The sequence below is a fragment of the Melanostigma gelatinosum genome, assembly GCF_949748355.1.
Source record: "Melanostigma gelatinosum genome assembly, chromosome: 16".
NCBI lineage: Eukaryota > Metazoa > Chordata > Actinopteri > Perciformes > Zoarcidae > Melanostigma > Melanostigma gelatinosum.
The window spans coordinates 5943670-6015758 of NC_136649.1; positions in this window are offsets into that span (position 1 = coordinate 5943670).

Consider the following 72089-nt stretch of genomic DNA (forward strand, 5'->3'; position numbering starts at 1 on the left):
ACTTACTTTCCACCACCGCTTGCCATGGGGCAGGTCGGACATTCCGCCTTGATAGTGGTGCAGCGGGAAACGTCAGCAGGTCGACCATGAGAATAACTTTTATTGGCCAAGTATGTATGCACATTTCTTTTATTGCATCTTTCTTAATGTACTTACCCATCTATATAAACAGCTGCTAGGGACATGGCCAACAAAGCTGGTATTAAAAAAGGTAAAGAATAGACAGGACTGTATACAAAAGTAGTGAAAAGATAAGTGTAACTATAAATAAGAAATAAAGCGTACAGGTCCTCCTGTCAGGCTGAAGGTGTGTTCATCTGCTGGATTGATCATTTAAAGTGAGTCCACTGCTCACATGTAAAGGCACTCAGACACAGGATGTGGCTCATCAACCGATATCTACGTCTTCTGCTTGTGGATTGGATGCATGCACTCGTTTATTCTTTTCATTTGTTTGAAGTAAACATCCTGTGTTCAAAAACCACAACTCTTGGCAACAAGTTGCCTGCAATGCACCTGTGCTAACGGTTTTTTACTGGCAGGGCTTGGCTCTGACTTTGTGCCAGTATTCTTCTGCCAATCCTTCACTTTGACTGTTGTCATGCCAGTTATTAACAAATTAAAATGTCTCACCCTGTAGCCTTACAAGGCGGTTTGGAAAGTGTGTCGATTCCCCCACTGAAGGTTAACAGCAACTTTGGACAGCTTGGTTTCCTGTCAGTTGCAGTGTATCTCAACAACTTTTGCCTCTGTCATACTTACTGTCATACACCTTGATATGATACATCTGCATTTTATGCATGAAGTAGGGTAAAAAAACGGGTCTCAAAACTGTCTATATGCTTGGGAACGTATCCCTTTGAAACGGATAGCCCACCTACTGCAAAGAAAAGCCATTGACTTTTAAGACAAATACTTCATACAGGCTACTATACGGATGCTTTTATGCGGGGCTAGGGCCTTTACCAGCTGCCATTATGCAAGAAGCCGCATACACCGAGAGGTCACCAGTCTATCACTGACACATAGATACAAACACACATTCACAATCACGCCTACAAGCACATATAAAGTAAGCCAGTAAAACGAACCAGCCCGCATGTCCATCGGTTGTGTGATGGGACTGGAGCTTGCTGTATGCATAAATGTGCAACAAACAAAAGACAGGGGACAATGCTGACTGCCTACCTGATAGTTAATATCAGTCAATTATAACACCTGTATCAGAAGCCAAGTCATATGAGTGCAACATCTATTGCTGCAGGTAAATCTCCATCTGACCTGATGTTATGCAGAGTTCCTTCTCACCTTTTTTTGTCACAACTGTAATCCATATCTCACACAAATAATCCGAATACGATTAATTACACTGAAAGTGAGTGACCAATGAGGCAGTGGAAGAGCAGCTCGAACACACCTCGGTCTGCTCTCATCCAACCTTCTCTGGTATTTATGTAAATGACACATCCAACAACCCCACGTCCAACAACTCAACACCGTTTCACCATCAGCTGATCGTTTCCGGGTAGCGTTCTGCGTTGCTCGTTTAAGTTCCTCTGTAAAACTTTGCTCAAGTGTTAACTGGAGGAAACAGCGAGCTGGCTGCTGATGTTTGAGGGGATTTGAATGAATATCACGATAAAGCCTTGCTAATCTGCATTCCAATCTGATTCTCAGTAGGATATATCTCTTATTTCTATACTTAGGTGACCCAAGCCGCTTCTTTTGTGGATGTTCGGTTCCACAGGATCAGTGGGAAATTGGAAAGAGATGTAGTGTGCGCGTGCCAACTCAAATTGGATTGCACGGCATCTTAAATGAAAGCAAATAATTTCACGGTTAATGGGCTTAATTTCAGGAAATAATTCCGCATTTCCACTCTGCTATTTTGCATGTGATTTCTGCAGAGGGTTTGCCACTTTTGGGGCTGTTGTTTCTGTTTTCCTGCTGTGTGTTCATCGCATGTACCGTAATTAGAGAGCAGAATGACGCCGTTATATCTGATCACTTTAAGTGCATCCGAAGTTGATCAAATGTGTGACACTCTTCTTTGACCGCTTTCCTTTGAGCTCCCACCAGCTGTTGTAGGTGGCGACAGGACCAGCGCTGCTGTTCACTCCCAGCTTTCATTCACCGGGAACAGAACAGAGGAACAAAGTTAATACCAAAAAAAGGATAAAAGAAAAAACTGACATGAACAAGAAGTACAAATGTGATTGCCAACAAAGACGTGATTAAGCCTCACAAGAAAGTCTTCAGTGGTTTAATAAATAAAGAAATAGCTGTAATTAAATAATGAATAAAGGAATCAGTCCATAAAGCGTTGATTGATGTCCAGGAAAGGGGGTCTTTCTAATGGAGGCTGGCTGACAGTGATTGCGAAGGCCCATTTACCAGCTGATGTTTTGTTATGATTGGACATGTCAGTCTTCCTCCTCTGATTAAAAAGAGAAGGGGAAAAAAATCCCAAATGCACCCTTCGTCCTTCCCTTTATGTTTTTGTGTTTTTTTCTTCTCTATTCTCTTTCCATCCACAGAAATAAAGCGATGGGTGCATATTATTTTGTCAATCCGCTGGAACGGGTGACATTCAGGGGTTTGTAAAGATGCCAACTGCCCTTTACGTACTACCTTGAAGATTCTCTGAGGGACTTAGTCATGTAATAGGCGTTTGTGCTGTTCGGGGGCAAACAGGTTTCAAATGGATTGTTTCATCTTCATACTCAGAAGATGAAACATCTTCCTGGGAACAGGTTTTTGTAGTATAGCATAACACCCTTCAGATACAGCTGCTTGAATAATGCATACAGTAACTGACCACTGGGTCAAATAAAAGACAGCACATTTTCTTCCAATGCTTGCTTAATTATTATTATTATTTTTTTTCCTTGTATATGTAGTTCTCCTGAAATTGCTATGAATGATGAACACAATTCGGTCCTCCTATTATGACTCATTTGTCACTTGTGTAGTAAAAGCCTACAGAAAAGTGTTCCCAGAGCAGGGTGGTAACGGTGAGGTCACGTCTCAGGTAATATTTAGAAGAATTTGGGGACATGAAAACGAGATCACAGTCGTACCCAGGGGCAGATTTGGGGCTGATCCCTGCTGGGTCTGTGCTCAGACCTTGGTTCTCCACCTGCGGTTATCAAGGCATCATTTACCAAGACATTGAGCCGTCTACACGCCGGTACAGCAGCATGCTGGGACAAACTCATACAATGTTCTTCACACAAGGAAAGAAAAAATGACATTCAAAGCTTATATGGGTTATGTTTTCTAGAAACAATTCAGTTTTATTTGTAGACATTCTGTTTACATCCCAACAGCAATCAATAAATCAAATGCTCAGACAAATTAAAGAAAAAAAGAAACCCGGTATCTGCGGCTGTCACAGGACTGTAATAAGGCCTGTCGACCTACCTGCCTGCACACTCAGCTAGCTTGACAGCTGTGATTACTGTTCAGATTCATAATGATAATTTTGAGGGAGTGGCTTTGGAGGGAGGCTTGAATGACTGGCTGTCAATGTTGCTGACTTGCAGACTTTCTCGACAGTATACGTTTGGAGCTCGTGCTGCTAACTTCTTTCGTTGGAAGACTTGACAATGCTGGGCTGTGTTTTGGTTTGATCATTATTTTGATGTAACTTTTTCCCTTGCTGGTTTCTTTAATGTTACCTACCCAAGCTTTAATACTCTATTCACAAGAAGTCACAAAAAGAAAGTAAGACACTGCACAATTTCTCAAGGGAGTCTGGGGATTGTGTCCCCAGGTAAATAATGAACACATTGCTGCTTTTATATTGTATCATTACTGTGAAATTTAGCTCTCTCATAGTCTGGTACTTACTGAGCCCAAAGTACATGGAAAATGCAATGAAACAGACTTAGTGAATGAAGGATTATGTAGATAAAACATGTGACTTAAACGTCGCTCAAGCTTTAGGAGCTGGAAACATCAGATCTGTGTGAAGCGATGAGGTGACTGCGACCTTCCTCACATTAATACATAAAACAAACGGAAATATTCCATCATGTGTTCCACATGGTTTTACATGTTGAGCTTTGACTGAACCTCTTTTAATTCATGCTGTTGTGTACTGGGGAATTAGCTCCACCAACGAGTTTACCTCAATCAACTAATATTCCCAAACAGTCGTGGTGGGAAATGCACACAAATCATTTTGCTTTGCAGATTTTCTGGCAAATGTTAAAATTTGCCAGTGCATGAAACCGCCCTCCCACTTTGCACAGCGCTTGGTCAAGTGTGCTGAGCTGTGAAAGCAGGAGGAGTTTGAACACATTGTGCAAAACCATGAAGGCCTTTGTGTGGAGGCTGTCTGACAATGTGCAGTTCATCCTGTTTTGTAGAAGTTATCGTATTGGTACTACAAAGACAAATACAACAATTTGAATTGTTAGAGAGTTGGCTGAGAGCATTCTTTTTAACATTGAAATACTGTGTCCATTGGTAGGCAGGTAAAGGAAACCTTTGCCTGTAGAAGTGGAGTTTGTTTGAACTATACTGAGGCTTTAGGGCTCTACTCAGTGGTTTGATGTAGATATTGAAACATAAACTTAAAAAAATACTTGCTATAACATACTATCAGTCAGAGACGAAATTGCATGAATTGATCATTGATGGCAAAAGGGTTTCTGATTGGATTTGGTGGAAAAGGCTATGCTTCGTGAGGGAGATCTAGGGTCCATTACTTAAGATTTACTCAGTTTAACACATTCCAATAAGCTTTTATCCAACCTACCATTCATTAGCACAAAATTGTACACAACAATATTCTCTGAGCCCCAGACCAAAACATTGTTAGACCCCAAAGAGTTTCAAAATCAGCTGGAAACAAGACAAAAGTCCCTCTTTCCTTTCACACACAGCATTTGTCTTGAATTGTGGTGTATTTTGGCCAAACTCTGATACACCTTCTAACTCCCTGAAGACTTCATGCCATTGCACCATCCTGAGCCAAAGTGATGTTTTACTGTAGTGTGCCAACCAGCTCCTTAATACAGAGTGCTGCTGGTGAGCAGTCCCGCTCTCTTCCAGCGATGACCCCTTTCAACCTGCCATATGGAGGAGTGGAACGGTCCATCTTTGTTGTCCCCCACCTCTGCTGATCTCTGCAGGCTGGCTCAACAGCCTGGCCCGACTCCCAGAAACTAAGTTAAGGCAACTTCAAGTCTAGCAACGCTGACTTCTTTGGAGGCCCACAGGACTCAGAGTGTCGGATGCTGGTGCACCGATGGGAGCAGCACTGCAACTGTGGAGAGAAAGGGTTGCAACAGATGGTGGTCTGTGGGGGTCACTCGTCCTGGACCTTGCCTAGGCAATGCTCTTTGAAGATTTTAGCAGAGCAGAATGGTAAAGTCTCTTATTGACATTAAATGACGAAAGTGTGACTTGAAACCACTGAAAAAACTCAAGGGCAGCTGTTTGGAAACGGCTGTTTCGGTTAAGACCGGTTAACATATTCAAGGCGGAGGCTGGAAAGTGCTCTGCAGTTTGAGCGCTGTGACTTGAAATCACCCTGAATGTTTCGATGCAGGGACAGCTGAGAAATGACAATGTTTCGAGGATGGAAGTTCTAGTCGAAACAAGAGAAGCCAAACAATATTTTATCGCACTGATGTCATTGAATCTTTTGTCCGGCTACAGACTACTGAAGTCAAGCACCACACACAGAGAGGTGTTTTTTTTAAAAGACAGCTCAGTTGTCAGCCCTGTCCTGAAAGTTAAAGAAGCATTTCAACAGAAGCTGCCAAGTAAAATAACTAAATATTGATGTTTTCCTATTAGTTAGCAAAACATTTTTTAAAAGCTAAATATAGACATCTCATACTGTATCTCACAATTCACCTCGGGCTCCTGTACTGTAAGAACACATTCAGTGGAGAGATGTACATACAGTAGTTGGGTTTGCGTTCATTTACATTTCACATGAAAGACTAGGTGGTCTGGTTCTAAGGCTATGGATAATAGGGGTGGGGGAAAAAATCGATACAGCATAGTATCGCGATATTTTGCGTGGCGATATTATATCGATACATGGACGCCAAGTATCGTTTTTTTATTTTATAAACTATAAAAAATCAAATCAATTACTTTTTCAGTCCACTATATGGTGCTGAGTTGTTTTCTGGTGAGGTCAGCAAAGGTCCTGGGTCAGCGTGTTTGGTGGGAAGTTGGTCAAAACAAAGAGAGACATCTGGCCTCACAACGGGGTTAAATCTGCCAACAGCAGCCGGCTCATGGGGAGAGTGCAGCGCATCACTGTCTCTGCCCTCGACGTCCACGCATCACAAGTTATACTGAGTTATATCCTACTTATATCAGTTATAGTTCATATACTGAGTCCACACGTTTGCATTCAGTTCAGTTGGACTATGTAGTAATACAAACAGTTCAGTTTGTCAGGTTCATGCAACATTTATGACATTGATGGTCAGTCTGTCTGCTTGACAATCATATTCTGCTGCAATAAAAATGATTGAAGTCAGATGAACAGACTGGAAACTTTATCTTATTAGATAAAACATGTTTTGGGGACATAATTTGAAGTTGAAAAAAGTAATAGATCGCAATATATGTTATCACAATACCCAGAATATCGCAGTATCGTGATATATCGAAGTATCGCGATAATATCGTATCGCGAGATCTCTGGCGATTCCCACCCCGAATGGATAACGTCACCCATTGGTTTGTGGACTGCCGTTCTGAAGCCATCTTGGTTTTTTGCAACCAGTGAACGGAAGTGACCATATTTGGACCGAGGAGGAGTTATGTAGAGACGTAGTTTATGGCTCTGGTAGTGACCTGTCAATCACAAGGTAGCCCCGCCCTGAAGCATACTCCTCTTTATGGTCTATTTGACTCTAAATGGACCATAATTGACTCAGTAAGCATCATGCTGCATTGAAGAAGACTTGAGACTAGACATTGAGACCGTAAACCCATGTTTACAATGTTTACTGAGGGAATAAATCAAGAGAGAAGGAGAGTCATTTGATTTATTGAGGCACTTCCTTAAGGCTTGACTTGTCAGAACCTGGGGTTGAAGCCTGGGTTGCACACACGGCAGTGTAGAGCAGCTGGGACAGCTGTGATCCCTACAGCAGGTTGTAGGATTTGTTAACTTTGCTGGATGTTATCAACACACAGTTTGGTTTATAATTGTACTGTTCACCTTTGTTTTCATTTCCAAATAGGTTTGACTAACCTGAGTGCTTAACCTGTGTGATCGTCTAACTGGATGTTGCTACCCAAATCAGAATCAGTCGCTGACTCACATGAGAATGATCCATTAGCTCCATTATACACGATATAGAAAGAGTCTTCGCACTTTGGAACAAATGCACACACCCACACACACACACACACACACACACACACACACACACACACACACACACACACACACACACACACACACACACACACACACACACACACACACACCCACACAGACACACACACAGTCCTATTCATGCTCTATCTTAATGTAAGCTGAGGTCACGAGTATTGGCCAACGTCATTACAAATGGCTGTAGCACGAGACACATCAACAGTAGCAAAAGAGGAAAGAGCACATTAATTCAGGCCAGTCAATACTTGTTAGCAGGGCTGGCTAATAAATAACACGAGAGAGTTTGATCCCGTGGTTGGACGATGTCTTTCAGCCGCCTGTGGCATCTTAATGTGCTGTTTTAATCAGGGCCAGCGGCAGCTAAAGGGCTTACGCTAGCACATTGCCTGCTACATTTCCCCCCACGTTCCAGGGATTTACATGGAGGGCCAGTAAGCCATCGACAGAGCCCCCTGCCCTGCCTTGTTTTTCCCATTGTTTCAAAACCTCACTGTGGCATGGGGTAGCTTGTCCCACTGAGACTCAACCCCCTCCATTATTCTAGAACCAAAAAGAGAAATGGCTGCTGTTGGGTCAGGGGCAGTATGCGAGGCTTTGATAGGTAATGATGTTGGAACCCCCATTTGACCAGCTTTTATCATGTTAGAGCAAAACACTCTCTTTGTGCTGGTCGGAGGTGTACAGCAGGCAGGGTAACAAGCTATGGCAGAAGTTGGATGTTAATACAGATATTGTTCAAAGATTATAGCAGGCTCGCTGAGGTTCAGCTGGCAGATTTAAGTTGCCGCTTTTCTGCATCAGTCACCATGCCAACTGCGCTGGGAAGCTATTAAAACAGCTCTGCATCACAAAGTAGGGACACCCCTATAAAAGAAGCAAAATGGCAGTATATTGGCCCGCAAACCCAGGATAAGCTTCTCATCAGTTTGGGAACAGCAGGCTGCTTATGGGACAAAACACTTTGCAGAGGAGAGGATTTTGACTCGCCGAATTTTCATACATATTGTTTCCGCAACTTTTGGGGTAGAATAAGTTAATGGCAGCAGCAGAGTTTTTCGAATCATTGTTTATCAGCAGCGGGCTAGTCTGCATTCCTTTAGTAATTGCATCATTAGTGTCACTATGGAGTATCATTTCAGAGCAACGTACATTCCCACCATACGCCGGTCATGTCATGTGTAGGGTGCATAGACATGTAAGAAGTGGACATCGTCACCATGATGTCACCCATTGGTTTGCGGACCACTGTTTTGAAGCCTCGAGTCTGGCTTTTTCTTGGCTTTTGATTTTTGCCATATTTCTATTTTAGCCGTGGCCATCTCTTTTTTTTATTGCACACAGAGCAGTGATATGATCTGTAACCATGACATGAAACATTGATGATGAATATTTGGAACACTCATGACATGATACTGTTGGTAGTATTCACATGTTTACTTCTATCCACATTCTGCACACACACACACACACACACACACACACACACACACACACACACACACACACACACACACACACGCACAAACACACGCACGCACACACACACACACACACACACACACACACACGCACACACACACGCACACACACACACCCACACACACACACACACTTTCCGAGTTAGCCAAAATGTTACCAATATTACACTATGAAGTGAGAGTGGGTGCCACACACAGCTCTGCAAGAGTAGTTGGTGTGATGTTTGACCAGGCTCTCCTTGATCAAATTCATATTTATTTGTATTATTTGTAATATCTGCAGCGCTATGGGTTGATGCTGTCTGTCTTAAACACACACCACCTTCTTAAACATGGACATATCTATTAAATTGGGACACATGGGTCCTCTTCTTCCCATCCCGCTCTTCCCTCTCTTTTCGTTGGCAGCACAGTGTGAGCCACCAGCTGTAGAACAAGTGAAACACTGGTGGGAGGTGTCAAGCTCTTTGCTCTTATCACGAATCACAGACCTGTGTTGTTGCTGATGATGGTGCAGGGGTGGTGAGGGGCACAGACCGGCATTCTCTCCTTTTGTTATCCCTGATCAGGAGGATCCAGGCAACAGATGTCAGGCTTTTGAATTGGTTCCTGAAACACGACCCCAGAGGTCAAGGATCTACACTCCCCCCCCCCAAACACCCCACAGCCAATGCCTTTACGCTGCTTGTACAACATGCTGTGCAGGGCACTAACCCAGGGTGAGCATTCTAAGTGCAGGTTGAGGCTTAATAAGAGTTGGTGAAGTTACTCAGAGAGATTACTCCGTAAATAATCAGTCTCTTTAGTCTCAACTCAAGCTGTCAAATACATACTTCATGTAACGTAACGTAATGTAAGGAGTCATTCCATGATTTAAAATAAGGACTACATGCGCCTTCAGGTTAAGTCCATTTTTAGGTCCCATAGGCAGGAAACAAGTCCTCAAAAATAAACATTGAAAGGACTTTGTCCATGCCCTCGAGACACATAGACATGATGAGACGACCCTATCAGCAGGACCACGTCATCTGCCTGGGCCTTCAAAGGTCTTACAAATCACAACTATTTAATGATATGACAAAGCTACGGTTCAGGTTGGGTTAGGTTTAGGGAAAGACCAATCGCATTACAATCAGTACTTTGTTAAAGGTATGGGGCCTTACAACAGAAACCATGTGGTTATGGTTCAGGAACAATGGTGGTCAAACAATGCGATCCGTTAGTTTGAAGTGGGAAGTTAACAGTAGTTTTGACCTATTGTTGTCCCACCCATCCACCCTGACCTCGCCCCTATGTGGACTTTGCCGCTCTATAACAGCATCACCTGACTTGCTGCTTTGCTCCCTTTATAATTAGCTCGCTGGCTTTGTTGTAAACATACGCTGTTTATGGACAATTGCTGAAACGAATAATGCTGTCGTTTGTCTTGGCAGGACAGTCTCCACAGGCTCATGTAACCCTTTGGATAATGTTGCATTGCATTTTCATACAGCTATAATATACTTTTATTGAAATTATGAAATGCTGTCATTGCAGGGTATAGGTTGCTGAGGTTTCCATCTGGCAACCACAATATCGGTCAGAGATGAAATTGCATGTATTGATAATTTATGACAAAAGGGTGTCTGATTGGATTTGGTGGAAAAGTCTATGCTTCTTGAGGGAGCTCTCAAATAATCCGAGCAGCAATGAGGGTTCTGCTAATCCCCCTTAACAAACAAACATGAATCTTAGACATTATTTAAAGTGACAATACCCAAAGCTTAGCACACGAGGGGGTTCGGGTGGAGGAGGGAGCGGTGGCAGTGAAATGATAGCGTCAGGTTATAACAGCCTCTCAGTGAACACCTGTATGAATACGGGACATTATGTCAACTGCTCGCCAAAGCAGTTGATACACGAGCCTCTGATGGTGAAGCATGAATGAGAAGCCTGATGCCAATCAGCAAATGCAATTGCAACTTCAGTGCTCTGCCTGAAATTATGCGATATGCTCCCCAGTGACAGACGGACAGACAGAGAGAAGAGTGTGTGCTGCATGGCTGAAGCTGCTCACCCTGGGAACAGCAACATCAATAGAGCAGAGGGGGGGTATTAACCCGGCCCAGGCATAGGTTACCCAGGAATTAATGAACTTGGACTCCTTATCCCCTCGTATTGATAGGATGAAGTCGAAAACCTCACCGGTCCTCTGTGCTCTGCTCCCGAGTGGAAGAACAGAAAGGGAGTTTCCTGAAATGAAAAAGCAACGGCTCTTATCTTTGAGACAGGTTGTAAGAAGGGCCAGCGAACAAGGCAGAGGGCACACACACACACACACACACACACACACACACACACACACACACACACACACACACACACACACAGTGAAATCTCTAAGTGAGAAAGCGCTTGGCAGGCCTGACCGCAGCATGTAGAACACTTGGCTCAGGTCAGATAAAAGCAGTCTGGAATGAATCATTCTCTCACTATTGGATGGGTGATGGTAGCTCTGTGTGTGTGTGTGTGTGTGTGTGAGAGTGAGTAATAATGGTAGGGGTTGGAGACCCCACTATTCACATCTCTCTGAGTATTTGTGTGTAGCAAAAACACGGTGGAAGTAAGAAGGCCAGTACGAGGTTCCAGTAAGGCAAAGCCAGCTGATCATTTCAACATTTCAGTTTGGATAGCGTTCAGCCTGACAGATGAAAGCCACAAACATCTGGCAAATCTAACAGAGGGTCCAGATGATGACATGACGTACTGCCCTGCTGAACTCCCAAACATGTGAGGAACCTCTCACATTCACATAGCAGAATTTTTGAGGCGAGAAATCAACTGTGTACATTTTTAATTTTTGCAGTTTTACAAAAAAGGATGGCGAATCGAAAATTTGCTCCAACGTTGAGAGGCTCCATAAACTGGTGCGACAGCAGGCTAGCACCTACCGGGGCCGCTAGAACCTACCGGGGCCGCTAGCACCTACCGGGGCCGCTAGCTTGACAGTCAGCCAGTCACGCTCACCGTGAGCTGCTGGAGCATGTAGAACCGCTCCTCGACTGGAGCTCTTTCAAGAGACCGGTCTCCTTAACGCGATGCTTTTATTTCCAAGCTGGTGGAATATCTGTTTGAAAACCACAACACAAACGTCCATTTTAATATGAACAAGGACTTGTGGTTATCTGACTTCTTGGAGTTAAAAAGCTCCACAAGCTTAGCTTTGTCACCAGCCAACCAGTCAGGCCAGACCGGTTACAGAGGCAGGCAGTGGCGAGGAAAGAGAGATACTTTTTTCATTTTCCCAACACTGGATATACTTTGAATCAGTCAGACAGGAGGGAAAGGTGTGTCTGGCCAACAAATTCTCACTTCCAACCCGTCAAATACCAACACTTGGTCAGTGGCCCGAAGCTTCAAACGCTCTGTATCCCTCCAGCGCCAGTTTCCACTTGTTACATGCATATAATGATGTAATGGACCTCATGCAAGAACATCTGCGTATTCCTATCCTAACTTTTTTAGTACGAGGGGTATCGTTCGACTGTGCCACGTCAGATTAGCCACTTTAAATTAAAAGTAATATTTCTCGGCTAAATGAATACATATAGAATTATATTAACCTATAATTTAAATTGCAGAGTCAAACATAATCAGGTCAACATAATTATGAAGTGTAATGTATATCGGAGTTCCAAACTCAAAATTGCTTCAAAGTAATGAAATATACAATCCATTGGTGAAAAACTAAGGCTGAGAGATAACAGTAGACTAATTGCACACGATTCCTGTGACTGTGGCCAAGTGGATAGCAGGGCCATCCTTCAATCAGAGGATCGGAGGTTCGATCCCCGGCTCTGGCTCCACTAGTTGCATGTTGATGTGTCCTTGAGCAAGACACTTAACCCCAAAACATTGCTCCCATAGCTGTGCCTACGGTGTAGAAATGTGATAGAATCTGACTTGTAAGTCGCTTTGGATAAAAGCGTCTGCTAAATGACTAAATGTAACGTAATGTAATTCCTACGACAGGTCTGGACCGCTCGGCAATTGTTTTTTTTAACTCTGAGAAAATTCTAAATACGAGAAAATTGGCTCCAAGATCTCCAAAATCCCTCGTACACGCCACTAAAGAACAAATCTCTTTGTACCACTGGTTCTTGCATGAGGCCCACTGTCTTTCCAAAATAAACATCATACTTAGACATCATACGTCAGTTAGTAACACCCCTGTAAGTGGACTTCATACTTCAGTTGTTCTGAGTTGAGTTGCTCTAATAATGTTGCGGATGGGTTTACATTGACGTCAGTTAAAAGCCCGGTGCATCTCATACAGATGCTAAAGGGTGCCGTGGTCCGTCAGTAGACACGGGCTGGTTTGGCAGTGCAGAATATTCAGGCAGAAAACTGCTGTGGTGAACAAAATAATAGACAACATGAAAACATTTGGTTCATAAACAAATGGTGAATTTGTGCAAGAAGAAAATATAGTTTATCTGAAAGCAGTGAGGACACATATCGAAATAGATTCATTATTTCTGCACAGTTCCCTACAAATTGGCAGTAAATTGGGTCTGCATAATGTGCATAATGACTTTTTTATTACTGCTCAAAGTAACTAGAAGAGGAAGCCAAGTGTGTTGTAATGAACGTTGAAGCAGGTTTGAACTGTCCACAAACAGTATAGTCACTATTAGCAGTGAATGGAATATACGTCTAGGAACCATCCATCGCCCCCCCCCCCCCACACACACACGCACACACACACACACACACACACACACACACACACACACACACACACACACACACACACACACACACACACACACACACACACACACACACACACTCACACGTACTGCTTTACTCAACTCATCAAGCACAGTCTTTTTGTTGCATTTTGACTGTCCTGCTAATAGAAAATTGACATTCACAAAGCTTTAATGAAAACAGAAAAGAAACTAATCTCTAACCTTTTTTTAGTGAAGCCACACAAAAAAATAAAAATCTTGAGTGGCAGACAAAATGCTTAGCATGTGTTGTGTGATCCGTCGCCCGTTGCTCAGATATTAAGACTTTTGAATGAATAAATTAGCAGAAGGAAGCAGATGCCAAATCCTTCCCTTTGTGATTAAAGAAACTCCATCAGATCCCTCGCTTTTTTACCAGACGGGCTGTTGCAAAGAAAAGAAAATGGCATTTTTTGGGTTCCCCTGCACACACACACACACACACACACACACACACACACACACACACACACACCTCACAATCCTCCCGCCTTGTCCATTTATTCAACACATTTCTCCGGGGCACCATTGCTATTCCGTGTGTCTGTGACTGCACAATGATTTGCCCTCTGCTGTGATTAAAAAAAAGCTGAAAATAAAGGAAGAGAAAAGGGTAATCATACTTGAACGATTTCTGAAAAGAGAATTTCCTCTAATTCTCCTAATAATAATGGGTTTATAGCCTTTATTTGTAAGTGGATGGGTCGACCTTAATTACAGTCATTGGAGACCCTACATTCTGCTTTTGTAATCTCAGACACATCGGCATTTGATGAGATTACTGTTTAGTAGGTGGTAATATTTCACTTTTCAAAATGTGATTGTCCTTTGTTGATATCATTTCTTTACAATGTCTTGTGATTTGCAGAAACGCAGAAATTGTGTTGTAAGGAACTCACATTTTAATATCCACATTTTGGTAATTATGACAATACACACTTTCTTCTTCTTTTGCTGCATGGTGTCGCCATTACTGCAGCAGCACTTTGTGCAAGATACGTGTTCATTCATGATAACTGAGCAGCAGACAGTCGGACTGTGTAGGAGCCATGAGAGGGAGATGTGACGAAGTAGAGCAACACTAAACATTGAAGTTGCAATTAAACCGCACCACAGGTTCATACAGACCCTTTACACACACACACGCACACACACACACACACACACACACACACACACACACACACACACACACACACACACACACACACACACACACAAACTGCACTTTTGAACTGACTTATTAACAATGCACTGTGTAGTAGTAATAGTAGTAGTAGTAGTAGTAGTAATAGTAGTAGTAGTAGTAGTAGTAGTAGTAGTAGTAGTGGTAGTAGTAGTAGTAGTTGTAGTAGTAGTAGTATTAATAGTAGTAGTAGCAGTAGTAGTAGTAGTAGTCACCATGAAATGAGAAATGACACACATAAACAGGAAGAAAAAAAAAGCTTACAGTAGTTTTATGTATGTACGAATGAATGAATGAACATCTTGATGATTTAATAATAGAAGGAACAAATGAATGAGGGAAATATAGAACATGAATGGATGGGTGCAGAAATGAATAAAGGAACAAATGAACAGCGGGTGAAATAAAAATAACACATGGATTGAAAGACAAATGGATGAAAACACATATTCATAATGAGTTATGGGTGGGTAGAATGCATAATCGTCTTTAAACGTTTTTATTTAGATAAAAACATATTGAAAGGGAATAAATCTATGCGTGAATGAATGAAAATGAATGCATGTTTGGATGAATGAGTCAATTGAGGATTCCTGCCTTTAACAAATGAATGTATGAATAAATGAACACTACAATTAAAATAGTTTGAAAGTGAAAATTGTAACCTACTGTTGCATTTCATTGCCTACGTTTTTAGTATGTGAACTCTGTGTGAAGAGGTGATGTCTCTTTAACACCAGCTTCATTCCCTTGTCTTTATTTTTAATTTTTATTTTATCCATGTGCCTTTTTCTGTTCTTACATTTTGTTATGCGCCGTGTGTCTATGATGCAGAATTATTCAAATCCTGCGTTGGCGTAGCTCTTTATCCACCAGCCACCAGTGGCCTCAATGAAAGCAGTGTGTGACTTTACTCTGAGACTCTTGGGAGTTCAAAACAGCGATGTGTATGTGTGTGTGTGTGTGTGTGTCCAGGTCCACCTTGAAGCCTTCCTCACTGTGTCGTCCTCAGACTGCGACCTGGAGAGGAGGAAGCCTTCATCCTGCTTCCTTCAATCTGCATATGAAACAGGAAAGCCCCTCTTCCTCCCCAACCAAACAGGTCACTTTGCATCCACGAGAAAAACAGTAGTGAACAACAGGAGAGTCTGACTAACAGGCAGCCACGTTTCAGGACTGACACTCAGACTCAACCACACTCTGTTTGCATAATGTATATAGATTTTCATCTGGAATAGTGCTCACTAGAACTGATTCCATTTCTTCCAGAATCAAGGCCCTGTCATACCTACATTCAAACAATCAAATTGAATCGCAAAAAACATTAATTTTGTGCGTTTTTTCTATGGAAGTCAGCAACACGTGTCAGTTTACGCTTGTTACGTGCATACAGTCTTTTCAAAATAAACTCCTTTCTTCACAGGAAACTCAGTTAGATTTAGGCGACAAAACTACTTAGTTAGGTTTAGGAAAAGATTGTTTGGGTTAAAATAACCACGGAAGTGCCGCAACTAATATTAAAAATTATGAAATTTACGTGACAGAAACATCAACGTTGACATCTTGTTTCTCTTTCCTGGCTGAAGGATCGCTGGTTGTACCTGCCCGACCTGTGTGTGCTTCAGCAGTCTGTATACTTCCTTGTTCTTGATTACATGGGTAACATGCAAAATAAATTTGTGGGATATCTACGAATTACGGATTATTTTTCGTAGGTTTTGTTACAAATGCTGGATGAAACCAGCCTTCCACAGGACAGAGCGGAGAACTCGAGAGGGGGGGGGGGGGGGGGGGGGGGGACTCTGTGTTTACCTCGATGATGCTTGGTGATCAAACATAGCCAATGTTGATGCACAAGGCCTCATTCTCTTTTTAATCATACTCGTAGGCCTCCGCCATTTCCTCCTGGCCTCACTCCTCCAGTTACTCCTAGAGCTCATCTTCCTCCTGCCTTATCCTCCTCACTTCCTCCCTGCTTCCTGCTTTTGTTGGCTCTGACCCCTAGTTTCCTCTAATAGCTTTTCACACCAAAAATTGTTTTTTTTCAACACAGGAAACCCACTAATAATGAGCAATAGACTCCTTACCCATGGCCAGTAGTGGTGAATGCCTGTCTGTTTCTTTTGGTGTGTCATGTTTGATAACATGAACGAGCTGGAAAACAGGGTTAGTGAACAGTGAAAGGACGGTTTTGAGTTTTAAATGCTTCTGTGCAGTTTGAATGAAGTGTGTTTTACAATTATAAGCGAGGTAAAATTACAGCTTTTCTCAATTTAGTCTGGTAGCGTTGAGGAGCGCATATAATGCCTGTTTCTTTTCACATCCAACTTAATGAATTACGGGTTCATTTCGACCGAACCAGAGGTGGTGATTGTTGGAAACATGGAAAGTGTTTTATTTTCCTCCTGTCGAGTTTGAATAAAGTGTGTTTTACGGCAATCAGCACGATAAAATGTCTGACTGGAGTCTGGCAGCTTTAAAGAGAGTTTATTAATTGTGTGTTTTGCAGCGGTGGGAAGTAATAAATCACATTTAATCTGTTCGAATAAGTTACTTTTTAGTTTTAATGAAACATACTTTTTACTCTTACTCAAGTAGATAATTAGAGAAAAAGCACCTTTTACTCAATTACATTTGGATAAATTCATCGCACTGCTGGTCAGCTGGTCCCAGGTCTGCTGGTGCTTTGTTATCGTACCACAGCCACGCCTCCACATGACTCCGGGCCAAAGTGGACCCCCGAGGACCAGGGGACGTGGAAAGTATTTTTAATTGGTCTTAAAGCAGCATGGATGAAACTACAGCAGGAGTAACCTTAATGTTATGGCCTTCGAATCGCGCTAGCAGCTACATTTCTTTAGACAAATGACTGGTGCAGAAGGCTCCGGTTGTAAACGCTGGTCGGACGTCAGTACACAATAGAACTTTGCTGCCCGCGAGGGGTTAATGCTAATAAGTTTCATGATATATCCACACAGTATATCATGCATCAAAATGACTCGCCTACCGTAATGTATCAAGCTAATGGTGTGCTTTTAACTAGTCACAGCCACAGATGGTCTTCCTCAGGTCGAAGTGCAGAAGTAAACACACCTGTATTTAATGGGCAGTTAATGATGAAACTGTTTCAGGAACATAAGAGGCTATTTTGAGCACTTCTCGGCTGTACTGTTCAAACTTTACATGTGTGGACGTGCACATGGTTTGCTGTTTCAAATAATATTGTAGGACTGGGAATATTGTTATTCCCATATCTTGTGTGTACTGCATGTGGCAGGTTGTCTAATCGTGAGATGAGGTCATTTCATCACAAATAAATACATGTGTATGTTCGCTTCTTTAAGTGAAGGCCATCTGTGGTTCAAATATTCCCAGTCATACATCAAACAAAAGACCTCAGTTACTCAAATATCATTTTTCAGTAAATACTTTTGTACTCTTACTGAAGTAGTTATTTTGATGAGTACTTCCACTTCTACTTGAGTATTTTTTTTTTTTTTGCAGGACCTGAGTACACATTTTTGCTGTTCTACCCACCTGTGATGTATTGCTCATTAATAAATGAAATACATTTTCCCAATCTGTGTTGATTTTATTGATTCTATATTTACGTTAACATGCGTCACATAGTGTCCACTCGGTTGTCATGCAGCTGGAGACGATTGAACAGAGTACACACATGTCATGTTGGTCTATTGTGCACTAGATTGGGCAGAGAGTCAATTTACACATTCACACGCTCAGTAATTCATTGCCAGCTGTCGTTTCTGCATGTCAGTTTAAACTGTGCTGCTTTTAGTCTGGATTAAGAATTGAACTTCTTCGTATTTGTGTGATATTATCGAATGATCCACGCACGAGCTCTGATCGGTCAGTCGGTGGTGCTTTTATACGAGTCGATCTCTTATCTCCAGCATAACCTGTTCCAGACCAGGTTATGTGTTCAGCATAAGGTACCACGGTGATACCCCGGTAAGAAGTGAACCTCTGTCGTAGCACTGTAAACCCAGAGTTAACCCTGAAATGACCTCGCTGATCCCAAATCTTGCTTCGTAGTACAGTCCATCTTCTTTAGTCCTTCTCTTCCTGGCTTTTCTCTTGTCCGAGCCTCCTCCCTCATTCAGGGCTACGTCCCTCCTGTCCTCTCTGTGCACCAGCCATCTCTGCTATCAACATAAGAGGACAATTAACATCACGGCTGACGGCGGTTGTTGACTGTTGTCAGATTCACTCCATTATTCATAAAGGCAGAGGTCAGGAATTACTGTTAGACTAAGACTAATTATATGTTAGGTAGCAGAGAAGAAAGACCTGATACCCAGCACAGAAGAGAGAGAGAGAGTCATAAGAGGAGAACGATGGGAGAGATTCAATTCAATTCAATTCAATTTATTTTTGTATAGCCCAAAATCACAAATTACAAATTTGCCTCAGAGGGCTTTACAATATTTACACGTTTGACATCCTCTTGTCCCGGAACCCTCACATCAGAACAGGAAAAACTCCCCAAAAAACCCCTTTAACGGGGAGGAAAGAGGAAGAAACCTGTGGGAGAGCAATAGAGGAGGGATCCCTCTCCCAGGATGGACAGAAGTGCAATGATGTCATGTGTAGAACAGGATAGTGAATTACAACACATTCAATGTAATTACAGCACATTCAATGTATGACAGAACCACGACAGGAGGCAACACCTGGTCCAGGTAAACCCGGATACACAGGAACCTGTGAGGCGAGAAAGCACAGAGACTCTGGTGAAGAAGCAGGTCAATAATGTGCATTAATGGTATCGGCAGTATGAAATAGTAATGTGAGTAATAATAAAAGTGATATTAGCAGTTGGAGTCAGCAGGGCCATGGTAGGAGGAAGGACCAGGGTCCAGATGAAACCATGCTCCATGGAAACCTGTGAGGAGAGGAAGCACAAGGACTCCGGGGAAGAAGTAAAGTTAGTAATGAGCATTAATGGGACATCAATGCATACAGACGGAGGTGAAGAAGAGGAGGAGAGAGGTGCTCAGTGTAGGAAGTCCCCCTGTAGTTTTTGCCTATACCAGTTTGTCCATGGGCCGGTCCAAGGCAAGCCAGAGCCAGCCCTAACTATAAGCACGATCAAAGAGGAAAGTCTTAAGCCTACTCTTAAATGTGGTGAGTGTGTCTGCCCCCCGGACTGAAACGGGAAGCTGGTTCCACAGAAGAGGTGCTTGATAACTGAAGGCTCTGGCTCCCGTCCTACTTTTTAAGACTCTAGGAACCACAAGTAACCCTGAATCACTGGATCGCAGCTCTCTAGTAGGGCAGTATGGTACTATAAGCTCTTTAAGATATGATGGAGCCTGACCAATTCGGGCTTTATAGGTAAGTAAAAGGATTTTAAATTCTATTCTAGATTTTACAGGGAGCCAGTGCAGAGAAGCTAGTACAGGAGTAATATGATCTCTCCTCTTAGTTCTTGTTAGTACACGAGCTGCAGCATTCTGGATCAACTGGAGAGATTTAAGAGACTTATTAGAGCAGCCTGAAAATAAGGAATTGCAGTAATCTAGTCTAGAGGTAACAAATGCATGAACTAATTTCTCTGCATCGCTTTGAGATAGGATGTGCCTGATTTTTGAAATATTACGTGGGTGAAAAAAGGCAGTCCTAGAGTTGAAAGACAAATCCTGATCAAAGGTAACTCCAAGATTATTGACGGTGCTGCTGGATGCTAGTGCAATGCCATCTAGAGAAACTATATCATGAAATAACTGATTTCGGAGGTGTTCTGGGCCGAGTAGAATAACTTCAGTTTTGTCTGAGTTTAACATCAGGAAGTTGCAGGTCATCCAGGTTTTTATGTCCTTAAGACACGCTTGCAGTTTAGCAAGCTGGTTGGTTTCGTCTGGTTTGATCGATATATATAATTGAGTATCATCTGAATAACAATGAAAGGTTATAGAGTGTTTTCTGATAATATTGCCTAAAGGAAGCATATATAAAGTGAACAAGATTGGTCCAAGCACAGAACCTTGTGGAACTCCATAACTGACGTTGGTCTTCATCGAGGCTTCATCATTTACATAAACAAACTGAGATCGATCCGATAAATAGGATCCAAACCAGTTCAGTGCGGTTCCTTTGATGCCAATATAATGTTCCAGTCTCTGCAACAGGATGTAGTGGTCTATAGTGTCGAACGCAGCACTAAGGTCTAACAGGACAAGAACAGAGACGAGTCCTTTGTCTGATGCGATTAGAAGGTCATTAGTTATTTTTACCAGAGCTGTCTCTGTGCTATGATGCTTTCTAAATCCTGACTGAAAATCCTCAAATAAACTATTGTTACACAGAAAGTCTCACAACTGATTTGCAACTGCTTTCTCAAGGATCTTAGAGAGGAAGGGAAGGTTAGAGATCGGTCTATAGTTGGCCAACACCTCTGGATCCAGAGTGGGCTTCTTAAGAAGAGGTTTAATCACAGCTACTTTGAAGGACTGTGGTACATGACCTGTTACTAAAGACAGGTTGATGATATCTAATAAAGTTGTGCTAATTAATGGTAGCACTTCTTTAAGCAGCCTAGTCGGTATCGGGTCTAAGAGACAGGTGGAAGGTTTAGACGTAGAAATTGTTGAAGTCAGTTTGTCAAGGTCAATGGGAGTAAAGCCATCTAAACATATATCAGGGTTTACAGCTGTTTCTAAGGTTACTCTATTTGTGGAAAGATCGGTCGAGGGCAGGAGATTATTAATGTTCTCTCTAATAATTATAATCTTATCATTAAAGAAGTTCATGAAGTCATTGCTACTGAGGTCTATAGGGATACTCGGCACAACAGAGCTGTGACTCTCTGTCAGCCTGGCTACAGTGCTGAAGAGGAACCTGGGGTTGTTCTTATTTTTCTCTATTAACGATTAGTAATAAGCTGCTCTGGCATTACGGAGGGCCTTCTTATATGTCTTAAGACTGTCTCGCCAGAGTAACCGAGATTGTTCCAAGTTAGTGGAACGCCATGTTCTTTCAAGTTTTCGCGATGTTTGCTTTAATTTGCGGGTTTCAGGGTTATACGATGGAGCGAACCTCCTTTGTTTTACCAACTTCTTTTTTAAAGGAGCAATAGAGTCTAGTGTCCTTCTCAGTGAGCTTGTAGCACTGTCGACAAGATGATCAATCTGGGTCGGACTAAAGTTAGCACAGGAGTCCTCATGTATACATGTAACTGTAGCCTCTGGTTTAGCTGACTTCACGTTTCTCAGAATAGAGCTGCCTATGACCAGAACTCTGCTGGGTGCAGAAGACCCGTTTGTAACGCGAGGTGGCTGCTGGCGAGTCGAGGGCTTCGCCCCAGGTTTAAGCCTCCCGGGAGAGATGAATTGAGAAAAGAGTGATAAAGACTACTTCATAATTGAAGTAGTCTGAACTTTAAAGAAGACTCCTGGAAAGGACCGTGAGGAGGGAGAATACAGATCAAAGCAGTGTTTTTAAAGACCGTCTGACAGTCTGACTGATTTGATCAACATTAAACTCTTGAATATGATTTGAGTATCTCACAGCAAAGGCATCAAATATGTGACTGTTAATTTAATAAGTGAAAATCTTTACTGAATATGTTTTTCAACCACCGTTGTTTCCTTGATTGAAGATTAGACGACACCAACCTTGTTAAACCATAACTGTGATGATATCAACATGCAGCACTGCTGATGGGAAAGGACCAAACATGTTTCTTTGTTTCCATTGTGAAAAAAGGGGAGATAAAATATTATTAAAGATAGGTATTGTTTAGAAAATTACGATACCATCACCAATACCAGTAACCTTAAAGTGATACCAATACACTCCTCCCTTTAATATCCATGTTGTGAATGGAAGCTGTGTGTGTGTTTCCTGTACCTGTTGTCATTTCCAGGCCACCAAATACAGACTCTTTGTCACGCCCCTCAGTGTCTGATACCGACACACAAGGCACCTTTAGAGTGTCTGTATGATAAGAACCTCACTTTCATCATGACCCATCCATGACCCAGAAAATGCTCGGGGAGTGTGATGACGTGAAAGATTAACACAGTAACATGCAGTGTGGGAGGGAGGGAGGGTGGGGAGATGGAAGGATAAAATACACACATGACTTTCAACCTGGCAACGGGTGTTTGAGACCGGTGTAACGTTACCTTTGTACCTTAGTTTATATACATATATTCAGCCCAAACATGATGTTTTTCCAAAAGGTTTAGTAGTTATGTTTGAATTCACCATATGTTTACTGCGACCCTGTGCTAGGCTAACAAGTACGTTAGAAGGTGAGCCCAAGGCAACAACTAAATTCAAAATTAATTTGCAGCTTTCTCTGTCCCCACCCCAGCCAAGAGCCCTGCAGCAGCAGCTTCCTCCCTCTCTGCATCATTTGCCCACCCCAAGGCGCTTTTTTCCCAGCAGAACAACATGTATCTGCTTGCAGCCTTTGAGGCGGGGACGTCTACAAGCAGGAACCACTTGCCAAACGTATACCCGGTTGTCGCCTCGGAGCTCTGGCCCTTCACGGAGGCGGCCTGTTTGGTACACTCCTTCAGAGTGCCATGGAGATTGAGCAACTGAAGGGAACATCCGCACAAGCGCTGTTTTCAGCACCACAACCAGCACCACGACCAGCACTGGCCCTTTTGGGGCAGCCTTACCGTCGGGCTGTAGGGAAAGAACACTCGGTCCACACAGTGGCGCAGAAGGCTACAAGCTGACGGCAAACGATGTTAATAGATGCTCCACAGGCGTGTGCCTGCTTACGGAGCCCAGCTCAGTGTGGCACAGTCTCCACACATGAATAACACGTTACAATTCCTGCTGTGGTTAGGCCGCCTCCGCCTTGGTGCAGTTCGGCATAAAAGGCGAATGCTAGCTATCCCCCCCTCACTGAAGTCAGACCTGGCATACTGGAAGAAACCCCTGTGTTCCGTCGTTGAGGGTTCCCTTCAGAAGAGTGACTTCACACATACAGTACACAGTACACAGACGCTGGGGTGGAATGGGCTTCTCTCAAGTCTTAGGTAGAAAACGGAAGAATCCTCCATCCCATCACATAAACTGTCTAGAGCTGTCCAAGGTGCTGAAAGTGCACGTTGCTCCTCTGCTAAAAAACAGACATTTGAGAACAGACAATATGACAAAGGCAGTGTACATCCAGAGTCAGGGAGGCGTGCGCTCAGCCCGGCTGCTAGTAATAGCCTGGACCCGTTTGCTGTGTATACATCCCCAGGGTACAGAGCCGCACAGCGTCCTAACGGCCTCCCAAAACAGGTGTGTGAGGGTGGGTCTGTCCACTGCACTAGTGTGCACTGTGGTTCTCCAAGAACACAAGACCACCATCCCCAAGGAAATGATGTATTCCCTCACAGATAATGGTCCACAGTTCTCTTTTATGCATTTCCACCAGTTCCTCTGATCCGTTGCCATTTAGCATGCATTCAGGTGGAGAATCTAAAGGTCACTCTGTTGGCACCGCAACGCACAAGCGTGTCATGGCTCCAGAACACGGTTCAGCTGCAGGTGGGGAAACCATGGCATCTCCAATGTCGAGATGCACTGTTATAGCTGGACAGTGCAATCCTCCACTTCCCTGCGATAGGCCAGTGGCTGTGGGCCTGGCCACTGGACAAGAGTGCTTGGAAAGCTTAGGGCTACCCCCTGCAGGGGTGTGCACTATCCAGGGCACTACATCCCCTTCTTCTGCAGCGTTTTACGTGGGTAGAAAGTCTTGTGTGTGGAGAGAGGCCTTCTCTCCACACACAAGAACACACAACACAAGTCACACATTCAATTCAAACATTGGTAGATATCAATGCGGCTGCATCAACAGGTAAAGCGTATTTCTTCCTACCAAAGAGACGATGGAGAGCGATTGTTTTATGTGCATCCTTTAGTGAAGTGCTTTTTGAAGGGAGTCAGACAACAGAAACCTCTTGTGACCCACAGTGTGATTTATTGCTGGTGCTGCGCACTCTTGGAAGTCCCCCTTTGAGCCGTGAGCCCATATCTCTCTGAAGATGCTATCTCTCAAGACGGCGCTCCTCCTAACCACGACGTCGGCGGAAAGTGAATGACCTACTCACGCTGTCCTGCCGTTGTAATAGAGAGGACAGATGCACAGCAACCTTACACGGTATGCGCTCACGAAGCACTCACAACGCATGGCTCTGTCAAAACAGCGCTTGTCTCACCGGCTGTGTGATGCCGTCGCATAAGCCTATACAATGCTGCGCGAGTGGAGACTCCACAGGGCGTCTGGCCACACATGAAGAGAGCTTTTTCCTCACCCATGGGTCTCCTCAGAGCGATGACAGTGGCAGAGATACGCAGCGGTATCCTGGGCTTCTCCCGGCCCGATCATATGTTTCTAACGAGATGTATGTGAATCCTCCCCGACTCATTCAGTGTTAAACGTGCTTGGTGGCAGATAAAACGTTGCCAATCTGATACTTTTATGCACGTATCAAACGACGTGCCTCTAATCCGATCATCGCAGTCTAGCTGGGCGGCATGGAGACCATCGGGTACAGATTATACGTCCCCACTCTTCTGCAACAGCAGTGCTGTTTGAAGAGAGTGTAACATATTTCACTCCACACAAGGCTGACATGGTGTTACCCACAGTCAGTGCCTCCCTACCTTATTAATCTATGGTTTGTGAACTGCTGTTTATCGTCAGCTTGTGGACCGTGGTGTTGCAGTGGGGCCTGGACTACATCAATGTAAACAAAGCCCTTTTAGAAGGCGAAGCTGTTATACGTCGACTCGCAAGTGGGGACATGAGAGACCTTTGAGAAAAAAAGTGTCAAAACAAAGTACATTTACGCAGCCCTGCAAAATAAATGGTGACTATTCGCAGGACTAGTTGGTGCACTGCTTTAGCTGGTGAGCAGATTTGACTGTGAAATGTCTTTTAAATGCTGGTTGGTCTGAACCTTCAGGTGAGGTCAGGGTTGGAGGATTGGGCATGCAAAGCGGCTGATGGATACCTTTGGCTATGATAGCTGTTCACATCCTACTAACACTTGATCCTTTTAATGTTGCAGATCTGAACATATTCTTGTAAATTGTTTTTGAAAAAAGGTTGTTTAGGAAGCCACAGACATCTGCACATGAATATTTGCTTCTTTCAGAACAGTACAAAACCAAATCACCAGGACTTCATACATGAACCCTAGTGGATACGAAGTAGTATAATGATGACAAGACAACATGTGAATATTTGTTCATTATTCGTCTTGCGAAGGCCAATTACTGACTGAATAGATTTTTAACAGGAGCCAGCTTCAGTGTAATGGTGCTGCATGGGTCTGTGGAGACCATCAGTTGTCTCTGTGCTCTCTAATCCAGAGCAGCCGTTACTTCTCTTCCTCTTCCATTCAGCAGCTCCTTGAGAGCTGTCGGCTGGTTGTGGTTTGGATGGGACAGCTCCAGTTTGGCCACACTCGCCTCTCTCTGTGGCCAGCTTTTACAAGCTTTGGTTAAGCAGAACAGAGAAACAGAATGAATAAAAGGAGGAAATGAATAGATTTTAATTAATTGTCCATAGAAAAACTCAATTGTGGGTTGTTTTTTTTCATTTCTCCATTTCTCTCTGTTCAGCATCCCTTTAGGGAGTACTCAGTCGTCGGTCGACCAGCCAAGGCCTCGCAGAAACACACAGCATATGCCAATCCCACAACCCACCCTGCTTGATAAGGTCTCTCTCTCTCTCTGTTTCTCTCTGCCTCTCTGTCTCTCTTGGCCACCCAGTGGCATAGGGCTGGAATCTGCCACTCATTAAGGTGAACTGTGCCAAGGCCTGTGCTGCTCGCTGCCAAGGTTTTAGTGGCTGGGTGTGTGATGGGAAAATCAGTGAGTTCATGTGTGTGTGTGTGAGCTGGTTCCAGGGGTTTCCATGGAGGGGAGGTCATGGTGTGCATCCAGAGAGAAGGAAGAGGAGGAGGTGCAGGAGGGTGTAGACCCTTGGTTCACCTCCTCAACCTGGGTCTCTAGTGGCTCCAGTTGGGGGATAGAGGGACGGGAAGGAGGGTGAGTTGGCTGCTGTGTGTGTGTGTGTTCATTCAACTGAATTGGCAAAACTAAATCTCAATATCAATCACAAGAGCGTTGTTACATTGCTGAGAATCAAAGTTCACCAGAGCAGCAACCAAAGCAAAAACATTCTGGTAGCAATAACAACAGGTGAGTGGCCGACACGTCTTATTAGGTTTGCGTGTTAGAGAGAGCGTTTGAGTTCATTTCATCTTTCAAAAGCTTAAATTATTTCAATCAGGAGAGACTTGTTTCATAAGTTTAAGAATGATTTATTATACAAGCGTCAATGATATACAATATTATACAAGCGTCAATGCCTTATGATAAGTAACTGGAAAACAGCAAACAAGAGCTCGATGTCATCCACGTATGTTTGGTGATACAGTACAGATGCTGAGTAGTGCTTACCATCTTTTACTAACAGTGTCTGATGATGAGCAGCACCCTACATCTGGCTTTAAATTTGGATCTTCTGATTTGGCAAAAGTAAAAAGTTGAGAGATATTCAGAGGAGGGAAAGCTGAAACAATACAATCAGTAACCGAAAAAGTGAAAGGGGTACATACTGTACATATTTGACTTAAAAAGAGGGTTTGAAGGCATTGTACATGACGATAGCCCTGATTGTTATTTGAAGTGTTTCAAAGTAGTTTCATGTCATGCTTGAACTGATGAATATTGTGTTTCCCTTCAGTTCATTTGCATTCATGGATATAAAACCTACCATCACAAATGAGAAGCTTTAAAATAAAGGCAACCTCTGTCCAGATCATTTTCCCATTATAAAGAAGAACATATCCTTTCTGTAAATTAATCTTTTAATCCCACACATTAAAAATGTTTGAATCAATCCAGAAAGATTTAACATAATTCAGAAGATCATGTAGAGCTTCTGTGCCAATATTACAGACATTGCTGCTTTTCCTCATAGGTGGTGGGACAGCGTAGGTGATCTCTGGGACCTACTGAAGAAAAACATACAAGTTCTACCCAATGTAAGGTGAATCAACTTATATTTATTCAAGAAAACTATATGAGAAATACAGGAAGGCCACTTCAGCTTCGCTTCACCCGTATGGCGCATGATGTTTGCATTTGTCAGAGCTAATGGTACCTTAACACTCACAAAAGGCGGCTGCATGGTCATGAGCTTTGGGTAGAAACCAAAAGAATGTGGCCGAAGTAAGCTGGGGTAGCTTGGCTCAGCCTTAGAGATAAAGGGCTCAGACATCCGGAGGGAGCTCGGAGTGTAGGGCCGCTGCTCCGTAGCGTTGAAAGAGGCTAGCTGAGCTGCTCATTCACATCCAGAAGGGCCTGCTGAGATGATTCGGCACTTTTGTTTTTTGCGGCGCAATGGCTGCTACTTTTGTACGGAAGAGTGAGTTGATGCGGAGTGGGAGCCAGCAGTGGTGGGATTATGGCGTAAATGGCTTTACGGCGCAAAATTGCAATGCATGTTAAACTAGAAGTGTAAAAGTCACATGAATTCCCTTTCACGTGAAATACAGAATTCACAGCTTTTGCCTGTTTTTTTAAACACTTCCTCATGATGTCACTGATGATGTCAACTTTTGGCCATAGATGGACTTACTTCTGCACTTTACTCTGCTGCCCAGCTTTCAGTGCTCCTGTTGTATAAATCCACCATGGAAATGTACATTATTGTCTGCACAGTCGAAGATGGAAAGGAGAGGATGTTGCTATGATCACAGGTTTATGTGTCTGCGTTACTTCATTAGAATGTTGGAATATATTTGTGTACAGAGGCCTTGCACCGTGTGTGTGTGTGTGTGTGTGTGTGTGTGTGTGTGTGAGAGTGGTGGGAGGTATTGCATGGTGAGCTTTAAGTTTGTCAGTGGGGTGCACGGCAGATGAAATAGTCCGACTTCATCATTACACACCAGATTCCCTTTTCAAAAGACGCTGAGCCTCCACATGAATATTTCATTCTGTGATATCTGGGCCAATTAGGTGCTCATACACACCCACACCTTACACTCATCTGTCATATTTAGGACACACGCACACACACATATATCTTTTTTGCCCAACATAACTGTCTGTTCTTTTATTCCTGTTGAAACCTTTTATAGTGTAATGATTGCAACCCAACATACTGTGTCGTGTAATGTATGGAAGTGTTTATCCGCTGTAAGGACAGCAGGGACTCAAACAGCAGATCTGGGAAATTATAAAGAATTTTATTGAGTCAATATTTATAGTCAAATTGTTTTACAGAACTACAAGAAATATTGGCTAATTTCTGTAAACATCATTTCCTTTCAACAATTGACAGTGAAATGCATGAAAGTGAGTGCATTTATGTGCAGCGCAAAGAAGGGAAAATAAAATAAAATCCATTACTACGCACACCCACATTTACTCACAAAAGCATGTCGAGTATTCTTCCTATAAATGTAACACATACCATGTTACCTTCCAAGATGTTTTGTATCTCTCACGTGTACATTTTCAAATAAAAAGCTAAATATTCAATGTAATAATAATGTAAAAAGCCCATCCTGTTTGGTGAAATATCATATTTTCTGTACATCCTTTATGACTCTGTGATTCATAGTAATTATGCTTCTTTCGCGTTTGTCATTTTATAGTGTAATTGAATCAACACATGTATTAACAGTGACACATCATATTATAAAGCGAAGCCAGTATTGAGGCCATATTCCACCAGGACATTAATAGATCTAAGGTTCTCTTCATGTCGACACAGTCTTTAAATGTTATACGTAAGTAAAAGCAACAGAGGAGAGCAAAAAGTCATGAATCTTTAAAAAAAAAAGAAGTGATTACAAGCAGTGCTAATTTATGGAGTGGGATATATATATTTTTAATTAGCAGCATTTCTTTCTCCGGAAAAAAGTGATTGTGAATTAAGTGCACATCTATGTGTGCTCATGAATAAACAGTAGCAGAAACTAGATTCAATGTGCAAATATACTTTTGCACATTTTGCATATGGTGTCTCTTAGTTTGAAAGCATGTATTATGCTAATGTACTTTTAAATACTTTTCATTACACTCACACTGAACGATGCAGGAGACGGGTTAGCTGCATTGTGCAGATGTATAGGCATGTGTTTGCGGTGTTACTATTAGGAAGCAGCTTTGTTCGGAGACTTTGTTCATGTTGCAGTTTCAAATACAAATGTACTGAGTTGAGATTGGTGTCATCATTTGGTAAAGAGAACATCGCATCGCATGACCTCTTACCTCCGGGAAAATACCAGGAATCAGTGGGAAATTGGAAAAAGATCAAAAACATTCACATGTGACGCGAGAAACCATTTTTGAACATTGATGGGTTATGATATTTAGTCTACAGTACGTATATACTGTTATTGCAGCCAATACTTTAAACATTTAAGTGACAATTGCAAGTGACAAATATTTTGTTCGAGATTTTAGAGATCTCAGAAAATGTGGCTTTCAGGGGGTTTCATGTGTCAATACATCTTTCACACTGAAAACTCTCATTTTATTGCCTACACTTACAGTTCTTTATATTTAAGTTGATTTTCTCACATGTTCAAAAGTTAAAACATAATCTACACTTTGGTCAAACACTTTAAAAGGACACTGGCAAAGCACCAAGATACTTTCATAAACATCAGACAACACATTACTGTATATTGTAATCACAGCACGATCACGCTGAATTGTTCTATTACAACCTTCATGTAGAACCATAATTGAAAATGACACTTATGTCGTGTTTGATTATGTTAAAGTTTGGTGAGATTACGACGGAAAAGAGAAGCCTTGGCCTCATCTCTAAAACTAGTTGTCACTTTCCACCTTCTGCCACTGCCAGTAACATTACAAGTTGCACCTCTTTTGGCTTTGGGATATCAGCTCAGCTCAGCTCTGTCTCCCAATAAAACTGAGTGTTCTTAGTGATCTCTTTCATGAATAGATAACAGACTCATGTCTCACAAATAATATGGTGATCATTTGCTGATGTAAAAGAAAAGCCACATGTAGCGTTTTCATACATTATATGACGCAAACATGTCTTTCAAACACATACAATCTGATTTATTGTCTTAAGTCTGTGCTGAAATTCTCTTTTGCTGGACTGTCAGAGGTGCAGGTTTATGAGTCTACACCGTAATGATGGAGGCAATTGTCATTCTTTCATTTTGGTCGACTTTATAAGGGAGTTGAAAACAGGTAGTCGTCAAATTGCAATACAAAGCCCAAAACCATCCAAGTCCATATGCAGATTTCCCAGCAGGCCCTGTACGCTTTCACTCTTTCCAACCAAAATTACACCTTTGTCCCCCCCCCCCCTGCATCCCTACGCCACCATTTCACTCTTATCTGCTTGCCTCATATCTCCAAATCCCTTTTTATTGGGATTTATCGAGGCTTTTATCACTTTTCATATAAAAAGGATGGGGAGTATTTCCCCTCCTTTTAGCAATGTTGCCCATTTATGGCAGAGAATTGGCGCAATTTCCGATCTCTCTACTTTTCTTTCCTGACAGTCACATTAGCATGTCATTACTGGGGCTTTCTCTGCCCTCCCAATGGATCTGAAGCTCCAAGGACCAAGCACTGGAGAGACAAAGGGCACCAGCTGCACCCACTTCTCCTCATCCATCTCTTTATCCCTCCCTCTCTCCTCATCCCTCTTTTTCTCTTCATTCCATGCTTGGCCTGACTTGGCGACATCCTGACATTATGGACAGGTTTTGACTTGGCCAGCAGCCGAGACTCTGGCGATTGTGGCATCGTGTTGTTTTTCATTTACATCCAAGCCTTTAATTTCAGTTTTTTTATGTGAGATGATACGTCAACAATATATGTGATTAGGCTCATTCAGCTGTAAGAGCGAGTGGTATTTAATCGCTGATAATATGGGGCTTTAATTGGCAAGGCTCAGAATGGGCTAGCCGACCTCCCGAGCTCTGTAATCACTGGGTTTGTCTGCTAGAACAGGTTTATATGTCAAGGACCTTCAAACAGATATGTCAGGCCACACAGGAATGTTTGAGGCATGTCTCAGCGAGGCCATCGTGAATACGATTTCACTGAATCCCGAGATGACACTGATTACCCCTGAAACTACCCTCATGGCAGCCTGGTCTCACTCCCACAGTGTCAAATACCAACGTTTAGGCAGTGCCCCTCTGCATCTTGATACCAACGCACAAAGCACCCTTTAGCGTCCGTCTTATACGCACCAGCCTTTCAACTACCTCCGATGTAAACCCATCTGTGCCATTATTACATGAAAAAAATGTGATTTGCGCAGGAAGGAGGGAGGGGTGGTGGATGGGTGAAAAAAAAACACAGTGCTTTTACTCAGGGGACTGGCATTTGCGTAAACGTTAATCATTGACTCTGTTAGATCCGGGGGTTTTCCTTGGCCCGATACGGGGCTACTTATTGACTCAGCTCTCTATTAAAAGATTGGCAAGCTGATGTTTTTTCGAGGAACTCGCCTGGCTCTGCTTACTACCGTTACTCCTGACGTCTCCCCTGCTTCCTCCGGTAACCACGTACTCGGCTGAGGGGCCACCCTACCCCGGGCGCACCTACCTGTCGCGTCAGTTATGGTAGCTTCCTGTTTTGGATCCGTGCTCTTGGTAAATTGCCAGGTTTGGTTTAAACGGCTTGGATTACATATAAAGCCGTAAGGGATTGTTAAGTGGATATGTCAATAGGACAACCATTCAGAACTCAGTTGTTAGACATCCATCGATTTAACTTTTTACTATCACGAGGAACATTTACTACGTAAGCAAAATGAATGCAATTGAGAATTTTACTTTAAATGCAGGTTATTTATTGCAAAATATATTTAGCAAGGGCAAAGCTTCAGCTCACATAAAATAATAATACTACACATGATTTCTTACTTTAAATTCTTTGATTATACTCATGTTTAGGTGCCGAGACCGCTCGGTTGGAGCTGGCTTTGGGTGCGGTGAAAAGTTCTTTTTTGGAGTTGTCAGGGGCGAGGGTCTGGCCAGACCCTCCTCACTCCTGCCTGCTCGGCAAACGACGTCTGTTCAGCGATCTTTGATCTTGTTAAAGTTGAGCAGGGAGGATAGGTGGTTCTTCGTCTTTCAATCTTTGCTCATAGAAGGGCCGTCTTCTTCTTTCGTCTTTTCTCGTCTTTCTTCCTTCTCACTTGGATTTCCCCTCTTGGTTGGATCGTCCTTCTCACTGTGGATTCTTCCTTCTTGGTTGGATCATCCTTCTCAGTTGGTTTTCGGTCTTGCTTCTGTCGTCTTTCTTCTTTCGGCTTTCCTTCTTTCTTTTCTTCATTCTTTGTTCACAAAAGGCCGTCTTCTTCTTTCGTCTTTTCTCGTCTTTCTTCCTTCTCACTTGGATTTCCCCTCTTGGTTGGATCGTCCTTCTCACTGTGGATTCTTCCTTCTTGGTTGGATCGTTTTCGGTCTTGCTTCTGTTGTCTTTCTTCTTTCTTTTTGTCATTCTTTGTTCACAAAGGGCCATCTTCTTCTTTTTTCTTTTCTTCTTTCTTTTCTTCATTCTTGAGCAGAGACGAAGTCCACCGCTGCGTCTGTAGAGCGAAGTCCAGGGTCCTCTCAGGTGGAGCACTCGAATGGCTCTTACGACGTTATCCTCTCGTCTGTTAGCGTGTCACTTCTTTTATAACACCTTTGGGTTATCTTGACCCCCCTCCTTTCTCACTCGGCACCTGATCCATTCTTCGTCATTATGTGTGTGTGCTTATGTTGTGGATGTGTGGAAATCACCTTGCCTCCCGTAGGCCTGATTTTGCAATCCTAACGTCTCTGCTCCTTCACTTCCCCTCTCGCTCACACACGCACATTTCTAACTCAGATTGGTTATCTTAATCACTGTTACAATCATCATCGTCACAGTTACAGTTGTTATAATCAGGTACAGTTGTTATAATCACAGTTACAGTTGTTAATCGCTTTATTTAGCACACGCTTGCTTTTAAAATAATTATTAGATTTCATCCTTCCTCATTGTTAATCGTTGTGCCTTCTCTCTCCGCGGCAGTTATTTCCACATCTTTTCAGGCCTTCACCCTGCTCACTTCCTCTTTTCTCACACACACACATTTCTAACTCAGATTGGTTGTCATCATCACGGTTACAGTTGTTATAATCAGTTACAGTTGTTAATCGCTTTATTTAGCACACGCTTGCTTATAAAATAATCATTGATTTCATCCTTCATTATTATGCTTTTTTCCTTCTTCTTTCCTTTCTTCTCTTCTCAACGGCTGATATTTCCACATCCCTTCAGGATTTCACATTCCCCTCACCCTGCTTACTTCCTTAATTTAAACACTCACACAAACTGCACTCTTTCTCAGATACACCTATTATTATTATTATCAGGTTGATATTTGTTAAAATCACTTTACATTTGTTATGTAATACATGCTTGCTTTAAAATAATTATTCAATTTCATCTTTTAACTCTTAATTTTACGCTTTGTGTCCCTTTAACCTAATTTACAGGCCTACCATGTATTCCTCTTTTAAGGCTGGTCCTGGGATCTCAACTCTTTTTGACAACTCCTGATGCCTCTGCACACTTTTCAAGAACATCAGATATCCCTAAATTCCTCTCCAGAACCCTAACCAGGGACCTTCAAAATGACTTGTTCATTGCAGGTCCACTAACAAGTCCTGAAACACTTTCAAGACGTGGAGGGCTCTACTCCTAGAAAGCCATCAGAGACCACTTGAAGCTTTTGTGAAACAAATCCTATTGGAGAACTCTCGAAGACCCTCTTCATTGGTTACTGGAAGAATTTTAACAGCCCCTGTAGGTCTCTAATTGTGCTTAAGAACTCTGCTAGGTCTTGTTGAATGATCTTAACATCTACAAGTACGTCAGTGAGTCCTGAAACCCTTATAGGGATCACTGTACTCTTCTCCTAGGATCATTTGTAACGCCCTAAAATACCTCTGCTGGCCTAAGAGATTCAAGTCAACTCTCAAAGATCCCTGAAGAATCTTCAAAAACCCTTTGAGATTATATTCAAGTATCTCAAACTCTTGTAAGTTCCTCCCTGAACACTTGTGTATGATCATACCTAGATGTCTTTGAAATCTGTATGAACCTGGCCCCCAGAACCTCTTCAAAAAACCCGGATTGAATCAAGGACCCCTTGAACAGCGAAGCCAATTTAAAAACGATTATGTCAAAAGATTTAAAGAAAAAAGGAATTCAGGAAGCAGGGGCAAGTGACAGCTTTACTCGCCGACAGAGTCTGACAACTTGATCATCATTCATGTCTTTCATCATTCCAGCAGGACTAAGCCCCGTTGTTAAAACCCGCCAGTCCACCGCTGGACCGGCTTAGAGCTCAGAAAAAAATCCCTCCCTCCTTAACCAGTCTGACCAGTCACATCCTCATGTATGAATATGTCACATAGCAAATCCTAGGACAGGGGGGGCCTTTATAATCAACTTTTTAATCCTTAATCCCTAATGTGTCCAATCCTGTAACCTGGCTGACCTGCCATGTTCGAGGAGGTTGAAGAGATCAGTGTTAAAGTTAGATGTTCTTTAAGAAATTCACGTTCTCCTCTGTCAGGCTGAAGCTTCCTTTGTGTGCACATGTCAGTCCTCTGCTTCATTGGAAGCTCTGCTGTGTACTACATTACACTTACCTGTCACTTCATTTGATTTTTTCATTCACGACAACTGCTTGATATTTGACCCAAACTTAATTATTTCGCTTAACTTCCCCGTTTGATGTTTGATCCCACTGCAGGTATGAAGATTTAATGATTGGAAAACCAACAGATCCATTTAAATATGTTTTATTTTCTTCTGACCTTATAACGTATAGCAGATGATTGAAGTTGTGACCTATCCCTTCGCCCCAAACTGAGATCGCATGTTTGATGAAGATGACAACATTACAGAATGACCATAAAGTCTCGTAAACACTGAATAAAAACATAGTTAATGTTCATTTTATATTGGGGAAAAAAATCTTAAATTGGTAAAAAGTAATTCACAAAGAAATGTACAGAACTATTAGCTTTGCAAGTAGACTCCAGGTGGTACCATCAGGCAGAATATATCGGGTGCCAACCCACCGAAACTATTGGGTTTGTGGATCATTTGTGTCTTCTAGTATTGCCCTGTTGAACAGAACCTCTGTGTGAGGATGCTGCACCTTATGACTGCGGGGACTTGCCACTCAAAATGACTGCTTAGTCATTAAGCTAATTTTCCCAGGATCCGTCAATTTTTCAACTGAAGTGGGAAATTTCTCTCAACTTTTGCAGCAGCAACACCTGCTCTGCATATCATCTCCTTGGCTCTCAGGCATAGCCGACCAAACGTACAGACTCTGGTGGGATCAGTACCCAAAGCTAACCCAGAGTAGACGAGTTTATCGCCAGTGTTTAGGTGCCAAAGTCTACCAGCTGACTTTTCCAGCAATAATCAAACTAGCACCGAGCTGCTAACTCAAAGAGAATGTTTTCTTTGCTCCATGGACTTGGTAATGTAACTGGGCCTATGTCTAGCATAGTGTTACAACAGTGACACACAGCCAAGCAACTTCTGTCAAGGTATATGTGTTGATTTGATTTATTGAGTTTTATTGTTTTGATATTGTATCCGGATTGATTGTTAGTTATGCTTCACAGGGCCCTGCATGCACACTGACCATCTTTTCTTATCTGGCATCACACACTCTGTGCTGACTGAACACGTGTTCAGACCAGACAAAGATACAAAGTGGCTGAGGTCCCAGCAGCCATGTTTGATTCAGCCATCTTTGTAGTTTCTTATTTTGTAGGCCATGTGGCATCAGTCACCATTTTGAACCCAGAGAACCATTCTTTGTCCCTCACACACACAAGCACGCACGCACACGCACGCACACACACACACACCTTTGGTTTGCTGAGTTAGATTATATCGTAAGATCTAAATTACATGACAAAATTTACATGACAACCGGTTCAAGTCCACCACAGACTCCCATACGAAGTGTAGACTGGTAGCTTGAGAGGGGCCAGTTCACCTCCTGGGCACTGCCGAGGTATCCCTTGAGCAAGGCACCAAACTCATAACTGCTTGCTTTAGTGTAGGCCTGTGTGTGGGCAATAACAACAGGGTCTACAAATTGCATTTCCCTAATGAGAGTTAGTTTTAAAAATGTACATGTTGTTTAAACTATTATTATTATCACTTCCAACGCTGTTTCAAAAATTAGCTTGAGATTCCTTCAACATATACAAAACAATAGAAACAGTTACACTAGCCTGTAATCCGGCTCTATTGCCATTTTATTTTTCCTAAATTGATTTAAGGACGCATGTCTTGGGAAGCAAAAGGTTCAGCAACAAAAATTAACATTGTAAGAATCAAGCAATCAATGCACCTTACAATAAGTAAAGTTAGCGCTGCAAAATCCGACAAACAACGACATAATGCTCTATATCCAGTGCTGAAAAAATATTCCAGCTACTCTGTTGAACCAAGAGCTAATTAATAAACAGTTTATTATCAACTGCCACTGACTGAACAAACTGGGTAATGGCATGTATTATTGCATCCCTGCAGGGCTCAGACATCCAGCAGCAGTCTTTATTGTTGGTGGGGGTGAATCAGCCCCGAGAACTGTATTCAGCGGTGACTTCAACACTGTCCTGTGACCCCTCCGAATTTTCTTTTGACCCCTTGTGGGGTTCCCAGCCTCCAAGTTGGAAGCATGGTAATACTCGCATATAGCTGTAAAAGACAGATGTTTTTTTTTGTTCGTGCATTTTTTCAATAAAAAAAACCTACATAATACCAAAAAAATATTCCAATTGAAAGTAACTCGTTGAGCTGCAGAAGCTATGACAACACATTTATCAATTGTCCAAGTCCAGACAGGTCAGATTGACGCCTCATGAGAGAGGCAAAGCCTCCACTGCCCAACTGGTGCATGATGGGAGAGATATCACTTCAGCTGATGAAAGCCATCCCCCATCACAGGGCATTAACTTGTTTATCTCTAAGTCAGTGACGACAGAGAGGGGAAAAGTTTCAAGCTTGATTGCTCATTGTGGGCCGGTGAGATAGAGGCAGAGACACTGCAAAACAAAGGCAGCCAGAGAAATTTGCATGGTGCTCAATTATACATTAGCGAACATCACTTGGCAATCTGTTCATATCAATTTAATTGGATTTTAATACTGCCTGTGATCTTGTTTCCTAATTAACAGCAGCGGCTGGCAATAAAGCAGAAGCATGCACCCAGCAACACCTTTGATCCGGGCCATATGGACTTGCTTGGAGCTCATTGGTAGGGGGAGAGAAAAATATCAGTCACCTAAATATGGGCCTATGACAAGCCAGCGGAAAGGGGACTTCGGTGTGTGTGTGTGTGCATGATGTTGGTTCTCATCGTTGTTGAGCCCTGTGTGTGTGTCCATGCATGTGTGAGTGTCTTTCTCACTGCATGTATTTGCTGCACCCTGCCAACGTGTATGTGCACATTGTGCGAGTGTGTGTGAGAGTGTGTGTGTGTGTCTATCTGTGTTGGACCTTGGATGTGTTTGTGTACATGCCTGCGTGTGTGTGTGTGTGTGTGTGTGTGTGTGCCTGCCAGGGGGTTGAGGGATCAGTGCGACCCCCAGATGGCGGATATCACTCCTACCTTGCGCCTTCATTGATTAATTTCTTCCCTGATTGGTTATGATTACTGATAAATAAAACATGATCTGGGGATCAGATGCAAATCAGCTTGGGGGGGCTTGAGGGTTGGCGGGGGGGAGGCTGTTGATTGCTTTTTTAAAATCTGTTTATTTCTTGCCCCGCTGCCCTCGACTCTGGATTGGAGGGCAAAAAGACGGTGGAACTTGTTTCTGCTAACACGTGCTGCTAACTCAGGATGGCCTCTTTGAACATGTTCATCACATTTAGGCTTAGCACATTTTCCAAACGCTAATTCATACTTTAAGGTTATCCAAAACATAGACTCCCGGAGACATGCTGTACCCTCTTAACACAATACTTGAAGTCTGCTGCACTTAAACGGAGCATGATCAGTGTTTAAAATGTTGCGCTGAAGACACATATTCTCTCTTCACCCGAAAGGGTCAGCCAAAAGAAAGATCTGCCTCCTTCCCTTCAGGTGCAGTGTAATCCTGGGCTGTGGATACGTGGCAGGTATAGGAATTCCCTGTGTATCAGACTGGGTGCTTTGGAGACAAAGCATCAGGCAATACCAGCTGATTCAGCGTCCCCTGGAAGCCTGGGTCTTAATGTGGAAATGTGGGTCTTCTATGTGGAGAATGCTAATTTGTAATTAGGCAGATTAGCTAAATCTGGGGAATAGAGGAGGGGAAAAAAAGATTATTGACTTATATAACAAAGTAAACAATGCAGGTCCTCGGTTAAATAATCTTGGCCGGAAATCAGCTTGTTGGGAATTAGACGAGCGGCGCGGGTTAGACAGCAGACTGTTGATGAGATCCAGGCAGGGAGGACGATCAGCACACTGCAGGGCTGTGGAGACAAACCTGCTGAAATCTAACGATAAAGCTCGTCTGTCTGCCTGCGTGTCTCATCCAACCTACTGCCACTACACTTGGTTGGTGTATTGATGGGGGCTCAAGTGAGTGCATTGTTGAATTTTGGTGCAATATAGACATGCAACACTTAGAAAAGACTCTAGAAACAAACTCTTCTCCACCCCCCCCCCCCCCCCCCCCCGGAGACAATGAGCGGGAAGCCTTCACAGGAGCCGCAATACCGCACAGTAAAAGTCCTGCATTCGAGGTTTTACTTCAAGTGGAGAGTTAAAAGGGGGAGCTTTCAACTCCAATATAATCGAGATAGTTTAATGAATAATAATGCATCATGTAATTGTGACATTTTGTGACTCAAATCTGAATCTGCAGTGTAACCAGTAACATCTCTTTGTCAAATAAATGTATTAGTGCAATGTAGAAGTATAGCAACACCTCACAGTAAACGTCTGGATATAATTATGGATAGTTACATGAAAAATAACTCATCATATTGTAACTAAGATATATTTTGTGGGTAAAATCTTCAATGTAACCAGTAACGTTTCTCTGTCAGGTAACATAAGTAGTAAAAAGTTGAGTGCCATATTTTCTTATATGTACTTTGGGGGCCTTTTTAATTTCAGGGTAAAATGACTTAGATCTTTAGATGTGAAAATTGTTAAATAATGTTACTATTCTAAGTATAAAGCAAGACATCTCTATCAGTCTGTCCTTCGCATATCTATAGAACTCATCTGACCTACTTCACACTGGGTGGGTGTATTGAATTGCAGTGTCATTGTTGGTGCAATTTGGACTCGGCCAAGGTTAATAAACGAACCAATAAACAACAGTCAGGGATCTGTGTAGCAGCAGAGCTTCAGGGCTCCATGGACCGAGTCAAGCACTTTGTCTGCAGCGGGCCTCTACGCCCGTCCGTCACGTGTTCTCCAGATATAGACATCACAACTGTCAAAAGATGAACCACACACGACATGGCTAAAATATGTAACATTCGAATCTCTAGAAGAGACGTAGCCGGCAGCTGATCCTCACCTGAGCCAGCTCACGGAGGTGTCGCTACTCTAACCCATTAGAACGGGCGCCGGAATGAAAAGGACGAGGTTCCTCGACACCGTCGCTGCTCACGCAGGCAGTGTGGCCCCCCCGGGCGTTGAATGGAGTTCACTTCTGCTGCTGGAAGGTGGATGAACTAACTTCACAACCAAACTGGATGAGCGGTTGTCAACCGCGAGCAGCACTTCTGCGGGCCAAGTGGGCGGGACATATAAAAACAAACACTCAAGCTGTCGTAAATGGCCGTTTTCTTTCAAGTTACTTATAATGCAAACCAAACATTTTCCAGCTTCAAATAAGAAACTCATTGTGAAGCAGCTACGTCATAGGTCAGAGAGAGTAGACAAGGTCTGTTGGCGTAGCGGGACACCTCAGAGACATGTAATCAAGGTAAACATCACCTTCTACCTTGCCTTTTTGTCATATGGAAAACCTTTTGCACTGTGGCACTGTGACTGGTTGCACACGGCTCGGCTTGTCACATATACAACTTAAAAACAACAACAACACAGAGCCTGTGGTGTCTCTCAATATATTTGAATAAAGTCTTTAATGAAGTCTCAGAATGGGACCTGGCAAAAAGTGTTAACGTGAAACATCCAAGCCATCAATTTGACAATGTGATGTTGGAAACTACACAATAATAACAGACAGGCAGCGAGACAAACTGGAGGTGTGGAATGTGAATCACATGGGTGTAAACAGGGCTGGGACATCGAACAGAAAGGATGCTATTGGTTGCACAGTAGGATACAGCACTGTTGGAGGGCACTTGCCCCAGCAGAGGATTTTCAAGTCAGGATAAATCACCTTTTTATGGTTTTTCACTTTTTTTTAACTCTCTTGTCTCTTGTGAGTCTCCTCACTTTATGGGAGTGTAATATTAAATCATTGACGCATCCTTTTAATATCTATTTTATCACAGACTTTATCAAGACTGTTAATTGCCATTGTTAAGCCATTTATGTGCGATATCCATACATGGGTTAGCCTGCAGAGGATACAGTTTGCATTGTGTATCATGTACCTGCCTCCAATCTAAAATGGGCACTTGATTTCCTTATGCAAAGTTCAGAGGTTTAACTTGACATTATTATCCCACTTTAGAAAGGCCTCTATAAGCAAAGTCAATTAAGTGGGAGTGGAACGCCGCTCGGATTCCGAGAGGGAGAGAAAACTGTGTTTGAGAGGAGAGTGGGGGAGAGATTTCAAATACAAACAAGCCCTTTAACAAGTGCACCATTTCAACAAATTCATTTTAAAGACAATGCATAAATCTACATCTAAATCTGAAATCTCCCCCTCAAAATGTCATACGTCCAGCAACCCATTCAGGGGTTCCCTTCCTGAGAAAATAGTGTATTTTACATGATAAATAGTATCATTTTACAGAAGCCAGTGTCTTCATACACAGATGTGTATCCAAAATGTACGAAGATATGTGGAGGTCTTTCATCCAGTCACACTAGGCAGGCAGATGAGATTCATCAACACCGTTCAGCCAATTAGTTTGGTTTATTTAAATGTAATGTCAATCAATGATTAGGGTGGGGGGATTATTGAAATAAATCTGGTATATATATATATATATATATATATATATATATATATATATCTATATATATATATATATATATATATATCTATATATATATATATATATATATATATATCTATATATATATATATATATATATATATATATATATATATATATATAAGCCATGCTATACAGCTCTGAGACGTGTGGATTCTCCATACAGGCAACTGAATTCATACACGTTTATATATCACAAGAGTCTAGGCCCCATTTATTGGACAGAAATGGCTTATTACAATATGAACAGGATGATTCACATTGTCATTGTTCGACTTTTATTTCAGCATGTATATCATTATTATCATCTATCATCATATTTTCTTGTTTTACTTACTGACTACTTCATAATGGAATAAAAGACCGACACATGACAGTCATCAGAAACCTGAATAAAGTGTTTATTCACCATATGTTCTTCAGGTAGCATATTTAGGTTTCATGAAACCGTAACAAGGGCTTATCAATGTCTCTGAAACCAAGTTATGATGTTTGCAAGTGCAAAAATCATAACTGTGTGTATGGAAATACTCACTTGGTAAATGGTCAATGGACTTGTGTGTACACTTGTGTCCTTTCTAGTCTTCCGACCACTCAAAGCGCTTTTACATGTAATTGACCCATTGACAGCCATTCATACACTGATGACAGGGGCTACCATGCAAGGTGCCAGCTGCCCATCAGGACTCTAACTCATCATTCATACCCATTCACACACCAAAGGCACAGCCTGAGGGAGCAATTTGGGGTTAAGTGTCTTGCCCAAGGACACATTGACATGGACTATAGCGGAACCGGGGATTGAACCGCCGATCCTCTCATTGAAGGACGACCCTGCTCTCTCACTGAGCCACTGATTCCTGTGATCTACCCTTGACAAAAGGTTTAAAAGTTGTACAAAGGTATGCATTTATTCAGGGTTAATTCGTCTTTAATTTACCAAAGCTTTTATTTTTATGTTTTTAATAAGAACATTTCATTTATTGAGTTGCAAAATTGTAAAATATACTTGGCCGGTGTTTGTCATTAATAAATGGTCGCAGGACTCTCTGAGTAACCGTCACTAATAGCATCTAAACGGTGGGCTTATGCAAACAATTCATATATTGTTTAGATTAATTTCTAACCTGCTTGTGAATGGTTTGCACATATGTACTAAGAGTACTATGAAGCATACATCCTGATGTAAAAAGCACCTTAATGTCATTAAGCTGTTATAGCAGTCTTCACTAAACGCTTTGTAATTGAATTTCAACCGTGTTTAAAGTATACAGCAGATGAAGAAAAAAAAGGCTGAGCTAATGTTATTTTTCCATGTATACTCTCACAATGGTTCCAATGATATCACACTTGCCAATTTCTGTTTGTTACATGCATACAGGCTTTTCAAAATAAACTTCCTTTTTCAAAGGAAACCATAGATTTAGGAAGAGATTTTCATTTGGGTTAAAATAACTAAAGTTGTATTCAAGTCCCATGACAAATAAATCCACATTGACTTCTCATTTCACACGGGGAAGAAACAGCAGTCTCCAGGGTGAAGGAACCTCGTTTTTTTACCCATCTACAAATCAGCTCTCCCGCCCGGCCTGTGTGAGCTCACGGGTTCTGTTTCATGATTACATACCAGTTGATGTTGTGGGGTGTCTACGAATTACAGTGCAGTATTTGTGTGGGTATAGCTACACACCCTGCTAAAAACAGCCTCTATATGTATCTGAATTAGTGGAGCAGAGACTGAGAAACAACAGGCTTGAGTTTGAGACAGGCATCTGGACCTGAAGCTCGATGCGGTGCAACAGCCGAGCTACTTCGCTCAGCTCATATTGAGTATGGGCTAGACTGATAAGGACAGCCGGCTCTCGAGCTGGTTTGCTGTGCTGAGAGCGAGCGCGTGTGAGACAGACAGCATGTGGAGATAGTAGTAAAGGTGATATCGGGTTATGTTGGGCTTTGGTTGATGGGATTTAAGGAAAACTGTTGGGTCTGGAGGTGTGTTCACATTTGTGTGTGTGTTTGTCGGCTGGGGCTTGGCTTGGCTTTTGGGAGTGAGTATTGGCTTCTTCTTTTTGACAGGGCCTGTCCGTTAACTAGGGATCCTTTTCTCATTAAGCCCCATCTCCCTAATCCTCCCTCCCGTTTGAAACCCAGTCCACACCTCTCCTCCATCCAGCAAATAAAAAAGGTCTTTGTCAGAAGATGCACTCTCTCTCTTTGCCTTTGCGCTCTCACTCTCCCTCCCTTCTCTCTCCTCCACCCTTCCATCTCCACCTTACCCTCTTCCTACCTCTCCCACTTGCTTCTCTTTATCAATGAATATACGACTCTTGACACTAAAGACTTAACATCAAATGAGCTTGGAAATCCATTTTCACACTTTTGCCTGCCCATTTCGCAGCTTTGTTTTTTTTCTATTTCAGAGGAGGCGAAGGGGAGAGAGGCTCACAGACACAGAGTTGCCTTTGTTCGTCTGCCCTCTGGCCCTCAGTGCCCGGGTGGCCGGTACCATCGGGAGATGGCTAGAGGAGATCAAACGGGTACGCCGGTACCTGGCCCCTGAAGATGCCCCCTGGCACTCGCAATTAAATCAGCCAACTCGCAAAAAATGTCCTGGTACCGTCAATCAAAATAATTTACCCGGGCTCGTGGCTTTCTTAAAGGCGCACCGCTGCTTTTCTGACGGGGCCTGTCCACTTAATTTCAAAGCTCTTTATTCAAATCAGGGCCGAGTAAGAAGTGCCGGCAAGCACAGCAACCGGGATTCTTATCCTCTAGCCTGCAGTTGTCTTCAAAAATAATGTGAAGGAGTGTGTGGGGGTAGAGAGAGAAAAGAGGCACCCGGTGAGGCAGCGTGTCATTTGAATAAAACGCCGGACACTTTCAATCTCCCAGAACATTAGAGGGAAGGTTTTAATGCACAGGGTGCAAGGAAGCACACACAGTGCCGCTGGTCGCCTCGGCAGAGAGCAGTTAAAAAGACATGCGTCGAAGTCAGATGGAGGTTAAACTCAAAAGTTGTGATGACCAAAGAAGTGGGCTGAATTCCTAAACAACACCTCCATCCCTCTTTGTGTGAGCGTGTGTTGAATATGTGTCTTTTCAGCTTGTCTTATTCATCTAAAAGCATGTCTTTTCCACTGTAACATAGAACAATCAGTCAACTAATATATCCTCTTTCAGTTTGCTACAACATGCAATCAAGTGGGAATGAGGAAAGATCAGTATTACTACATGTATCCATGCAAAATAAGCTTCCACCGAATCCTTTCCTTGCCTGTGAGGCGTTTGTGGCCCTTAATCAAGGCTGTGTTGATTTGCCAGTGATGACCAACAAACACTAGGTATTGTACCCTGGAAACCAAATTTGGCATCTCTCCATTCTTATTACCTGCAATAAATAGCAGCATCTCACCACTCAGCCGCTCTCCTGCAGCCCTCTCTTTGTTCTATGGAAGGACTCTGGCCATTGTTCTATTATACTGTGTCCTCACAGCATAAATCATAAGATGTCATCTGCCCGTGCAGATGCTTTCTCTGAGAATCTTAGGAACAGCAGGGTGCATCTTAAAGGCTTTTGTGTCAGTCTGACAGACAGCAAGGCATTGTTACCTGCTTTAGACAAAGGTGGGTTTTCATGTTTTCTGTGTATTGTGTTTATTTTTCTCCCTTCCTTCTGACTGTTAGAAAACACGGAAGCTCATTGAGTTTGCCGAGTCGGGTGTGCAGGAGAGTAAGGAAATGCAGATCATGTGTGTTATTCTGAAACGCCTGCCAAGTCAACATAAGCATGCCTTGTCGTCACATCGCTCTGCATACAAACCCCTTGAACGGAGTGTTCTATAATGCCCTTCAAGTCTGCAAGACAAGTTTTCCAGTGACCTCTCCTCGTGTCCTCACAGCCAGAGAGAAGGGAGTGGCGGTAATTGATGGGAACATTCCAGGCTTGTGGGCAAATACCCTGGGGGGAAAACTTGAAATAATGACCAAAATATTTTTTGACATGTTAATTAAATGTCAAACCACAATGGTGAATGTGCTGCGGATGGCATACTTTCAAAGCAAGGTAGAGTAATCAGATTCTTTTGAGTCTGCCTCCTTTCTTAAAGCGAGTGCCTTCTCTGTTTTTCTTTTCTTCAGAGGAAATAACAGAGCAGCCAAGCCTGCATTTTTCTTCTCCCTGCGAGTAACTATCAAAAAAGAGAGATTCATCACTGACACGGAAAACAATGAAATCTGTGGCTCAGAGACTATTTTTTATCTAAATATACACTTAAATACATTTAACTGACCAGGAGGGGAGTATGCAGTAGCTTCCAATAAACCAAGATAAAGTACTGCAATGGTACTTTGATTTGAGCGTCTTGGAACTGAAAACAAAATGGACTCTTCAATAAATCATGATAACACTGTGACTGCAGGGAGAAAAAAGAAGGGGGCGGTTATACAAGTGCAGTCCATTTACCATTTATGCGAATGCAATAAGAGATAAAAAGTAGGCCGTTTAAAAAAGTCAACTCCATTGTCATGGTATGGCGAAAAAAGCAAAACTCTCAAGGCAAGAGTGGTTTGCATACATTGGCAAGAGATAGGTATGTCTTTGGGAGGGTGCCAACAGCTTGTCAAAAGCTGAATTATGAGCTTCAGAAAAGTGGAACTTGTGAAACAGCCTGGGCCCTAAGCGAGAGCCCTGCGGCACCCCTTGGCACAGACATCAGAGCTGCTGGACAAGGCGGTGAGACAGAAAACCTGTCGGTGGTCAAATAAAAGCCATCAATGTCAACTTGGCTCTGCTGTTACAGCTGCGTGTAAGTGAGTGTGGCAGGTAATAGATGTGGAGGCATTTCTCCAAGAGGAGGACTGCTTTGGGAAATTCCCACCATTGACTGTACAAGGGACTCATCTGCATGTGGACATAAATTACATTTTGACATGTCAATCTTAACCTTAAATCAAGTCATTGGGTTGAACAGGTGGTTAGAAATTGGGGCAACCACACAATTAACAGGAGGATCATTTTTTTGTCCATACATAAGAGTGAACCCATACTTGCAGTACGTTCCCCCTGAGGGAGTGAAACTCATTATGTGACGTATCTACAATATGAAGGAAGACAGTGAAGAGCCTGTTGAGCAAATCAAACTTGTGTAAGAGTCTGGATCATGTCCTCACGTGGGAACGATTCTCTTCTGTGCACATAGGAGACTTATGCAACAAAAGGGGCAAACTGAGCACATCAGAAACCTAGCATCATTTTCGCACAAAGGAATAACTCCAACCCAACTCCAAACTATTTCCCTCTGGCCCAATTGGTGCATCCACAGGTTTAAGTAAGGACACAGTTTGGCTCCAAGGAGGAATGAGTGAGGTCACAGGTGCTGGAAAGGAAAAGCTTACAAACAGCAGACCATCACGCTGTCATTTATAAGGTGTTGTTCCCCTTTAAAACCCTCTCCTTGAAGCTGTGGGCAGGGTATTTGAGATGTGATGGCGAGTCCGTATCTCTCTGTTCTATGATTGCTTTCAAAGGCCAGCGGGGGGCAGTGAAGTGTGCATGTGTGTGTATGGGGACCGGGTAACGGGTGGGGGGGTTGCTTAGATCACGTCCGTCATGTGAGCCGAGGCCCACTGTGCCTTGATGCCTTAGAAAGGCCAGGGTTGCTGAAGCGTGTTACTAATTACCGGAGAGCCAAAACACTAGTGTGCAGAGGTTAGCATAGAAAGAAATCAGATCTCTCTGGATTTATTTTATTAATTTCTTCTCGCGAGGGCTCAATCTAACATATTTAAAACACCTTGCTGAGCCAGTCACACTGCAATCTATCGCGGCTGTGTGGATCTATAGCACTAATAACATTTGGGGTGTAATCATGCATACACATATATTTTAGTCTCCCTTCAATCAGCGGGATGGAGTCGTAGCTGCTAATATATTCACAGTCAGACCAACTGCCGTTTGCCACAAAGGAGGGAAAAAGCTGGACTTGCTTGAGTAACCGTAATAATTGGAAAATGATTTTGATAGCCTGGAACAATCTAATATATTACAGAACTTTATTAAAATAATATCAAATCAAATTAACTGCTATTCCATAATGAATTAGGTAACAAGTTAGGCAGATATTAATCGCTATTCCCACCCTAAGGCCAGAGCAGACTGGGGGAGAGGATGAGAGGACGATGAGGGAGGGGTGGGAGAAAGGATGATGGAAAAGAGGGACTGAAGGATAGAAGGGAGGGGGAATAGGGGTTATTAACTTGGCTCTTGCGGCTTGTTAGAACTAAGTAAGGAAGGCGCAAGTAAACTCCTCGAGGAGGTCCAGACATTTTTTTGCCTCTTCCTGCCTCTGCTTTCCACAGTTTCATGTGCCATGATTTCATGAGAGTTCTTGCAGAAGAGGGTGTAACGCTCTGAAAAAGGTATACAACCCTAGCCCTCCTCCATCCTTCTTGACAGTACTTGATTGGCTGGTTGAAACAAGCCCCTTTAAATGGACCTGTAATTAGGCTGGCATGCCATGACTTCATTCATGGCTGCTGTTGCTCTCTGTGGCTCCCCTTACTGGCATCTCTGTGGATGCCTATGGGGGCCTTGCAGGGCTACGTGGTTTTTAATCAAGTCCAGGTCTGAGTCCTTTGAAATCATAATCAGATGCCTGTGTGGCTAGGCCGTGCCAGATATTTAATGCATCACGCCTGTGCCAGCTCTCCATTCAGCACGGCAAGTCCCCCCTTAATTCCATCACGGCAATCAATTACTGCGCTCATGGACTCAGGGCCAGTGAACTAACCAGTTGCAGCACTTTGCGAGCACGCTTAATGCTGTCTGCTCCGATATTATGGCCCGATACTGTGCTTTCACAGACCCAACCACATGACTCTGAAGAAATTGCCTAAAGACTTTAAAGGGTGAGGGATGGTGAACTCTTTGCCCCTCTTGCGTTGCTGTGTCTGCGGGGATTAAAAGAGGAAGATAACCAAAAGGACGGCATTGCTGATGACGTTCTCAGCAGTGGCACAAGGCTGACGAACCGTTATCCCAAGCTACTGTAGCACCAATAGATGAGGCTTAACATAGTCCAGAGGATCCAAGGGTTTTGTCAATTTAGGATCATTTTACCAGGATTTCAGCAGTGTGGCAGCATGGATTATCATTTGCAGCCTGCGGCTCGACGGGGGTATCTGCCCCCGAACCCGCGATAATGGGGTCTGCTCCTCCAAAGGAGATAAGACGAGCTACTTATCGAAGACATTGCAGGTGTTCCCAAAGTCAATTGCGGGTGAAAGGCAAACAACTAGTGGGGATTTCAGTGTCGTGTGAGACGCTCTCCCATTGAGTTCTTCTGCTGACAAGATTAAACAAGCCCACAATGAGGACTTGTGGTATCACACGTCACCAAGAAACATTTCGTCAAACTTGAGGATAGGAAAGCCCAGCAAGTTTTTTCCCTGAGAGATGGGAGGAGGTGTGGAAGCGGAAGTGTTTGTTTAACCTGATATGTCCATGAAGAAATCCCTCCTTCAGCCACACTTCAAACAAGATCCGTGGAGTTGTGAAGGATGCATCACCCCTGACACCTACAAATGCCAAACTCCACTCCAAGCCTGAGGAAAGATGCCAAAGAAATACAAAACAACCCAATATTTTATTTTTAATTACTAATTATTTCAGGGAGGCTTTAATGGCTTTATTTTAGCTGTCACAGTCATGAGAGAGAGAGAGAGGAGGATGGAAAGAGAGGAAGAGAGGAAGGCAGGATTAGGTTTCTCCTGGGGAAAGCAGGGAGGAGGGAGGACAGCTCGTTCCTGATCCAGGGGGTTTTCAGGCCAGGGGGGTGACAGCTGCACTGTCTTTAGCCTGGATTTGAATTTGAATTCTATCTAACGATGCAGCGCCGGCGAGGACTTGGCAGGGCAGTCTGCTAATCTCCCAGACACAAATGCCTGGGCTTTTCTTGTGTGCCCTCGCCGAGATTTGAGTAATTAAAGTTAAATTGAAGGGAATAAAAAATATCCTTCTTTTACCCGGGCTGTCTTGCTAATGCCAAGTGTGAATAGTCAGGTTTGTCCTCAGAACTATAATCCCCAATGCTATTTCTCGTCTCTCTTTCTCTTTCTCTTTCTCCTCTCTCTCTCTCTCTCTCTCTCTCTCTCTCTCTCTCTCTCTCTCTCTCTCTCTCTCTCTCTCTCTCTCGAAAAAAAAAAGCTGAGGTGCCGGCAAGTTTTTTTCAAGCTTTAAAGACAGTGATAAGGCGAGGGCGAGGGACACAGCCTTTCATCTTACAGGCATCTTTGAGGAAAAGAAGAAGAAAAGAAGTGACAGAGGGAGGGAAGGAGGGAGGGGGTAAGGGGGAAGTCTGCAAGGAAAAGTGGAAATGGCCAGCTGCTAGAGAGCGTCCATCATGTTGGAGGAATTGGCTTGAGAAGTCCGGACTTGTCGAAGTTTAGAGAGTTAAGCAGCAAGACAGGCCTCCCTGGCAGCTGGTTAACCCTTCTCTTCCTGCCGCACGACTTCCCAGAGTTGGGTGTGTGGACTTCAAAGGGCCTTTAAAGATTTTCAGGGGTCCTATAGGGTGGTTCCACTGAGTCCCTGATGAAATTACAAGTACCGGTAGTTTAATTTGACTGTAATAATCCAATGGAAATAATCCCCATCAAAGAATTGAAGGCAGACAATTCTACAATTAAATACTAAATCAGCAACAATGAGGACTAAATCTTATTAAATGGCTTCTGGTCTACTGCTTTCTGTTTGAGTGGTTTCATGGAGAATAGAGAAACCTAGTCCGTCATAAACCTGTAAATACTAACTGCGGTTGAGGATCTTTGGTTTCTGGCCTCCGGATGCTGCTGCATTTACAACTCTCATAGATTTGGGTTCTCTATCTGACCACTCTATCTTACAAAAGTACTTTCTCAACACTACCGGTGTCAGACTTTTACTTTATCAAGGTGCGATCATCATTACTGCTGCCCCCTCAGTCCACCAGTGGTAACAGTGGTTCCAAATGGGTTGTGAAACGAATCTAAGGGCTTGAGAGATGGTTACTGGGATAGGAAATAATGAAAAACGTTTTTTAAATGCAGTGTACTTTTACTAATTTGTGAAAAATGAAAGTGAATAATGAAGCGCTCACAACTCAAAGACATGCACCCATTGCGAAGAGATTGCATGTGGACACAGCTTTGCATTAAAGGGGTCACTATAAAGGTTAGGAACCACTGAACTGTCTAACTGTAGGTTGCAGAGTCCAAGAAAAGCCACTGCAACTCCCAAACACGTGCAGACCTGATCGCTAAGCAAGCTGATTGGCTGATACAACTCCTGCTGCAGGTGGCTTTAAGAGTATTTCTGAATGTCTTTACACACTGGGTGCTTGTTTTCATGCAATTCATTTGTACATCAAGGAATTTTTTCAAAATGTTGTTTTTGCATGAATACATGAACACAAGGCAAGGTTATATTAAGTTGAGGAACTAAAATGTGTCATTCAAAAATATAAATATTTTCTAAATACGACAATGTGGAATATATATATATATATATATATATATATACAATAGACTCTTTCTAGATTTACATTGTCCCTTTCTCTCTTTCTCTCTCTCTTAAAGTGTGAACCTCTCTCATCCTGCGCCTCCAGTAGGTTTGGTGATGGATCAGTCATTACAGCAGGGACTGGCGACGCAAACTGAGTCAATAGAGGAAGAATTAAGTTCTCCCATGGCCATCTGTGTGATGATGGTAATGATGAGGATCTGCCACCAAATTAACCTGGGGACTATATGGACAACTGCTTCAGTGGTGTATGAGCGTGTGTGTTGCAGCGGAGTGTTTACAGATCAGTGTATGCTTCATGGTATGTGTATGATGTGTGTTGCTGTGTGTGTGTGTGTGTGTGTGTGCAGTTCAAGTGACAGTGTTTTCTTGGCCCTTTGTTTGCTCTGCTGACTCACAGGCCAAGCTGCCTGAAGCTACTACGTCTTTCACCTCTCTTCTTTGACATCATTCTCAATCTTGGCCCATTCAGGGGTAGTGTGATCACTGATATGACTTACATGAAAACGCAACCCTCTCAGGGCCATATTAATTATGACAGGTGCAAAGGAGGAAGTCAGGTGGTGTAGTATGAAAGGCAATAAAGTCTGCTTGGGGTGGAGGTTGGTGCACAAATGAATCAAAGCAAGAGGACTTTCACCCAGAAGACCGCTGTTTGTGTCCTGTAGAAACATAGTCAATGTACTTCATTACAACAAGCCTTCTTATTTTAGCCCAAACCACGACCTTTTCCTCAAGTCATTTTGCTGCCTTAATAACCTTAAATTGTTTTGTCACGAATCATGATGTTGAGTTTCCCGTTCACGATGTGGGAGGTGTAGTTTGGCCCGTCTGAAGCATTAAAATGGTAGCGATAACCACTGTTAACGCCCGTTCAGTAACATTAAAAAATGGGTGGCTCTAGCCAGTATTTGTGGCAGCAAGACAGTGTATGTGGGATTGAGACAATGTAAATTACAGCGTGTGTGTTCATGGTAATAAAGGAACAGTGCAACAGTGTCGCTCTATGATATTGTTTTAAATGCTTTTTGGACCATAATGGAGCTCTATGGCAAATACAAAGAAGACATATCAGGCTCTGACACACATAAATCCATTGTTGGTTTTAATCCTTTTGTGGGATTCAGCGCAAGCCTATAGAGAATACCTCCTTGATTACCTTCTAACATTAGTGTCTCCTCAAGAACATTAAAAGTTGTTGCTAAAGAGTGAAACTGTTAGCCAGCTAACGATCCAGCAGGCTCATTCGGGAAACTCACCAATGCTAAATCTTAGCAAGCCACGACTTCATAGCTTCTACTCGTTTCCCATTGTTTAAATCCGACATCCATAGATGTACAGGGCATCTGTGGCCCAGGAGGGAGAGCCGGTTGTCCACTAACCAATGGGTGGCCGGTTTGATTCCCAGCGACTTAAGTGTGAATGGGTGTGTGAATGGGTGAATGTTGACATTTAGTGGACATCGCTTTGAGTGGTTGAAAGACAAAAAAGGTGGTGTATACATGCAAGTCCATTTACCATAGACTATAAGCAACAGCTGTCTCGTTCACAAGCTGACATTAAACACAAAATAGGACAAAAAATGCAAATAGAAGTACATGAAAACGATTCAGTTGCTGTCCAGACATATGACAGCTAACACAATTAAATATTGTTTTTGTATGCACAATTTCGTATGCACAATTACGCAATACTTGTTTTGCCACTTTTCCATCGGTAGCATGTGGCTTGAAAGCAAGGAGTTATGTTCTGCAGCCCTCTGAAACTGCTGGATGCTTTTCCTTTAACCTTAACACATCAGCTGTAACCCGGTTGACAACCAGACGATAAAAGCTCCAAGCATCCACGTCCAACTTTACAGCAGATAAACGCATACTCTGTGCCGATGTCGTCTGCTGCTTTATATCCAACGCTTTTCCGTTGCTGTGCCTATTTTGAAATAGCTCTCCCTAACGGTCTGTAAAATCACATACAGAGTCAATGGGTGCTTATTCGCCATGTGCACCCTGGATTATAGTTTGATATTACAGCCCAGCCTGCAGTTGTGCTGTATTGATAGGCTCATACATCAAACCTCCTCCAGACAATCGCAGATGGCTAATTGGGACTTTTTACGGCCTCCCAGTTTATGCAGGGATTTTGAAATAAATTAACCACACAAGGCAGCGTCCCCTTTCATGAAGGTTTACTTGGACAGGGCCTCATCTGATGAATACCTCCTTTTATTGGCGCAAAGACCTCCAAAGGCTTCGGTGAGATGGAATATTGTTTTTAATACGTACCTGTCTGGGGTAATTAATTGCGGCTTGCTGGATTGCCTCCAGTCAAACTTGGAAGAAAAATCTGTGCCATCATGTCTGCTTGTCTCTCTTTCTTCTTCCCCTCCTCTTGTTTTTTATTCCCCTGCTTTCCCTTCCTATGGTTGTCAGTACCTGGCTCTCCAGACTGATGCAGGGCAGTTTAAAGGGTTAACAACAGGCTATAGAGTTTGTCTGTGAACACTGCATTTGATATTGTGCAGATATAACTTATATACTTACACACTCTGGTGTCAGATTAAAACCACATTCAGACAAGCTGCCTTTTTTTGTTGACATTGCATTTTGTAGACGATCCAACAGGTCGTGAAAGGCTTCTATGAGTTTGAGAGGTTGCAGACATTTGACAAACTTGAAAAAGGCATGCAACCTTAAAAACTAACACTAACATTAATTGTACAATAACTGTATGAGAGAACGATTTTAAGTACACAGGCAAATCAACTTGCTCTTACCAGTTGGCGTATGAACGACACAACATTTTATGAGTCATTTTGCGTTCAATAAGAACACCATCTGTACATCATGTAGTCTGTACTGAACGCAATGTACTGAACGCAATGTAGGCCCATCCGTGTGAATGTGCTGTGCTCTGAACAAGTGATGTATAAAGTAACAAAGACCACCTATGGCTGGCTGAAGGTGGATGCGTCAAATAAACGCACGACTTGCAACCAGGGGACGGGTGTTTGAGACCAGACTCACAAAGCATTGTCACATTACTGACGTCTGTCATGTTGTTTCTGTAGACATTTGAAGTATATCATTTTGTCTACTTATACATACTTATTTTGAAGCCCAACCATGATGTTTTTCCTAAACCTCACTAAGTGGCTGATGCATGAGAAATAAACTACGGGCTTAGGCAAGTGTATAGTCTTCGTGACTGAACTTACGCTTCATATGTAACATGTAAACAGGTCAGCTGAAGGTGTGGGAAGTTGTATTTTGTCACTTTTGACACATTCCTCCTGCTCAGCCCTTGAGCTAAGCTAGGCTGAACATGTCACAGTCCTATCTCTGTATGAGACACACATGGAACATTTATATTTTCATCTGACCTGGTGTAAGACAAGAACCGAAGTACTTTATATTGAACACATTCGTGTGCTGTAAGTAAAATAACTGAAGTAATGCATATTTGCAGTGATATGTATCAAAGTGAGAGTACTTTGCAATGGACCTAAGAGAACATATTTATTGATTATAATTGCATGTATGTGGTCTAACGCCATACTGCTGATGCACCTTGAACGTGTTAAGGCCACACATGAAAAACATGGACAGTGCTTGCAATGGTGGATAAAACCAGCCAGCAGTATTAATCGACTCTTTATTTAAACATTTATAGAGCAAAAAGTCAAAATATTGAATCTAATATTCGGGAAATACAAGTGAAATCCCAGTACTTAAGAAGTACAGTCAAGTAAATGTACTTAATGTCTTTCCACCTGGCTGTGAGACAGGAGAAGAGAGAGCAGCATGCAGAACACAGGAGAGAATCTGGCTAAGTGTCAGTATTTAAATTGACTTTAACTGACACTATGCCATGCTGCCTTCATGCCAATGTAGGTCACAAGCCTGTGAGAGATACTTTGCATGATGGGATGCAAAGTGGCGGGGTGTCCATGCCAACGTTTTATTGATGATCCCGCAACAACTTAAATCTTAATGAGATCTTTTTATGTGTTTCCCAATCTCTAACAGGATTACAAGTCATGCTGCAACACGATGACTCGCCACTCAACATGCAATAGATGTCCTGTTTGTAAACCATTGCTGAAAAAAAATATTAATCTCACACCAGACTTGTATTATTTGGACCAGAATAATTGAAGATATTCATACGTACAAGTGTAATTTTCATCCGCATAATCGGCTGTGTTGATTACTGTGATCCCAGTCATATGCAGGGATAAGGCTACTTTTAACTGTAAAGGGATTTACATGTTGGATTAGCGCTAAGGCAACGGTCTATGGCAAATTACAAAACATTTCCTAATATTTCCTAATTTATGGAAATTTGGACCGTGGGTCTTTTCAGATTAATGCAACAAGCATGTGATGGCAAGTTTTGGGGTGTTAGTTGGTCAAGGCAAGACCAAACAGCGCATGATTTATTGATTCAATCCCTGATTTAATTTCACGAAGCATGAATCAAATTAGATTTCCACAGACGAAAAAAATAGGAACATATGAATCTATTTTGGGTGTATTAATAGTTATCTACATTCGTGGTCAAAGCTGGAAACACTGTTTCATAATTTCTTCATTTGGATGTAAATACACAAATGGATAGCACAGTACATTGGGAGCATTATGTGCATTTAACAGATTTTTTTTCAACTTCCCAGGGGCTACACCATGCAGTGGCTCTTCTGCCAAAGGAGCAGCTCCAAGTTTATATCTTTTCTTTAAATTAAGTAAACTTGGCCCACCTGGGTCCATAAATCCAGACTGGAGACCTGAAGCGGAGTGCCTTTTCTTCCCCTCTGGTCAGTGGATTTACCGCGGGAGTAATAACTGTCAGGCCAAATGCCTGGTAAAGTGGCGGACAGGAACGAGTGGAGGGGGAGTATTTATCACGGTATTGACTTTGTGACTGCCGTGTCGTGAACTCTTTTGTCATAAACTGGAGCAGCGCTGCAGATCGATCCGAGGAAAACTGCTGTCAGCTCGACTCCCAGCGAGCATTGCTTTTCCTACAGCCACTTAAAGGGCTGATAAATGCCCCCACCCCTCCGGCCCGCACGCCTGCTGCAGCAGCAGCAAGAGCATGGCTGGGGACAGTTACACACACACACGCACACGCACACACACACACACACACACACACACACACACACACACACACACACACACACACACACACACACACACACACACACACACACACACACACACTGACTCTCTCTTTGGCTATCCTCCTGCATCAGAGGCTGTTGAATGTACAGGTCTGTGTTCTGGGCAGGCTATACAAGAGGACGAACTGAGCCAATTGATTCTAAAGTGGTCTAACATATTGTCAGTGCGTTGGCCAGTGCCTGATTCCTACAGATAGTTTCAGAAGAACAGCTGTCAAGATGGACAGTTTTCAGCTGCCTTCAAAGAATACACAGGAAGTTAAAGAAACAGTTACTTCCTGTTTGATCCCATCTGTAGGCTACTCGTTTGCAGACCTCGTTCGGATTTATTCATATGTTTACAACAATTACACAATATATGTTGTTAGTTTCAACTTTCATTGTGCAACATGCGAGTAACAGCCAACCATCTAGCGTTAAGTATTACAATTGCTCAGAAAAATAGGATTTTCTACAAAAAGTGTTGTCAAATCTCAAAGTACCTGTTCTTTGATAAGTTCGCAGATGTGTCCGTCTATGTTTCCGGCGATATCACCAGCATAGTCTGTGTTTTTCGTCAGTTTTAGCGAGCTATGTAATTACTCCGCTCCTTCAGACTTAAGGCAGACGTTTTTGATATGTCTGTTGCCCTTTCTTTGTGAGTTTTTTTGACTTCTTGTGTACAACTATTCTCAGGACCCGAAAGTAGCCCTTGTTTTTTCCCCAATTGTATTGGTTGGAACAGCCATAAACATCGCAAACCATAGGCATGGTGCAATACTGAACCTGCCTCCAGTTGCCTGCCCTCTATCTGGGAAACACGTCGATGTGTGACGTCATCTGCAATAAACTATAACAAGTTGGAATAGGGCTTTATTGTCTAGTGGGAACCCAGCTTGTTGGAAAGTGATCCAGCACTCTTCAGTACCAATCAAGAATCATAGGGGCTGTTGTACTGAGTGACTAATTGCTGTGTTCTTCACTACAACCTTCTGCATATTCATAAACACAACCTCTGATTTCTTCTTGTATTGACACTCTTCAGTGTGGTAGATGTGGAGGGAGTGGCTGTATGGCTGGAGGACCGTGCAGTCTACAAGGGCAATTATACTGACAGCCTTGGGCTGCAGGTCAGTGAAGAGACCAGAACGCAACACAACGTATTCCCTCTTCTTTTCTCTGGTATTACAATGAGATCCAATACTATCACAATAGACTTAGGGAAATCATTTGCAATACAATACTGTGGAAAACCTAGTGTGAATCAACACTATAGTTCCTTGGAATATCTCCACTGTGAAAAACTTGCAGCAATAGCAAAAATATGTCTGAACCTCCTATTTCATTAAACCAAGATGTAGCAGTCACCCCCCCCACTTTCCTTTCATCCTCAAATCTGAGGCTACCTCTCCTCACTGTAGTTATTACATTATTAGAAAATGTACATATTGTAAACTGAGCAAAAATGTTTTGAATAATGTAATAAATGCAGCGCATAGTGGACTAATAAAGCATAGGAACCCTTCTAGTCCTCAATTTAAAGCAACTGGACTTTGTCTGTCTGGACAATTTCATCAATTCCAAAGTAGTAAAGCCTCTTGGATGTGTGGCAAAACTCAGGACTACAAGATATCCAGTAATCTGGACAAATTAGAAGCTTTAAGGAAAATATGTTGAATCTAATATACTGGGTGATTCTTATTATATGAAATAATTATTCCATACATAATTATTCCGGTTATGTTAATATGGCGTCTGATTAGTCCTATACACATAAAAACCAGGAGCATGCACGTGATACTAACACACAGAACATTATCCGAGAAAAACCATCCTCCAGCACATTTCTGCTCCACTGTGAGGTGTTATTATTTATAAAGAGAACTGGATGGCCCCATTCAATCCTATGAAGGATGCTCAGTGGCGCATAAAGCCAAATTGGCTTTGTAACTTAAAACTTTAACCCAGCCGCTCGGTCTCGGGCTCATTCACATGAAGGAAAATAACTCTGGAGTTTGCTATTCGTGCGTTTTACATCTTTAAGGACCTAATGATTTAAAAAAAGACTATTTTGGGAAGTTGATTTATCTCAAAAGAGAGATAAATAAGTTAATTTTAGACGTTTTTATTTGAACAAGTTTTGAGATGAAATAAACACCATATTAAAGTAACGGGAATATTTATGTATGGAACAATTATTTCACATAATAAGAATCACCCAGTATATTAGATTCAGCATAATCTCCCTATAATCTCCCTTTTATCGAGGTCACTGGACATCCTGAATTATGTCACACATTCTAGAAGCTTCATCACAGTAAAAGCAGTCGCATCACAAATAATAGCAGACTAATAATAGAAAAATGATGACTACTATCCAGAACAATAATGATAAAAGCAGTGATAAAAACAGTAATAAATATATAAAGCGATATAAATGTGACTAATAAGAATAATGATGGTAAATGGTAAATCGACTTTTCTAGTCTTCCGACCACTCAAAGTGCTTAAGATAGTAGCAGTTGGTGTCAAGCAAGGCAACGGCAGGAGGAAGGACCATGGTCCAGATATAATGATCCATGGAAACCTGCAAGGCGAGAAAGCACAAAGACTCCGGGGAAGAAGCAAAGTTACGAATGTGCATTATTGGACAAGAATATATACAGACGGAGCGGGAGAGGGGGAGAGAGGAGCTCAGTGCATCCTGTCCCAGCACCCTCGCATCAGAAAAGGAAAAAGTCCTCTTTAAAGGGGCAGAAAGGGAAGAAACCTCAGGGAGAGCAACAGAGGGATCTCTCTTTCAGGATCAACAGAAGTGCAATAGATGTCATTTACAGAATGAACAACAGCAAAGAATTACAGCATAGTCAATGCATATGATTATGCAGTAGTGGGTGTCAGGCAGGGTCACGGCAGTAGGCACAACCAATATCCAGGTATATCCACGCTCCATGGAAACCTGTGAGGAGAGAAAGCACAAAGACTCCGGGGAAGACGCAACGTTAGTAATGAGCATTAATGAGACATGAATTCATACAGAAGGAGAGAGAGAGGAGGAGAGAGGAGCTCAGTGTATCCTAGAAAGTCCTCCAGCAGTCTAAAGGTGCGTTCACACCGGACGCGTCGATTTTTTGACGCACGTCGAGATTACATACAAAGTCTAGGCACAGACGCGATGAGACTGGCGCGCCGCGATTTTGCGATGGCGCGTTGGACGCGTTATTGCAGTGCGTTGGACGCCGCAAAATCGCCAACGCGCGAGTTGAAATTTTTCAACTTCTGAGAAATAATCGCGTGACGCTGTGGCGCGATAGCCTATCAGCGTTGAGTTGTTCCCCCTGTCATCACTGGCTTCCTGCCGTTGTTGAATCAGGAAATAAATCCTGTAGCCGTCTGTGTTCACCCAGAGCTCTACGATACTTCATATCAACAGAGACCGGACCAAACTATGTGTATACATGTGTGTGTGTAAACCATACGGTACAAACAATGAATAGACGCTGCCGTATTTACGTCTACGTGACGTTATTGAGTGCTGGTGGAGCTGCTACGATGTTAGCATAGCCTAGCACCGATCCATCAGAGCTCCATTGAGAAGACCAGTAGCCTACAAATCGGTATCATTACGTAGTTATTTCGGAGTCCCTTTTTGTCGGAGAAGACAAGTACAAATCGGCATCATTACGTAGTTATTTCGGAGTCCCTTTTTGTCGGTTTATTGCCGTTGAATCACAGCCAAATCAGTTTATTTAGTGTTCCTACAGCTGTAGTAAACAGCGACCGGTGGCTTGCTAGACAGTGAATACAGCTCGATACAATCCACGGAGCTCCTCTGAACAATATTATGAACCAGACATGACGCCGTTTCGTTTCCCGGGATATCTGTGACTCCCACAACACGTAGAAATATAGGTTATTTTTTCCATGGTTAATGGCGGACAGTTGAACGGATCCAGGTCTATAAACCACGCCCCCTCTCCGGCGATTTAGCGGCGTTTGGCGTGAACACGACCGGCGGCGCGTTGGACGCGTTTTTGCAGCGCGTCAAAAAATCAACGCGTTTGGTGTGAACGCACCTTTAGCCTATAGCAGCATAACTATATAAACCTGAGCCAGCCCTAAGTATAAACCTGAACCAGCCCTAACTATAAACCTGAGCCAGCCCTAACTATAAACCTGAGCCAGCCCTACCTATAAGCGTAATCAAAGAGTAAAGTCTTAAGCCTACTCTTAAATGTGGTGAGCGTGTCTGTCTGCGGGACTGAATCTGGAAGCTGGTTCCACAGAAGAGGAGCTTGATAACTGAAAGCTTCCTTTTTTCCGTTTCTATTTTCCTTTCATCTCATTGTTTTGCTTCCTTTATTTCGCATACCCTTTCTCTATTTAGTTTCCTTTATATCCAACTCTCTTCTTCTTCTTTGCTTCCTATTTTTTACTCCTGCCAGAGCCTGTCCTTTTTCCCCACCCTTCCTCTTTTACATTGCTTCCCTGACCATATTTCCTGTTTTTCTTGTCATATATTTTTTCTCTCATCTACTCACCTTATTTTCCTTATTTTATTTTCTCTTTCCATTTCTTCCCTGTGCTGTCATCCCTGAACCTGCTCCTCTCCTTCCTTAATATCCTCATCTTACCTCCTTTCCTTTTCTTCCTTGTCAATCTTTCTCCCTTTTTCCTCTTTTATCATCCTCCCCTTTCTTTCTTCTCTTCTTCTCTTTTTGTTTCTTGTGCTCTTGTTTCTTTTCTCTTTTCCCACCTACCCTCCCCAACTTTCACTTTTCCTTTCCCCTGTTCCCTATGTCTTCCCCCTACATTCCTTTAGTTTCTTCTCTATTCCTTTCCTTCCTGTCATCTTCCATTCCTCTGGGTCTTTGGTCCAGTTGAATGGGAAATCAATAGTGTCTGTGTTCACATACGGAAGCATCCTGAGTCCTGAACACACCCAGGTGATGGATGACGACAGCCAGTGTGTGTGTGTGTGTGTGTTCCTGACACTGAGCAGACAGTCCTTGACCGTGACCCTCCTGCCTCTCTGTCTTCTGGGTGAAACGGTCAGAGGTCAGGGGTCAAACCGAGGCTGCTCCCTCCCCAGGGAGTTTGGGGCTCTTGGGAATGATCTCAACCTTTGACCCCTCCCTCGGGTGGGTCAGAAGGGTGGAGGAATGTGGGGATTAATGGAGCGGCGTGGAGCGAAGAGGAGGTGAAGACAGAAATTAAAATGTTTGTTTGGTGGAGTTACACCTCAGGTTCTACCTGCACATGGACGCTGCCTGAAACACAACACAGAACAACACAGAACGCACTGCTGCTCCTCGCTGCGGCCGGCAGAGATTTTATGATGAAATGTTGTAGGTGTCCAATCATTTGTTGCACTCGTTGCACCAACATGCCTGATCTGTTTGGCAGTTAATCTTACAATTGCATAGAAAGTCTACACTGGAAATATCTTCCCGTGGATCTCAGAGTCCTGCTCTGGTTCAGTTACCAGCGACAAGTGCAGTAACAGGTAAGAAAAAAACAAGATAGGTTTGGAATGAATGTATATATGGGCAGGCTGCTATCGGTGAATTCATGAAAGGAAAGGAACAACTACAGAAAAAGAGAAACATAAAACTAACGTCTACTTTTCTTTATCTTTACCAGAGTGAATTTATCAGTAACAGTCAGAGATAGAAGCAATTGTGTTGCTGTGAACATCACCAGCAGAAACAACAAACTCACCTGCTATACTTCAAATAATCTCACTGTATCAACTTGGAAACAGCTCAATGATGTCTGTGGAAAAGCAAAGAAGGTCAATACGTGGGTTTTCATAAATTACATAATGTTCATACACATAACAACACTGCAGATACAACACACCCAGAGCCGTACTGGGACGGAGATTCAGTCGAGCATTTGAGAGGAGAGGCCTTTTGAAAACATCTTGGCAGTTATCGTCACACAATTACAGTTTGTGTGGTAAAAAGAGAATACGATGATCATGAAGACCTTTAAGATGTCTTGCTGACACATGGCTCCTCAGTATGTACAAGCACCTCACCACTGCACTGAATCAGAACAAGACCGAATGGATCAGTCGTTCAGGAGTCTTCCCGAACTTCCCAATGGCAGCACGTAACCTGCTGTGCTGGTTGCAGGTATTTAACTGTATTCAAATAAAGGACTTTAAACTTTCTCCAAAGAGTTCTTTGTGCACATGCTGTGTCAGCTGGATCACAGCACTGGGAAGTTTTTAAAAATGATTGTTATATATTATTCCAAACCACTGCTCATGGCCTAATGACGTTGTTTGTTTGGCGGGTTGATGCATTGGACATTAGATTTCATTACAGACAATCAGAGAAACATTTGAGATCCATCCATCCGTCCCCAACACTAAAATATACAGTGTTTACTGTATTACATTTAACCCCACTGCTTTCTCTGACAGAGATGTCACAGAGGCCTTTCAAATTGTCATGTTAAAACAGAGGAATAGCCATTCATACAGACAGCAGCTGTGTCAGCGGCGCTGGGTGCTCAGCTCTTCGCCAGTAGCCTCTGACAGATTTCAGATGTGTTAATGTCAAGACGTCTACTGTGTACAGAAGTAATTAATTTCATGATCAGAACAATGTGTTTCAGATGTCTCAAAAACTAATCCAAGCACCAGAAAGGATATTGCAGATTCTTTTGAAGTTTTCACTTTTCGGATCACTCACTCACTGATGTGCTCCGGTGTCGACATTTAGCGAAAATACACTGAACATGTAAAGTAGCCTTGGTTTCAAATTAGAAGCTGAAATGTACTTTGTAAAGGCCTTTATATTATAACATATACATTGTAAAACATATTGTCAGTAGTTTTATGTTCAGCAGTTCGAATATAATAGTACAACTGTCCTAACAACGGTGCCTCTCAGCCCTCTCAAGACTAAACCTGTGTTTGAAAGGTAGACAATGAGCATGTCAGGACAGGCTCGCTGTGGGAAAGTGAAGCACCCGAAATATACTACCATGTGATTGGCACCGTATGGAAAACGTTCCTGACTGTACTGACAAGAACTAAGTACACTTTAATATGTATATATTATTGCAAGTAATATCGCTATCACCAAATTCAACAGCATATATGTCTCAAATGTCCCTCAAATTGTGCAGCCCTAGTTGACACAATCATAATGCAATTCAATCCAGATCTAATCGAAGCCTACGACCAGGATCAGTGCAGAGCAGAGTCGTCCGTCAACCAGAGGATCGGCGGTTTGATCCCCGGCTCCGCTAGTCGATGTGTCCGTGGGCAAGACACTTAACCCCACAACTGCTCCCGTAGTGATGAACGCCTACGCCTATGGTGTGGTTAGTTAGTCCTGATGGGCAGGTGGCACCTTGCATGGTAGCCCCTGCCATCAGTGTATGCATGTGTGTGAATGATGACATGTAGTGTTGAAGCGCTTTAAGTGGTTGGAAGACTAAAAGAGTGCTGTACAAGTATGTCATCATTCATCCATTCACACCCATTCATACACTGATTGCAGGGGCTACCATGCAAGGTGCCACCTGCCCATCATGACTAACTGCAATGGTTTGTCATTTAAAAAAATGATTATACACACAATTTAGTTGCCATGAGGTATAAGGTCTTTGGAGCTCTGTCAAGTCTGAGAAAATAACCCTCATAATGTTTGATGACGGTGATCTCAGTTTGGGCTTTTTAACATTTTTTTAAAACAAAGCCGAGTTACAAACAGAAGGTGTGGAGTACTGTAGGATCTTTGACCAATTCTAGGGACTAGTAGTCAAGATATCTCGGCCTCTGATGCAGAGATTTTCAGCATTCTGTTTCTTTAATAAGTCTCTTGTGAGTCCCCCAACTTTATGGGAGTGCAATACTCAATCATCAGAATACTCCTTAACAGGGAGAACCTTGTAATATCTAGACAGTGCTTAGTTTACAACATTTACAGAGATAAATAACTGATATAGAAAAACAGCATGATCTCAAAATGTAATCAAGAAAAACTAAATCAGTGCAGGATGAAAGAAAAAAGGAGTATTTTGTTTATTTGAAAATACTTTCTTAGTGTTAAATAAATCAACACTCTTTTGCAGAGGAAGTGATACAAGTATTCATTGACAAACTGGTACATACACTGTACATCCAATCCTCTCTGACGTGACTTTAACAGTGGGAATAAAAGCGCAACATGACTGTGCTTGAGCCCTATGAACACAGCTTGTACATGACTCAAAGTTTGAGACGGGGAACAAAAAAAAAGTTGAAAGAGGAGAGGAAGCTGGAGAGAGGTGGGAGGAGTAGAGAAATCCAAAGGAAGAAGAAGAAAGGAAATGATAGCTGGTTTGTGGGGGTTATTTATTGTGACACACCATTTAAACCAATTGGGCAGCAAATAGGAATGTAGGGGTTAATGGTCACCAATTTGTCAAAACTGATTTAGAGCCCATTGGTTGAGGCCCCTGACCTCTACAATCTTTCTTAGAGGTTTGTCTGACAGGGTCGGACCAGACTACATCCTGGGAGTCACATTCCACAACGAGATGATCAACAACCTCTCCTGTAGAAAGACTAAATTAATTGTCGGTGCATTTTACAGAACTGATGAGTGTGGTGGAAGAAAGAAAAAAACTTGTTGGCACGGAAATGATTTGATTAGTTTGAATACAAGCATGGTTTTACATTTGACAAGATTAGAGTTCACATATTATGCAAAGGGTTTGGGTTAGGGTTCGCATAAGACATGAATGAATGTGTCCCCAGTGTGTCGACGGACCCCCAAAGTGCCAGAAAAGAACACCCTCTCTCTTTTTCTCCCACTCCATCGATCTGAAAACCTGTGTAAAAACGAGCTGATCAAAACAGGGCCTTGAATTGACGTCATTTGAGGCCTTGTCCCATACATGGGTTTCCAGGTGGAACAGCAGAACCACCTTCTGCTGTCACAGACCTGCTAACACAGCTCAGGCAAAGAACGCTACTTGTTCTGTTATTGGCTGCTTGAACCAACAGAAAAGTCCTCATCCAACTTACCTCCAACATCTGAGCACGTGAACACCCAGTGGAATGACTTGTTAGTTGTTTTTTTTTAGGATTTTTGACGAAAATGTCCTCTTAAACGGTCTGTCTGTTACTCAACTTTAAACTTGAATGGATTATGTTGAAATAAAGTGAATAGATTTCACAGTCCAGCTTCACCCAGGCGTCAGCAGGTTGACCCTAATACAGGTCTTTCCTGCCCCTTCAGAAGGAGATCTTGTGAATGTGCTTGTTGTTAACATATTGCCCATGTGTTGTATGCTATAAATACCTTGATCTGAGCTCATGCTCTTATGGTGACTAATCAATCTTCACAACACTGGAGGCAAAGCTTCTGAGATGCCCTTTGTAGGTTCATTAAACATGCAAACACACAAAGGCTTCATTTTTAAAAACACATTTATCTATTTTTCTGTAAACACACACACACACACACACACACACACACAACTGATTTTCTCTTCTCATAAGAGTATCCTCAGTGTTTCTTTTCATAATTTTCTCCCTCACTCTCTGTATGTTGCGCACTCCAACATACAAACACTCCACCGTCAGCAGCAGGTCAACTCCAGGTCTGCCATTCTGTTCCAGCATATGATGCCTGTCTGTAGTTGGCAACCTTGTTATCTGTCCCACTCTCTAATTCCCCATGTTGCTCACTCTCTCAGTATGTCTGATGATCCGCCATACCAAACCGTGGTGGCTATAAATAATTCATTGAATTACATGTTTCTCAAACTATCAGCTGCGATGGATGTGAGTAATCTTTTACTCATGTTCCCCACCAGCATTCTTATTTGTAACTGGTAGCTTAACCTGTTAGCCTTCGCCTAAACTACTCCCCAGATTTACCGAAAATCTTGTTACTTTTAGCACACGTTGAAGCTCTGCTTACAAAGTACATACTGTTGCATGCTGGGACATTGCACCTTGAACTTTTACCCTCTTGCTCATACATCAGCTGTGCAGAGGATTGTGGGTCAGAAGAGCCAGAGCAGAGCCACGGTGGCAAGCTGGGAGTGAGAACTGGTTGAATTCATGTGAGGAAACAGGTTAAAAAATGGAGCTATTATACCAAAATAAACAACCGGTGTGTACACTACAATACTGAACATCAAACTTAAAATGGTTCTGAAAGGTGGGCAAAGTATTTGACTGCCAGGTCATCTCTTGGAATGACCAGCATAGATGGTGACGTAGTATTCAAACGCAAGACCTGGTGAATTGTTCATTAAAGCTGGACTGGTTTATGCTGTAAGTGGTGTTCCAGCATGATTTAACAGAGGAGAGAGAGAGGACATCTCCTCCTGTGTCTCTGTATGCGTGAAGCCCCCCCCCCCCCCCCCCCCCCCCGAAACAACCAAGTCTCCAACAGAGAATTATAGAGATATCACCAGGCCCGGCATAAAAGATGACAACTCTCCCTTTCCGCACTTTATCAATGGAGCTGACCTTTGCAGACAGCCCCTCGCTGAGTGATTAAAGCTAAACCTCAACACAGATTGTCAGGAGCGCGGAAATAAAGGCGCCCAGATGGGGAGAGAGAGGAGATCCCCTCCCGCAGCTCGGATCCCACCACCATTCCCATCCATCGGTTTCCAGCACGCCACCACCACCACATATAAGCACCGGGTCCCCATTCCTCATCTGAAAGAGTGAATACACATCTCTGACACTGGGCTGGTGTTGTCTGCAGCAATGCTCCTCCAGATTTGACCAGAGATCTACATCTACATCATTCTATTCCAGGATCATGTGTAAAATACACCTGCAGATAATGATAACAATAATGTAGTATGTAAGATAGTATGCATTCCTGCCTGTCTAGCTGCACATTCTGCCACTGCACTCATTGCTCATCACCTGAGCCATATTTAAAATATTGGATCAAAACTATGTCTTCATAATGATTTCATGTTTATGTTATACAACCATAGATTTTGGTATGCAGGGGTGGAATTCGCAGGGGGAGATTTTTGTTTTCGCTTTGACAAACTGTTCAGACATGATAATAGAAGTCTATTCATGGAAGAAATTCAACTGAATTTAATCATTCCAAGGAATTATTTTTGTTTGTTTTTATTCACTGATGTTTACATCGAGTAGAAACCACTTGCAAATAGATGCAGCTAATGATCACTTCGAGTACACTGATGCATTAAAAGTGAATATAAATGATCTTACATGTGTATCAGACATTTAAAAAGCTCTAAAAAGGCTATAGGTGCTCAGAAAGTGTTAATTTCTTTCCCTTTATCTCAGCTTTTGAATTTATTTTAGTTTGAGTCTTGAAGCACTAACTGACTGGCTTTGAGGCCTTTCTGATGGCGGTTTGAATCTTTCCTCATTTGCCATTTTAATATGAGCTGAGAAATTATCTGAGAGGTCTGAGACAGAAAACAAAGAGACATGGGGGCAGATTCGCTGAGGTCGGCAGAGGTGCAGAAGCCTCCCTTGTTGTAATTCACCCTTCATTCCTGTTAAACCTCTCGATAATCCCAGAGTGCCTTTCCTTGGCCCCGGTCCAAGCCCTCTGCAACAAAACAGACAAAATAAAAAATGGTGGATGGATACCAGCAGCGGATTGTCACAGGGGCGAGAGATTTATAATGTGAGCGAACGGTACAAACTCCCTCGTAAATCAGCCCAAAAGGCTTTCAGGTAGGGGAGCTGGCATTTATGCAAGACGAGAGAGAGAGAGAGAGAGAGAGAGACAGAGAGAGATATGAAGGGTTTTGTAGATCTAGTCCTAATCAACGAACAGCCGAAAAGGGCAGAGTAAAGGGGATTTTCTTTCCCCCCCCCCCCCCCCCCCACTGCAGTGTAGAACGATGATGATGATGATGATGCTTCCAGTGATTCCTGCAGGATTTTGTCAGATTTTGTTCACATTTCAAGGATTTCCTTTTTCCACCTATATAACATTGCAAAAATCAGGAACATCACGTCTCAAAGCGATGCAGAGAAATGTGTCCAGGCATTTGTTACTTCTAGACTAAATAACTGCAGGTCCTTATTTATTATCAGGCTGCTCGAATAAGTCTCTCCAGAATCCAGCTGAATGCGGCCGTGTACTGACAAAAACGAAGAAAAGTGATATTAGTCCTGTATCAGAGGGATCTCAGAGATCCCCACTAAAGAGCTGCACTCCCTGAATGCAGGGTTACTTGTGGTTCCTATAGAGCAGTGGTCACCAACCTTCTTAAGGCCAAGATCCCCGACCTCTGCCTTGGTGACGGGCAAGATCTACCTATTGAGGCGTTGAGAGAAAAAGACTGTCCAGAACAGGGGGGGGGGGGCTTAGCCCCAAGGGGAGCGTGTCATGTTTGCGCGTGCAACGCCTATTTGGGGCCGCGGACATCCATTGTTTCAGACAGTTCATAGATTGGTTCAGTTAGAAAGAGTGTGATTTTGCTCTGTAGTTTTGCTTGCATTCAGTATATGATAACACAAGAGACAGAATTTCAGGGTCATAGTGAAATTTGACAACACAAATATGAACTTTTCTCAAATAAAGAGAGATGTATAATTTTCCTGCTTGTAAAGGAAAGACGGATAAACTAGCTTTCATATCCGCGTCACTCCCAAATCCTAACTCTTAAAGGGGCCGCACACAATGGATGGAGAATGGACCTGACAGTGTCAACTTTTGACTTGTTTACTTGTTTTATTATGAGCAGAAGGGAATACGATGTTGATCAACATTTACATCTATTTTGTTGTTCGTGTAGTTTTTACATACCAGTGATATTTTATGCTAATTGAGCATAAAATTCTTCACCATGAGTCTTCACTGAGATGAAGATGAACTAGTTCAGTGTGAAATATACCATTCAATGGAGAAAAAAAACATGAATAACAAAAATAAAAGAACACATTTCAAGTCCATCTTAATTATCGAATGATGAATATTGTATGATGGGCTGAAATGGAAGGCACCCAATGCATTCACTATAATCAAGTCAAACTAGGATTACAATGTACAGAGACAAACACTACAGGACTAGATCCGGATGATTTTAATCAGTCTGAAGTTGCTTTCGCGTTGCCTGTGGAGTCTGTTAACTCTACTCACCACCTCTCATCTTGGGTATTTACACATAAGCACTCATGGTAGGCAGTAATAACGGTGTTCTAAAACAATATTTCCAGCCAACACATCAGAACAGAGCTAGAATAGAAGGCAGTCAACTAAAGGTGCATTTCAAAAAGGTTGCCATGTTGGCTGATCATTTTGACTACATATCTGTAACACCAAACACTACTAACCACCACAGAGTCCAAAGGAAGGAGCTTGGGCCAACAGGTGTCTTTTATAATCTGGCCCTGATTAGGGAAGTGGTTGTGGGAGGAGCCAGCCTCAGGGCTGTGTTCACCAACACTACAACCTATGCTGCACTCACTGGCAATAGGGCAGAATACCATGTGCATGGACACAAATTAAAAGAAAATGTTTGTCGCTCAGCTAGACTTTCAAAGCAATGTGTTTCAAATGGAAGTATCTTTTGTGCCTGCAACACGTTTTTGCGGTCAGGATGACATGACACAAAATTAATGTCGTAAGGTTTAGGAAAAAATAAAGATGAAGTTTGGTTTTCACAAAACATCTTGGTTTGGCTTAAAATAAGTAAGTAATGGCCATGTATGATGAAACATTGTAATCGACATAAAGCAGTGGTGACCTATAGCTAAGTACAGGAGGATAAACCAACCAATGATGTTCATTTATTTAGTTATTCCTCTTAATCGGTGCTCAGTGGTGCTTGATATGTGCTCTCATGTTGCTATTTGTGCATGTCATAGAGGGTTGGCTCAAGTTGGTTTCCCATTTTTATTCTGTAAATCATTGAAGCTGGAAAATACCGTGTGCTTTATTACTACACTATTCTGTACTTTTCTCTACTTTCTTATGTTTAATGAAAAAATCAGCAGTAAAACAATGGCTTACAGGACTACTTTACTGCAGGCACTTGGTGAAAATGAATCCTGTGTTTGTAGTGTGTCACTAGAAGCCCGTCAGTAGGCCGCGCCCCACACCGGGAATCAGTCCCAATCTGTGCAGACTGCAGCAGCACATCCAGCCCGGACAGCTGAGTGATGGGCTGAATGGGGTGGTGTTCGGCGACCCGGCGTGCTGCTGCACCTGGGTTTGAATCCCGGTATGCGCGACAGACTGCTGCACGGGTCCTTCAGGACTGCTACACTATGCTAACTGCTAACACAAAGCTTAGCTAATACAAGTAGCTAACGTTAGCAAGTGCTCGATTTTTTCAAGAGAGAAACATAATTTTACAAATGATGAGAATATAAATCAGATTTGGTAATCGATACTTTCAACCAATTACTCTTTTTTATTTAATTTTGTCTCCTCTGACATGGAGGTGAGCCCCCGATCAGCATGTGACGTGAACAAACATAAATGATTCATAATCAAACTCAAAATTAACGTGAGGCAACAATTCGCTTGAAGCTTAATGTGAACACCATTATTGAGGCAGATTCAGTTTGCTGTGATCCCTCCTCCTTCACTCATGCCTTCCACGTTACATCTATTTGATCCTTTGCCATGAGGTCACATCGAAAGAGCTTTCTGCTGCAGGCCAGCTGTAAATACTTGAATAAACACACAGACTTTGTTGTGGTCTGCTCTGATACCGGTTGGGAGTGCCTTTCTCAAGCATACTCATTAAACTGGAGTGTGCTCCCTGAAAGCTGCTCCTTGGACCTGCTAAGTGATGCAGGTGGCTTGCTTTAATATGCTGACATTTCTTTTTTTCTCCTGTAAATCCTTTTTAACACCTGCTAAATATTACAAGTGTTTTATCTTAACATTTGCCTGCCTCCTTCGTGTGCTGCTGAAGAAGTTATCTCAGGCGTTTTATCAAACACTGCCCTCAAAGTCATTGTTGCACAGAGATGCTGATATTTTCATTCCTTTTTTCTCTACAGTAGAGAACCTGTACCACATATCTGTACGTCTGCAGTGCATGCTTCCTACTGACCGCAGGATATTATGGAATGTTGTGGCAAAGCTGTGTACTTCAGTTTGGGAATACTCTTTATAGAAAATGAATCTTCTGACTTGTTTTTGCAAATTCTTAACGTGTTATATGGCAGCCACACATTGTGATTGTATTAGGATTTGGACATTATGACGGATTAGACCAAGTCTGTTTTAATCAAGGTCAGTCCATGAATCTAAGTGATGCCAGATGATGACTTTAATAAGGTTTTAAACATGTTTCTTTGCCGGAGCAGTATGTCCAAATAACCATCTAACTAATCGTGTCTGTGTGTGTGTGTGT